Raw genomic sequence first — 70,496 nt, 5'->3', positions numbered from 1 at the left:
GACAAGTTTTGATGCTTCTGGATGTTGCTGTTTATGGGAATAATAACCAAGTGGGAGCTCCATGTAAACTTCTTCAGATAGATCCCCATTTAAGAATGCATTGTTAACATCTAATTGAGCTAAAACCCAATTTTTACTTGCTGCCAAGGCAAGAAAAACTTTGACAGTAGCTAGTTTTGCAACAGGGGAAAAGGTTTCAAAGAAATCCACGCCTTCTTGTTGAGTGTAACCCTTAGCAACTAACCGTGCCTTATATCTATCAACTGAGCCATCAGATTTGTATTTGATTTTGTACACCCAACGACAACCAATTGGTTGCTTTCCCGGAGGAAGAGTAACTATAGACCATGTGTGGTTAGCATGCATGGCATCTAGTTCCTCCTTCATTGCTGCCCGCCAATAGTCAAGTTTGACTGCTTGATGATAAAACTGAGGCTCAAAATGAGATGAAATGTTGAGCACAAGGTTCTTGTATGGCTGGGATAATGAATCATAAGAGATGCAATGAGTTAGGGGATAAGAACTTGCCGATGATGGGGGTGAATTGTGGTGCAGCATATGGCAGTGATAGTCTCTTAGATAGGAAGGGGGTTTAGATGTCCTTGAGGAGCTGCGAGTGACAGCTAAAGGTAATGAATCAGAAGACATGATTTCAGGTTCATCATGTGTATCAGTGGCCATATTCTCAATGTGTATGTTTGAATGAACATTGTTCTCAGAAGGTGGAGTCACTTGTGCATGGATGGGTTCATTTAACCGCTGATCAAAGTGCATATGCGATGGAATATGACTGTCCAAAGGATCTTGTGTCTCCATATGAGCTGGTTTAGGGAGAACAATTGAAGGAAATGGATCAAAGATCTCTTCTGTAGATGGTATATAGGAGAAGGGAAATATTGACTCATGAAAATTTACATCTCTGGAGACGAATATTTCTTTACTTCGCATATCCATCAGCTTGTAGCCTTTCATACCCGGTGGGTAGCCTAAGAAAACACATAAGCGTGCTCTTGGCATAAATTTGTCACGTTGAGCGGCTAAAGTAGAAGCAAATGCAAGACATCCGAAGACCCGTAAGTGTGTATAGTCAACTGATTTCTGATGCAACAGTTCATATGGCGACTTGTTTTGAGTAGATGGAGATGGAACACGATTCACTAAGTAAGTGGCAGTCATGATGCACTCACTCCACAGACCTAGTGGCACATGAGACTGAAAAAACAAGGAACGAGCAACATTAAGTAAGTGTTGATGCTTTCTCTCTACTACCGAGTTTTGTTGCGGTGTTGCAACACAGGAAAACTGATGTAATATTCCTCTATTCTGACATAATTCTGTAAATGCAAGTTCTTTAGCATTGTCTGCTCGAAATGCCTTAATTCTTCCATTGAATTGTGTCTCAATCATGTTGCAAAACATGGAGACTTTACTGGAAGCTTCAGATTTGTGTTGCATGAGGAAAATCCATGTGAATCTTGTGCAATCATCAACTAAAGTCAAAAAATATCTTTGTTTATTGACTGTGGGAATATGGTAAGGTCCCCATATGTCACAATGTATAAGGTCAAAAGCATTTGGAGACTTATTATTACTATGAACAAAATGTAGCTTTCTTTGTTTTGCTACTGGACAAACTGTACAAGGTGTGTTGCTTTGAAAATCAGCAATATCAGAAGGAAAATGTGTTCTTAAACTCTGTAGGACTTTCAGTGATGGATGTCCAAGTCTGTTGTGCCAAATTTGTGCCCCAACTTGATTGATCGAAGCTTCTGGATAAAGTGAGCTAGCATCCAGAACATATAGGCCATCTATCCTCTTACCCTTGCCAATCATCTTCTTGGCTGCCATGTCCTGAATTATGAACGAGTCAGAGTAGAAACTGATCATACTCTGCGTTGTGGCAATAAGGGAACTGACAGACAGCAGATTAAACTTAAATTCGGGTATGTAAAGGACATCCAACAAGACCAAAGAAGCACCCAACTTAATGTCCCCATAGAACTTAACTTCCACATGTGCATTGTTAGGCAGAGTTACTTTGGAGTTTTCCACTGCCTTAAGCGAAACAAAAGCATTTGCACTTGAACAAATGTGTCTAGATGCACCCGAATCAACTATCCAACAAGTGGAAGAATTCAGAGTACTTGGGATTGAAATGGATAAACAAGTACCTGAGATAGCCGGAGATTTGTCACCCTCGTGTTGTTCATCTTTCTTGTCAGTAGCGGAAAGTTGCTGAATCATCATGGCCATGAATTGTTCCATTTGATTCTTGTCGATATTCTGGAAAGCATTTGAGGCTGGACCAAAATTGTTTGGCCTGGACTCTTGCTGAGAGGCTTGATTAGTCTCTTGGTGAACAAAAGCAGCCTGACCTTTGTTCCCCATTTTGTATTTTGTCTTGTATCCAGGTGGGAATCCATGTACTTTGTAACAATTCTCAATCGTATGACCATGAAAATTGCAATGAGTACAGAATGGCCTGCCTTTTGAAAACTTTGGTGGCATTCGGTTGTTGAATTGTGACTGAGTTTGTTCATTTTTGAGTGCAAACGCCATGTTGTGATTTGAGACATTCATGGCGCCTTGATTTCCAATGGATCTTTGTCTTTCTTCTTGTACCACAAGAGCAAACACTCGGCTGATTGGTGGCAAAGGATCAAGCAGTAAAACTTGACTCCTAATATGTGTAAATGACTCGTTTAACCCCATAAGAAAGATCATTGTGTATTCCATTTGAACATATGTTTCAAGATTTTTGACCCCAGTGCAACTACATTTTCCACAGCTGCACATTGGTCGAAAATGATTTAACTCTTCCCAAATAGCCTTGATTTTTGTGAAATAAACACTAACCGGATCTTGTTCTTGTCGAAGAGTGACCAAGTCTCGGCGCAGTTGAAAGATTCTAGGGCCATTGCTTTGCTGAAATCTATCCCTAAGATCATTCCAGATGTCTTCTGCTGAGTCCGCAAACAGAATGCTTGCTGATATATCTTTGGAGACTGAGTTTAGTAGCCAAGAGATGACTATATTGTTATTCCGAACCCATGCGCTGAGTAAATGGATTTCAGAAGCAGTTGGCTTACAAATCGATCCATCAATAAATCCCAGTTTGTTCTTGACAGAGAGAGCAATCCGCATTGCTCTACTCCACGATGCAAAATTGTCACCGGTGAGTGGCTGAGAAACAAGAACGATCCCCGGATTATCCGAATGATGCAAAAAATAGGGACTTGAAGGATCATCAACCGCCAATCGGGAAGATGAATTCCATGGAGATGGGTTCACGGTTGCCATTGATATGACACTTTGCGAGCTCAAAACTCTGATCCAGACTCAAATGAAAAAGATCTTAATTCACCAATGCGCTGAATGTAATCTTACCGTCGATCAACCTCGAAGCGGAAGAAGATTGTGCGGAAAAAAAAAAGCTCTGATACCATATTACAGCAAGAATGGTGAATGAAAATCTTATTCTGAATGAATGTTGTGATACAATGCTTGAGCCTTTTTAACTACCGGGAGTGTCTAACTTCCTCAACTAAACTGGAAAATAGTTACAACTACTTTTTATTATTATCTATAATACAGCATAATCGACAACAATGCATCTCGAATATTAAAAATAAATGCACATTTTTACCACTTCATTTCTGCAACGACTTCTTTATCGTTTAATCATTAATGATTTATAGTTTGGGCACCATTTTGAACCCTGATAAATAATAATAGATTATAGGATAGAAATGCAATTCAAATGGCTAAAAGGATCTTAGAGAAGAAAAGGACAAAAATATTCCATTGCCGGGAATCGAACCCGGGTCTCCTGGGTGAAAGCCAGATATCCTAACCGCTGGACGACAATGGAATGTTGAGTAAGGGTTTGTCAACATTCCTTATATACTTTAAAATGTTTGATTAGTTTGATATTTTGAAGGGATAAATATTTATTTTGGTTTAATTAACCATATTTCGTGGTAGAGAAGCTTAAATTAAATTGTGAAAATTTTAATTTGACGAAATTAAAGCATTATACATGTTATAAATTTATAATAGATGAAAATAAAAGATAAACATATAGAAATTTTTTTAACATATATCCTTCATGTTTCGTCTTATCAATCACAAAGACAAACGATAAACCAACATATGTTTCGTTTTCTCAATAAAATGGGAAACTGGTATATGCATTTCAACCAAATATCACATGTACATAGGTAAACTCAGATGAAAATATTATCCGAACAAACATAAAATATGGAACCAAATGTTATTTACAAGCTCATAAATCATAGCTACATCTAAAAAATTCAAATTCTACATAATAATATTTTAGAAAGGCTGAACTGACATGAAAACTTGCAAACACAATGGAAACTGCGCAAACCACAAGTCCTAATTCTTCGCCTTTCTCTTTCTTCCATCCCAAATGAACATTTTTATGGTTATCGAATCCTATTTCCACCAGTTGTCTGTGCTCGCAGGGTAGGTGTTCAACCAGTGGGTCGAGGACCCTATAAGATGTAAGAAAGATACAAGTTTAAGAAGTTCGCATGATATAAAAAAAAATCCCATGCCTGAATTCCAGTTCAAAACAATGCAAATTCAGGAATGCACAGGTCATCATATAGTGGGGACTAAAAGGGGAGGTGGGTTTGCTCATCAGCTCATGGTTGCATCGAACCAAATGAATAGATCAAACTACGATTGATATAGCTATAGCGGGGTTTAAGATGGCGACTCAGGTTCAAGTATTGCGACTTTCATTATTTAGCAATCAAATAAATTAAGTACATCAACAAAAGCCAGTTAAGGGAACAGCACCTTCATATTACTACATCCAAATATTTGGAAGCTATGGAACAGAGAACTACAGGATTAAAAGAGAACAGGCTCCCATACATAAAACCAGAGTGTATCGCTATCTCTTGTCAAATATTAAAGCTCTCTAAGATATTCAAGAGCAGTAAAACTAGTGTTCCTGCACATGTGAAAGAACTAGTTATGATTCCAACAATTAAGGCAATCTTGATTATTACATCTAACCAGTCAAATCTTGGTTGTTATTTCGAACACAGTTCGATTTTACTATTATGAGAATACTGATTACTAACCAGGATCGCAAGAACTATCACTAGAACTTATTTAGTAAGTACAGCAATCAGAGAGTTAACGAAGCTCACCATATGGTAAGGAAATTCATCTGCTTCAAGCATGTGTACAATCTGTCCCATCTTTGGGCGTTTGTCGGCGTCCAAATCAACACAACGAAGGCAAACCAGTAACATTCTCTTCAAAACTCTCGAGGGAGGATGAACATCAATCAAGGGGTCGACCAACTCTTCACCACGACGACTTGTTATCATTCCTTTTACCCAATCAATCAAATTCACCTGAAATTAGGAAAGAGAGCTCTATTTAAATTAAACATCAAAATATTTTGGAGATGTGTAAGACATCCGGTAAGGTTAACATGTAGTCCGATTTCAGAGAACACATTTTCAACCTCTCCAGGTGGTTTCGAATAGTCTATGGGAATCCTTCCAGTGATAATTTCCATGAGTAGAACTCCATAACTGTATACATCATTTCCTTCATTAAGCATGCCAGTACTTGCATACTCGGGTGAGACATATCTAGTAAAGAAGCAAATCAAACTTGTGAGAAATGTTCATAGTATTTTCAGCTGGGTTACTTAACGTAAAATCATTCAACAAAGGTCAGAATAGAATATACCCAAATGTTCCCATCACTCTTGTTGTAACATAGCTTTTCTCAGATCCCAACAACTTTGCAAGTCCGAAATCCGATATTTTAGGATTCCATTTCCTATCTAAAAGAATATTGCTGGATTTCACATCTCGATGGACAACTTTGGGCTCTAATCCTTCATGCAAGTACGCAAGTCTGGAAAAAATGAACAAGTACTGACAGGGGTAGAAGTAGAGAGACATGCGGAGATTCGCAAATGAAACTTGATCTTGGATTTTGAGAAGGTATTTGATGGCTTTGAAGTTGCCTCAGTTTGCGCTTAGCTCAGTGGATTTAAATTTCATGAAAGTATTTAAAAAGTGAATCTAAAATATGGATTCAGATAACTTTAATTTCGGGAGAACTTAAAATCCATTAGAATGGTTAAGACACAAGCGTAAAATGATAATATAAGAATTTAAAAATCGGAAATCCAAAGAATCCATAATTATCCAGACAAGAGCCGGTGATTTAAATGATGAATTTGCAATATTTTGATTTCAGATGAATCAATCCAAGCACAACCTCGAGGACCTCTCTCACTGCCATAATTACTTCTCATTGCAAGTAAGTCAAGACAGGATGATGTTACCGATTAAACATAACAAAAAATGAATGAAAACATCAAGCAAGCAAGAATAAAAGCAAAATGCTGCAGATCAATTGTTCAATGTTGGTTTTGGTATCAGCTTCAAGAACACAAAAGAAACCAAACAATTTTGGATTAAATTCTACACAAAAATGACATACGGAAAATCAGTCAACACATTGAACAACACTAAGCCTCACCCCCTGGCTGTTCCGATGGCAATTTTCATCCTGATCTCCCATGTTAAAGGGCTAACTGGCCCCACCTCACCATGTAACCATTGCTCCAAATTGCCATTATCAATGTACTCATAGACAAGCAAACTGATTCAGAATAAAAAGATCCAGTTACAGTTCAAGAAAACACGGTCATATCTACAATAAATCAAAGTTAATTACGGGTACCTTTGAGCGCCTTCTGCACAATAACCTGTCAAGCCTACAAGGTTTTTGTGTCTTACTTTGCCTATTGCTTCAACTTCCACCTTAAACTCCTTCTTTGCTTGACCCCTATTCACAAGAATAATATATGACATTGATTCACACTCTGCAAACAAAGAGTTTGTTTTATTTTTTGATAATGCATAAATTCGTGCATAAAATGGCTGCACTTTCTATGAAGGCATATTAACGAGGATGTAGGAATTTCGCAGCACATCAAGATTGTGATCAAGTCCAATCAAGTTTCCATAAAGTCATTGAACTGTCTTTTGTTGAAATAATGGACAAAAGTTATTTTATGCCCCATACACGGGATTCTCATTTAGGAGAACATTTTGCAGCACATCGAGATTGTGATTAAGCTCAAATCAAGTTTGCATATAGCCATTGAGCTGTCTTTGGTTGAAATAATGAACAGAAGTTATTTTATGCCCCGTACACAAGATTCTCACTTAGGAGCACATTTAGTAATCCCTAGAGAAATTACAATACGGTTAATTTTAGACAGATAATAATTGTCCTCCCTAATGAACTTCTGTGAAAACTATACTCGAGACAAGGATCGTGTTCACGTTCGAAGACAAACTGAAAGCTACTGCTTCAAACTACCCGAAATATGTAAAAGAACTAAATCTCGTGCATTTTGAACTAGTTTTCATATATATTTACCAATGCAGAGATATATCAACCGATCCAATTAGCACACTAACATCCTCATTGTTATCCAAAAATTATTGTGAGGGCTAGCACTATACCTACCATTTTCCAATACCAATCATAACAAACAAGTCGTGGCCAAATGGTTCATTCCATGAATAGAATTTTCTCTTTTTGACGCATTCTAGAATACAGCGGAATATCACTGTAATGAACTAATATATAATAGAACCAAACAAATTGCTTAATTGAGAAAACGAGGAGTTAGGAGTATAATAAGTGAAGTAGGGCAAAGAGCATATAAACGTAGAAATAAAGGCAAAAAGACAGAGCTAAGCAAGACTAAGTAAAGTGACAGCCTGATAATGCAACAGCTACAATAGATAATCAGAAGTAAAAAAGGAGGAATCAAGCTTGCGTTCCATAATAGAATATATACAAGAACGGACAAAAGATATAAATAGAGAAAAAAAATATCATCCGTTACTTTTTATTCTTTGTGATTTCATAGAAAAGAGTTAAAACTCAGTCACCTACCGACTACAAAGTGAAATCAATAGAATCCAGATGTCTGATGCTTTGATCTGCTTTCCAGTAAGCAAAAGAGTAACCACCAAATGGACATACTATATCCCATTTGCAAAATATTAAAAAATAGATAACTTTGTCACAAAAAGGGATAAATTAGAAACGAGGGCTCCATTTCTGAGGGCCCAACTGAATACCGGAGCACGCCTCGACTTCCAGTTTCTCGAGAAGAAATTTATAACCATATTAACTTTTAATTTTATCTGTAGTAGTGATTTTTGTGATGTACTTATTTTTTAAAAAGTACAAAAAAATAAAAAATTGATGGAACCCAACAAGAATTCGGTTTCAACTCAGACTTCAAGATTATCAGCCTTGCATAACATGTATAATTGTGAAAGTGTTTTCCAATTTAATTCAAAGACGAGTAAAGCATGAACGTATAATTCTTAACTTTTTTTCGTCTATTCCCGACCCAAGACTTACTTGTTGTTTAGAAGATTTTTTACGGCAACAACGGAACCATCCGAAAGAACACCTCGATAAACAATGCCAAAGCCTCCTTCTCCGATAACGTTCTCATCACAAAACTGATTCGTAGCGATTTGAAGCTCCCTTAAACTGTACCACCGTCCCCACGCGGAATTCCCCAAATCGTCGGTAGAGGCCGACAGTGCCAAAGATGACTCGCTCTGAGTCAAACTCGATTCATTGCTCTCTGAGCTCCTCTTCTTGCTCTCCGAATCAATTTCCACAATCCTCGCCACATCACCTACTAGAACTATCGCCTTGCTGTTTTCATCCACTTCTTCGGTTGCTTGAACTTTATCGGACGTTTTAACTTCACTGATCTCCTGGAAAACCAGCGGCAAAATCCCCGGGCCGCGTTTCACGGCAATGCGGCTTCGTTTCGACCTCCACTTCAGACTAAGAAAAACGAAAATTATAGAAAAAACGGCGAGCACAACCACTATTGTGGCGATTACAATAACGTACAGTTTTTGGCCGAAAATCGGAGTTTTGGAGTTGAGAATACCACCGGAAATTTCCATTTTCACGGCGAGATCGTACTCTCCAAGCTCTTTCTAGGGGGGAATGCAGTGTAGACTGAAAAGGTGATGCATTTTGGCAGCTCTGTAGCGAGGGGCATGCAACGGTCAGTCAAGTGGAAGATTCATAAAATTGAGGACTTCACAATTATAGGCTTTTTCCCCCAAATTCAGGCCGAAAAATATATATATCAATCTAATAAAAAGTATAAAATTAAATGGTAATTTAATCTATATTTTAAAAAAGAGGGAATTTTAAAATTATAATTAAATTTCTTAATATTTTATGAAACGGTCTCACGAATCTTTTTTTATGAGACGGGTCAATCTTATCGATACTCACAATAAAAAGTAATACTTTTAGCATAAAAAAGTAATATTTTTTATGGATAACCCAAATAAGATATTTGTCTCACAAAATACGACCTTTAAAACCATCTCACATAAATTTTTTCCAATTAAAAAATAAACTTTCAATTTCATAGTAATAGACAAATACTTAAAATAATTCAGGTTTGACTAGAACTCAATCAAAATTGAAGTACATTCAAACTTTGATTGATCGGATAGCTTCTTTCGAATAATTCAATTACATTGAATCATATCAAATTCATGATTTAGGGTGTGTCATCCATCTCTTTTTAACATAATCATAATTATAAATGATTTCAAATACACAAACAATTTATGTTTTTCAAAATCCATTCTTCATATTAAAATCTCTTATTTTGAATCAAATTCTCTCGTCCAAACACATCTTCGCCTCTTTCATATACAGATAATAAATATGTTTTTCAATCAATTCGAACAACTCGCGAACGGCTCGATTTGATTCCACTTTGCAGCAAGCCATTTGGCCATGATTTGAAATACTTTTGATTGTTTTATGGATTGATACGTTGTTTTGATAATCAACAAAGTAGGAAATACTAAGCGTCGTGGCAAATAAGTCCTTGGATTGCGTAATAAATGTAATTTGTATCATATGTCACATGTGGCTTAAAAATAAATTTTTGGACCACCACATTGTTCCTGTCTAATTTGTGAGGCTGATTGAATCTTTTTGGGTCCTCTTACGTAATTCACAAACGGGTCACTCACATAAAATAATTTCATATTTTATATTTTATAAGTAGAGTTAAAATTAGAACTTGGACTTAACTCAATCCCAAAAGTTAGCTCAAGAGGAGATGATGTCAAAGTTCATATATGTCATTCTCAATAATTTTATCTAACCGAAATGAGACAACTACTAACAAATAGTAAAAATCTGAAATTCATCTATCTAATATTAAATTATTTAGTTTAGGCGATATTAAATATAAGGCAAAAACTTGTGTGAGACGGTCTCACGAGTCGTAGTTGTGAGACGGATCTCTTATTTGGGTCATCCATGAAATTTTTTTATTTTTTATGCTAAGATTAGAGTAGGTCTCATGTGAGACTGTCTCACAGATCTCAATCTGTAAAACGGGTCAACCCTACCCATATTCATAATAAAAAGTAATACTCTCATAATAAAAAGTAATACTTTTTAATGAGTTACCCAAATAAAGATCCGTCTCACAAAATATGGCCCGTGAGATCGTCTCACACAAGTTTTTGTCCTAAGAGTATTACTTTTTATTGTGAATATGGGTAGAGTTGACTCGTCTCACAGATTAAGATCCGTGAGACAGTCTCGCATGAGACCCACTCTAATTGTAAAGTTTTCATCTATCCTGATCAATATTATTTTTTCATATATGACAGCCCACATTAAAGTACAAGTGAGTCAGGTAACTACACTATGAAAGAGCGAAACAAAGGAAGAAGCAAAGAAATAAATAAACCGAGGATACGAAAACGAAACGAAAGAAGAAGCAAAGAAATATGAAAAAAATCACGTAACTACGTTCTTCTTCCATTATTTTATTGTTTTATAGGATATTGGGCATCTCGAATTGGCTCACTAACATCGACTCTTGTCTTTAATCAAGCTCGAATTTAACTCAAACTTTTAATTTAATGATATTCTAATTCCCATCGTTTTTTTAAACTTTGTAGAATTTCTTGTAAATAAGATTTTAATACTTGAGAAGAGCTTGAAAAGGTGCCGATTGTTTAAGATTAAGTTTGAACGCTATTTTTTGTCGAAACAAAATATATTCGAAGGGTACTCAAGCGCGACTCACCTATTAAAATGTGAATTAAAGATAAATTATGTCATACATTTATAAAAATAAAAAATAATACAAAGTGAACAAAAAAATTAATTTCCTATGAAATTTTGAGATAAATATTATTGGGAGGACCTTGAAAATCCAATTATCTTACATCCTTCGAGGTTTGACACGTTTATTTTTCTGCGGGTCAAGCCAGCGTCCTGCGCATATCCTCACACCTATTTTTATTATTATTATTACAACGCACACGAAGAGGAGAGATCGAACTTGAGAAGAGAAGTTAGCTAATCTGGAGAGTGAGACCACTGGACTACGAGCCTGGTTTCATCCTCACGCCTATTGAAGAGTAGATTCATCATTTTACCTGCAGTTGATCAAATTAATTATGGTTGAGTTTGGATTGATTTGAAATATATTTTGTTTTGTTTGATAGAAGTTAAATTTATTTATTTTATATTTATATAACGTTTTATTTATTGGATTTTGGCTGCATTTCGAATAATTGTTGGTCGAATGCCAAATTTATTTATAATGGGCAACGATGTATAACCCAAATAGTAATCATGCCTTACGTTTTATCCCATTTAAAATTTGGTCCAAATAAATTGGCAAGGCAAACTAACTGAATATATCGGGTTAAGTTTATGCGCTATTTTATAAATTATTCGAAAGCTTATACACTTTTTAAAGAAGGGTTTGATAGAAAAGAGGTTGTAAAATTAAAAAGTAAGTTGTTTTAAATTTTAGAAAACATCAAAAATTATAAGTAATTGGGGGAATAATCCCAAAATCATTTTGATTAGGGCACAATGGAGAATATTAGATTTAGTCAAAATGTTTCAAAACAATTGTTTTACTCACATAAGTGCTTCTATCAATTTAAAATTTGATTAATTTGTTTTAAAATATTTTGTGTAGCAGAAATATATTTAATAAATTTTTGTAGTTATTAACTTTTTTTTTTGTAAAGATGGGATAAGCATTCGCAACAAATTTTTTGGTCTGTTCCTTTTTTTTTTCCAATTCGGAAAGACATAGCAGTGTAATAATTTACAATTCACCAATGGACAAATATAAAAATATCAATAAATTGCCAAAAAATTTCAACACAAATGACTGCCTTGCCACCTCTGCACTCTTATAACTCTCCCCCATAACATGTAAAGAACCTGTTTTCTCCTTTCTGGAAATCCAGCAAGTCCCTTCCTTGGACATCAAAGAACCGGGGAGGAACACACGACTAAATTTCAACCCCATACCTCAGAGAAGAAGAAGAATGTACAAGGAAACCAGCAATCAAAGATTTCCACCAAGAATCAAGAATAATGAACTTCTGTTTTAATTATTATCATTCGTTCTCTCTACATCATGCTCGTTCTGAGGTTCTGGGAAAATCTCGACAGAGTGTCGCCTGGTTGAGGATGAATGACCATTACCATTTCCATCACCATTCTGACCACTTCCTTGAGACCCCATTGTCGCCGAGCGTCTGAAACTTCCAGCTCGTTCAACTTTTCGAGAAGTCCCAACAGCCACATCCGACGAGCTGTGCCGCCAGCTGCTGAATAAAGTAGCATGGAACGACCCTCTGGATGACACGGTTCTAAGCCTAGCCGAGCCTGTATTTTCTTCCCTAACGACTTTCAGTGGATTTTCCAATGCCTTGAGTATATAACGCATCGGGGGGCGTCTAGAAGGCTTCGGATTAAGACAAGACCTCGCGACAATTGCCATTGCCCATACTTCCTCAAGAAGATCCTCATCTACAACAAGTGATGTATCCACGATATTTGTGACGAGTTCTTTGTTGTTTGTACTGATGTAACGTAGGGTTGATTCCAACCATTCTTTCATGTTGGAATCAGGGGACGAACTGATGTCAAGTTTACCAGTTACCAGCTCGAGCAGAACTTTCCCAAAGCAGTAAACATCATAGGCACACGTAGCATAAGGCATACCTGGTCATTGAAATCAAAGAATGAATGACAGTGCAGAGAAAGAAAAAAGATGATGACACAAACAAACCCACGGTTACAGAAGCTTGCTGATGTACCTTGGTCTGATGACCTGCAAAATATACCGTAAACAAATTGAGTCAGGTTCATAGACAGAAATAAAAGTATGGGATCATATGATATTCTTTATATGTTGAAATCACCAAAAACATCTTATGATTAAGAAGTACAAAAATAAGTGAAAAACTCTTATGACTAGTAGATTTATTATAAATGGTTGATTAAGAAGTACAAAAATAAGTACTTAAAAATATGTGAAAACCATGAAAAAATATGCACATGTATGTCATGACGGCTATTATTTTCACAGTCATAGACACCACCACAGTCAACAACTCGAACTTCACTCTATTTTTTAACTCTAACGTCAAGCTACAAAACATTTAAAGCAGTTTACTTTACAAGAAAATTACTTACTGTGGCAACCGTAGCAATTTTGTGATTCTGTTTTGATGAGCATCTCCTTCTTGAGCACAAACTTTACTCAAGCTTCCTAATCTTACTTCAAATTTATCATCGAGTAGTATACTGCTGGCATGTACATCCCTTCAAGAACACAAAACCAATTCCATCATTAGAAGAGGATTGAGGAGGTAGAATTGCATAGATGCCATTCCATTCAAGATACACAACAGATGTGAGTCACTCCGAACTCATACTGTGATGTTTCGTATTTTGCATTTCACTGATATTTTTTCTAAGAAAATGTTTTGTACTTGTTTACCAGTATAACATTTATGATAACGGAGTACTTTTGCTAGTTCTTTAGTAAGAAAAGAGTAAAGTCAGTTCTGACGTGTGTTTGTCTATTGACCATTATACTGGCAAAGAGCTCTAGTTTCAAAGTTCTGATAAGACGACAGAATCAACCATGAAGGCATACAAATTAATAGGTACCTGTGAACAAGTGGTGGGGTGCACTCATGGTGTAGGAAACACAAACCCTCGGCAGCTCCAATCGCTATTTTGAGTCGTGTTATCCAATCCAGTGATTGCAAACCATCATCATCGGATTTCGCTTTCTTGAACAAAGAACTGGTCAAGTCTCCATTTGGCATGAATTTATAAACGAGAAACTTCTCGTTCTCGTTCTCCAAGCAATGCCCTAATAGTTGTATGAATCGAGGGTGGGATACTTTGTTGAAAAACTCAAGTTCTAACATGTGTGCTTCTTTTTTTACCATTGAATTCAAATCCACTTTCTTGATGACTACCGGGATTCCACCTTCAAGGATTCCATGGAAAAGATCACCAGACTGACCATTCTTGATTAGATTTGAGTCGCTCAATTCATCAGTGGCCTTGAGAATCTGCTGATAGGCAAATGAATCACCAAGAATTGAAAAATTTAATGATGTTCCGGGAGGTGGTGGACTTCCACTAGCAGGAACAGGTCCCACACCTATGTCTCGTCGGTTTATTGCTTCTCTCCTTCTCTTGCAACAAATCAGCAGCACAAATAAAATCACCAGGAGAGAGATTATCCCGACACCACCAAGAACAGCAGCCAAAATGATTACTTTTCTGTGACTCTTCTCATGGGATTCAGCAGGAGGAGTTTCAGTGCCATTTGTTGATCCAAAATCATCGAACACTAAGCCCCTCTCAGAATAAAATAAGGCACATTCAGATGCACCTCTCTGATTAGTCACGTTCTGGAGGCAATTCAAACCAAGAGAAGTGTTGCCATGAGCATTACTCGGAACTGTGCCTTGGAAATAGTTGCTTGATGCATCGATAAAACTGAAGCTTCTGAATACAACAGGCAGATTTCCGTAAAACATATTATGGGAAATGTTAATTGCTAAAACACTAGAATTTGTACTTGAAGTCACATTTGGCAGCCCACCAGTGAAGTTATTCACAGACACATCAAGGAACTGCATTGTCGGGATAGACCACAACGCAGCTGGAAAATCATTGGTGAAACCATTACGACTCAAAACAAGAATCTGTAATCGAGCCAAAGGACGAAATAAATCCTCGGCCAGTGATCCTGAAAGAATATTGTTCCCAATTACCATTCGCCGCAAGTTTCTCAAACCCCTAAAATCCAGAGGAAGCGACCCTGTGAGAGAATTAAATCCGAGATCAAGCTCAACCAGACTAGAAAGATCACCGAGTTGTGCTGGTATTGAAGACGATAAACTGTTCCCAGAAAGATTCAAGAACTGCAACATAGACATAGTTCCAATACCCGGAGGAATAACCCCAGACAAGAAATTTGCAGACATATCAAGTAATGTAAGGTTCCCAAGCACCGCAAAGGACTCCGGTATCGAACTTGTAAGCATGTTTCTGGAAAGATCAAGAACAGAGAGGCGAAATAACTGACCTAAACTGGACGGAACTACACCAGTGAGTTTGTTATCAGATAAATACAGTTCAGCTAAGCTACTCAAATTGCCTAGTGTGGTCGGAATGACACCAGTAATTGAACAAGAACTGAGATCAAGCACTTGGAGTGAGGCAAGCTGCAAGCCCAGCCATCCCGGAATCGACCCAGGAAGCAAGAAATTAGACGAGTTGAAAGAGGTCAAAAGGGTCAAATTCTGGAGGGCATCTACTGAGAATTGAGGGTTTTGGCTTCCTCTTCGAGTTCTCCTGAACCCCGAAATGTTGATGCTCGTAACCCGGCCATTGTTGCACTGAATACCAACCCAAACCGTACAGGGGTCGGATTTTACTGGCCACTGTTTAGCCCTCAACCCTAGTGAAGATCTCAGCTGAAGTAAAGCCAATCTATCTTGCGTTGAAACCAAAAATTGCTGCTCTAATGTACAACCAAACAGCGACAATAACAAAACTAAAACAACAAAAACCACCCCGCTCCACCGATCCACCATTTCTGCTGCACCTTCATTGAACTTCAAGAAAAAGCCCCCTCTCATTCATTTACACATACACAGAGCAAAAGACTCAATCCCATACCAAGAATTCAGGGATTCTTGCTATACAAATGAGCATGCATTTACTTTATTCAAGATTAAAAATAAAAAAATAAAATAAGTCGAAGAAAAGCACAGAACTCTCGTTGGTGAGTTTAACTTTCTGAAAATGAATAAAAATGAATCAGAACCTCCGAGTTGATTCTTCAAAATCTATTCTTTTTCCATTTGCTTGAAAAAACAAAACCTCTTTTTCAATTTTCTCTCTCCACCGCACTTCCTCTTCTCTCTCAACCCCCTACAATCTTTTAGTTGACGACGGATATAAAGATGAAAAGGGATTTGTAAGGGGAAAAAAAAAAGTCAAAAACTGAGATTTTAGGTAGGCGGAGAAAGAATTGGGTGACTATACTGAATGCTTGATGGTTGGCACTAATGGTTCGTAGAGAGAGAGAGACAGAGAGAGCGGGATTAAAAAAGCTAGAAATACACCATGGACCCATCCGGATCCGGATCCGGATCCGTGGTTTAAGTACTAAGCTATTGAGACAGAGAGAGTACATGTGACTGTTGACAAGCAGAAGCAACCTTCTTAAGAAATATGAAAAATACAATTTAAGCTCGATTAAAAGCGAAACATTTGATCAAAACAATGAAATAAGCCCTCGATTTATTATGGCAAAAATTTGTGTGAGACGATATCACGAATCGTATTTTGTGAGACAGATCTCTTATTTGGGTCATCCATAAAAAAATATTATTTTTTATACTAAGAATATTAATGTTTATCGTAAATATCGGTAGAGTTGACCCGTCTCACAGATAAAGATTTGTGAGACTGTCTCACAAGAGACTTACTCGTTTTTTATTAACTATATTAAGTAAGTATATAAAAACCATGAAAAAACTTTACAATCTTATAAAAAAACGAAAAACCGACACGATTGTAACTGGGTCAAAATTCGGGGTTTTTGGATCGGGCGGGTTTGGTAGATAAGTATGAAATAAGGCTGTGGCGTATGGACTACCGAATCGGGTTTGGATCTGATTGAAACGCCGAAAATCCCGCCCTTTACAGCTAAGCTTTTAAACTACTACCGCTATTCTATATTGTACTTTCTCTCTCTGCATTTAGTTGTACATCATGGACACCTATTTATTACACAATCATTTTTATTATAATAATATATAATAAAAATATTCATATAAACATAATAATTTATTGAAATATTTAATTCAAATCTCTATGATGTCTATTCAGGAAAGGGTCAATCTACCTTTCCCAAATGTATTACAATTATATAAATTTCATTTATAAACCCGAAGTCTTGTCTTTTCTAGATGTATCCCATCGATTTTTATAATGCATACATTATACATTAAAAAAAACTCTTATAAACTGATTTACGATCAATTTTATGAAATAAAAATATTCATAAGAAGTAATACTTTTATTATATTATTTTTTATTCTAAATATGAATAAGATCAACTTTTTTCACAGATACAACGTCTTACAAAAAATCTACTGTACTTTATTTTTCTTACAATTCAGTTCAATTTAATTTAAAATAACAACCATTGTGGTTCTTCTTACAATTCAGTTCAATTTAATTTAAAATAACAACCATTGTGGTTCAGTCAACAATGTAATGAATCTTGTCACCTATGTCAAATTTTTGTCATATTGCATGAAGATACATCACGTTTTTAAAAACAATCAAGACAATTAAGCAACCCTTTTAAATAAAATATATATATATATATATATATATATATATATATATATATATATATATATATATATATATATATATATAGTTTTGATATGATGTCTACCACCGTGCGTGCACACTTACGTATATATTAATGAGGTGACTCATTTATTGAATATAGTGAAACATGTCTAATTCTACATCTAATAAGTTAGTGTTATCTCATTGATGGACACGGTGGATGAACATCATATCAAAATTAGATATATACACACACATAAATTTGCCCAAAGTTTAAAATTAAACCCAAAAATAAAATTTTATTAATTATAATATGGAGTTCATTTAAAGAGTGTATATGGTAAAAAAAACCAATAATTGATGATTATTTTTTTCGAAAAATCGGTTCGGATTAATTTGTGCAACACAATAAATATTTAACAGCCTGTGGCACATGCTTGTTGATTTATTTTACCAATAATATCACAAAAATAGTAAAATTGGATAGTTTGGTGGAGATGGTAAAAGGAGAAATGTGACAATAATTATAGGAAAACGATCCCATTTATTTTTCACTCAACCACAGTAATCAAGCATCTAATGTTGCCACCTAATTTCCTCCTTTCCATAAATCTATCGCATCAAAATTAATGTTTATTGAAATTATGTGTATTTAACGTAACAATTAAAACTAATTAATGCGTGTATATATAGGGGAAAATATCGAGTAGTTTCTCTCTATTTTAAAATAAATTAAATTAGTCAAAAACTTGTGTGAGACGGTCTCACGGGTTGTATTTGTGAGACAGATATCTTATTTGGATTATCCATGAAAATTTATTATTTTTTATACTAAGAGTATTACTTTTTATTGTGAATATATATAAAATTGACTCGCCTCACATATTAGAATCCGTGAGATGGTCTCACATGAGATTCACTCATCAAAATAAGGGTAATCTTCTTTTATTACATTAATTTCAAATTTTATTTAAATAGATATTGTTATACCATATAAGTTATAAATATCCACAATGTTATGATATTGTCCATTTTGGACCTAAGTTGTAATGAATTTGTTTGTTTTTTTTTACTTTACTCAAAAGATCTCATATCAATGAATATATCATTTTATCTTATTAATCTGCTGACTTGTAGCTCGTTCTACAAGAAAATATGAGGTTGATCTCCATTGATTAATAGAAAATCAAGTGTCTAGATCTAATGCTTAAAAAATACAAAAATAAAGAATGGTAGATATAAAATAATAGAGGAAATTTAGATTATAAATAATTAAAAACAGGGAATTAATTCGTTTTCAATATAAAATAAAATAGTAGATCAGATCAAGGGGTTTGATGAAATATTAAAACTCGGCACTTCAATGCATGTTCAAATCAAACCTTTGAATTATTTTGTGGATTGTATTTAAATCACATTATTTCTACTTTTTAGAATTTTTGTTGTGATTCAGTACCTACTTTACAAATAATTCTATTACTCAATCATTTAGTTGAAGTCGAGAAAGAATCGAAGACAAATTACAGTACTCTAAGGTAACGTCTGGTTCATGTTAGATATATAAGTATGGAGATAAGTAATATTTTGTAATAATAAAATAAATAGAAAATGATAGTTAATATATTGTTTGATTTAATTGATTAAATTTGAGATAATATGATATTACCATTTTGTCATTGTTCAAAATATTAATAAAATATCAATAATATTATTTATTAAGGGTAATATTGTAATTTTATATTATTGATTTGATTGATCGAGATAAATAATACTTGTACAAAACAAATTATATGATAGGACTATTTATATTAGTACTTACAAGTACTTGAACCAAACAGTACCTAAAAGTAAAACAGGGGCATTCAACCTTATCTAATATTGATTAAAGTTTGAATTTTGGGATTCAGATCAATATAATTTAACATTCAAACTTTCAACAGTATTTGTAAAAATAATTCAATTTTTAGCCGAAACAAATACTAATTTGATTATGGATAAGGTACAGTCAAATATTTGTCGGTTTTACCAAGAGTTTTAGTTGGCGATAATTATATAGCTTCAATATTGTAATTATACATGATACAACTCAAGTGTTGTTGGTCTCAGGTGCAATATTTTGATAAATCATTATGAAAATAAAGAATAAAATTGGACGCTGAGATTTACGTGGAAAAAATATAAAAATTATTATGATAAAAATCATGGATAAAATGAAAAGAATTCAAATATAATATTTTATAATGTATAACCATTTACTTTGTTTCTAAATAAAACAATCGCTATTAATACATGATAATAAAACATCTTACAAAAATTATAGAATAGCACAATAAAATAAAAATGAGATGTGATAATAACTCGAGAATTATAGGATATGAAACTCATAACAGTGAAAAGCATTTCACATTAATCGAAACATGTTTCTTCATCAGTTTCGTCAACAGATTTTCCCCCAACCACTCATTAATCTTTAACACCCAAGTAATTACAGACATTTCTATCACTTGAAGATTTGATTGGAAATTAATCAAATATTCACACATCTTTTATGTTTCTTCTATATCACTTGAGGATCTACACCACTCAAACTTATCCTATTAACCAACTTGATCAAAAAAATCAAATACATTGTTCTTTGTATGAATTTTCTACATCATATTTCATTCTTCTATTACTTCTAGCACAAAATAAATTGAACTACAATGTGTTTAGTCATGAAATTAAAGGTTAGATTCCTCGCGGTGTGCAAGACTCTATGATTGTCACAAAACAAAAGAACTTTATCTTGTTTGTAATGTCCCGAGATTTTATTACCGTAATCTGAGATTAATCTGAATGATTTATTGATTAATCGAGATGATTATAGGTGGAACAAATTAGACCGGGATAGTCGTGAAACGAATTGACAATGTGCCAAGAAAGGAGCCCCGCGCACATGCGCGATATGTATCGGCGCACATGCGCGAGGAGGGCAGAAGCTTGCGCGCACATGCGCGTAACGTCCAGAGGCATCGGCGCATATGCGCGACTTAAATGGCGCATATGCGCGAGTTGTTATTATTGTCATTGCCGAGACCAGTAGGTCTCGCGCATATGCGTGGGTGATGTCGCGCATATACGCGAGACGTGGAATGCGTAAGGTGAGCCACTTGCCTTCTTGCATGCCACGGATGTATATATATATATATATATATATATATATATATATATATATATATATATATATATATATATATATATATATAAATATATATATATATATAAATATACACGATTCCTTACTCATTTCCTTCAGCAGAAAATCGAGAAATTGAGGGAGGTTTTACTTCTTGATCTTAGAATTCGATTTGTGAGTGAACCGTCTATTTAATTCTGAATCCAAGCACAGTACCGTGTTCCTATCAACGCAGGCTACAACTGGACGTAAGTTTTGTTACGTTTAGACAAGATTTGAAATTATGATATTGTCAGAATTGAATATGATTCAGATATAGTGTTTCTGCTACCGTAGACATTATAGAATTGAAGTCAGATTAAAGAACAGACTGTTTCTGTAATTTTTATGATTTTTGAAAGATATTGACTGAGATTCTATATCAGAATTGTGTTAGTATTCAGATTATGAATTGTAATGGTATTGATTATGAGTTCTGGTATTATATATGTGATGTTCAGATTGACGGGGTTATTCAGATTGTATTGTTATGCCGTCGAAACATCAGTTGATTTAGATTGATCAGATTCAGATATGATTTCGATTAGATTGTGATATTATTGATATGACTCATATTGTATCTTGTTCAGACATTGATCAAATTGTATACTGAATTGAGTATTGATCAGAACAGATTGTATATTGAGTTATTCGCTGATACAATGTATTCGATATTGTCATTTCAGATTCGAGATGGACAGATGTGAATACAGGTCATCGTCTTCGTCAGACCGGGACGACAAAGGTATAATTCATGTGATATCTGGGAAGATACAACTCAAATCAGATCTCATTTGAGTTTCGCAATAAAATCACATACTTGATTATTGTTTGTCTTCTGATATGATTATGATTTGGTTATAGACTTTATATTCAAATCTTTTGGAAATGAGCATGCTTTGTTTACAGATTGTTATACATTGCATTTGAGACAGGAAAGTTTGACAGATAGTCAGACTTTTAGACGTTCGGTGTATCGTACATAGGAGCATACACCCTCCGATTGTAGCACCACGATACAGCCATGGCCGAAGTCTAGGAATAAGACGTACAGTTACCCCGATCGGTTGAGTAGGTAACAGCCATTGACGTCTTATTCATCACGGGATCCCTAGAGTTATAGTTGAGTCGAGTCTAGACATGATTTGACTAGAACTGCATGTGTTTATAAATATGGTTTCATAGACTATGAAACCTATGTTTATTGCTTTCAGTTATGATAGCATTTTCATATGATTTGATTTGAATTGCATGTTTGTTTGAATTGAGTCGCATGCTTATTTTGATTTGATTTCATAGATTATGTAATCTATTACTTTTGAATATGATCATGATAGCATGTTTTATGATTTAGATTGTTTCTATACATGCTTACCATGTTTATACTGAGATTTATTCTTACCGGAGTTATCCGGCTGTTGTCTTGTTTGTATGTGTGCATGACAACAGGTGGGACAAGATCGGGGTCAGAAGATGGTGAGAGAAGATGAGTTTAGCGTGGTGATTCCGGACTTGGATATAGATAGGTTTTATTACTAGAACTTTAGTAGTTGAACCTTAGATTAATTGAAAGACTGTTGTACATTATTGTACTTTTATACAGATATGTATATTATTTAGATGCCATTACCTTCCGCACTTATATTTTAAAAGAAAATTTTTAGACCCTATTTATCAGAACTGATAATTAAATCTCAACAATGATTAAGAAATTGATTAGCGTCCGGGTCCCCACATTGTTTGTGCTCGATTTTCTTGAATAATATTTTAATCTATATTGTCTCCTTGCAAGTTTGAGTATATGTCATATATTATGCCTCTATTGTAGATAACTCTCGAACTGTTTGTAGTTTTGAAACTCATCTTATTGATGTCTCTGCAAGTGTAAACACATAACCAGTAGTGAATTTTCTCTTATCAGGATCATCTACATAATCTGAACCGAGATAGCCCCTGAGTGTAAAATATGACCATCCATAAATAACGTAGCATTCGAGGTACCCTTAATGTATCTAATGATCATGTTAATAGTGCTCCAATGCTCTCGTCCAGGATATACCGACTAACTGCTCCCACAACTTAAGCAATGTCAGGTCTTCTATAGATCATGGCAAAACATCAAACTTCTCACTGTTGATGCATATGCTACTCGATACATCTTCGTCATCTTTCCTTTACTGCTAGTACACATCTCAGTGGATAACTTGAAGTTAACGGGAAGATATATTGGAATTGGCTTGTTATCTTGTATGTTGAAGCGGCTTTCTTTAAATAATTGTTAAGAAAAGCCAAATATTTTTGTTGCTTCTGTCTCGGTGAACTTGCATCCCTATAATCTTGTTTGTTCGTCCCAAGCCCTTCATATCAAATTATCTAGCCAACATTGCTTTCAATTATTGAACCTGATATTTATCGAGGCCTGCTAGTAACATATTCATATACAACAAAAAAATGATATCATTATCATCATACCTCTTGAAATATGTACAATGATTTGTACTCATTTTGTTTTATCGAAGGCTTCTGATATATGAATCAAATCTCTTTTATCAACATTCGGCGTCTGTTTGAGACCGTACAGAGATTTGTTCAACATGCAAACTAAGTTTTCTTTGACTTTTTTCGCAAAACTTTCTGACTTGAGCATATAGATTTCTTATTCAAAATCTTCATGAATAAATGTAGTTTTCAATTCTAGATGTAAGTCAAACATTATGCACATGCCAACACAACTATAATTTTTGTAAGACGAACCACAAAAAAAAAATTTATCTCATTGAAGTCAATACTTTCATTGAATGTATTTACTATTCTAGATGAAGGTATTCATGATTCAAACAATTATGATATGATACAGTATACTATATGAAATTAAGTCTATCTTTATTCATGATTCGAAAAATTATGATATAATACAGTGTAATACGTGTGGGGAACTGGACGTTAATCACGTTCTAAATCATAATTACGACTAATTAATCAATTAGTATAAACAGAGTCTAAATTTTTTTCTTAAATTATACAGCGGAAACGTAATGTAATTAAATTCAAATTACATATTAAACATAACATACAATTATTGTATAATCTACAATAATCCGACTAGGTTCAACTACAAGTCGGTGCTGAATCCTAAGTTGCTTCAAAGCCCGGATCTCCACGCTATCTAGTCCAGCCTCGTTCTCTTCATGACCCTAATCCTAGCCCACCTGTTGCCATGCACACATACAAAACAAGACAACAGCCGGATAACTCCGGTGAGATATAAATATCCCAGTATAAATCATGTATACATGCTATCATATAAACAATATAAAAGCATATATCAAAAATCATATCATATATCAAAATCATGATATAAATCCATAACAAGAATAAATCATATTCCATACATGTCCCCTACTCCGGAACATAATTCAATATCAAGAATAAATTCCATTCTAAGCATGTACCAACATCAAGAACATAATTCAACATCCATCAATATCAATCGATATAACTGTCACTCAAACTCGTGACTCTACGTTTTAGACTAGACTCAATCCTAGCCTAGGGATCCCGGTTTCCAGACATTGGCATTCCATATCGACCAACAGTAATAGAAAAGACTCCAGTTCTATCCACGTCGATATAGTATCGATCACCAGTAATAGAAGAAGCTCTGTTTCTATCCACATCAGTATAGTATCGATCACCAGTAATAGAAGAACTCCAATTCTATCCACATCGATATAACATCGATCAACGTAATAGAAGAAGTTATAATTCTATCCACATCGATACAATACTGATCACCAGTAATAGAAGGAGCTATAATTCTATCCACATCGATAGCCAATTATCCATTGACAGACTATGGCACTTCCGCCAATACAATATCTCATGACATCGTGCAATGTACCCGTGGTAATCCTACCACTATCAGGCACTTCTGTCACAAGATTACTCGTCTAACATCTGTTATCTATAATTCAAGAGAACAAAGTATATCAATCAACTCAATGCAAATATCAATGCAATAAGTAAAGTATGTGATTTAGGGAAACTCGAGTCAAACCTCACTCGAGTTGTGCAATCCCAACTCAACATTAATTTATACCTTTATCTTCTCGCTCAGAAGAAGAAGAAGTCCCGACTCTATCTCGGTCCATTCTCAATCTGGTAATAACAATACCGAACAAATATAATATCAGTATACATCTCAATTCAGAACCTGTTCGTATCAATATTCAAATCAAAACACATAATCTGATTAATGTCAATCGACAGACGGTATCACAATCCAATCTAAATCAATACCGAATCTGATCAATATCAACCAACTGATGTTTCGACGGTATAACAATACAGTCTCGATAACCCCGTCAGTCTAACATCACAGATATAATACCAGAACTCATAATCAATATCGATACTAGTCATAATCTCAATAACCATACATATCTGATATGAATTCTCAGTCAAATCGACTCCAAAAATCATAACAATTACATAATCAATCTGTTCTTCAATCTGACTTCGATTCTATGATGTCTAACATGACAAGAACATCATACATGAATCCTATTCAATTCTGACAATAGTCTAATTTCAAAACATGTCAAAAAGTAGCAAAACTTACGTCCAGTTATAGCCTACGTTAATAGGAACTCGGTACTGAAGTCGGATTCAAAATCAGACTGTTGGATTTCTCACAAAAGGCGTAAGGATTTCTTCGAAAGTTTCTGAAATCTTTCTCTTGCCTCTTCCTCGTTTTATTCTGAAGAAAACATAAAGGATATACATATATATATCCAATTGCATGCATATGAGACATGTCTCATTTTTCTTGAATTCCAGACAGGCGCTCGGGCGGTAAGAAAATACCGCTCGAGCGCGGCATTTTCTGCCCAAGCATTTCCGTTTTGTACCTTGGCGCTCGGGCGGTAATATTCTACCGCTCGGGCACACATCTTCCGTCCGAGACACATTTCTGTTGAACATTGACGCTCGGGCGGTTACTTTCTACCGCTCGGGCGCCAATTGTTCTGCCCAAAACTCATATCATTCATATTCTTGGCCCAATCGGGTCTTGGACTGGCCGGGCTATAATCACTTCAATTAATCAATAATCATTTCCGATTAATTTCAGATTACGCAATTATACCCGAATCATTTCAGATTACGGTAATCAAATTCTTAGGCATTACAATACGCAACATCCTAAATATAGATTTTCTATTATATATAGTATATAAAATGACTTTTAATGAACTATTCGCCTACTAACGGATATATACAAAAAAAAATTTATTTGATTTTAAAATAGTATATATTTTATTTTAATAAAATAAAATAAAATAAAAACTCTTCTTTTAGGTCTTTTGTTTCCGTTTATGTATATACGGGTAAAGTCTGTCAAACCCCAACCACAAATTAATAAAGTTTTATATATATATATATGCGTGTGAGGCAAGTCTCGATTATAAAACGCAATTTAAAATTATCAATAATAATATTATATAGTAACTAAAATTTTGCAATCTAAACAACAAAGGGCATAATATTTTGCTTATTTTACCTCCACAAAATCACCACATATGCCACCTTCCATTTGCACCACTTGACCAAGTCTATAAATCAAAGCAAAATTGCTCCATATCTCACCGCTTACGTCTAAGACATTTGTAAGTTGACGTACTGGCAAACAAAATCGAAGAGAATATAAAAGGTTGGAGATGGAACAAACTGGCAGGCCTAACGTAGCCATCTCGGTTCAACGAGAGCAACAAATTTTGGTAAATTTCTAAACCATTTAGTAAATAAGATTTATATTCTAAAACATTACACACTATGCTTTGTTATATTTAATTGAAATTTTTGAAGATCTGGAAAACTTATGATTTCTTATTGATTGGATACACCATCAATTTCCTAGAGAATAATCATTGAACGAGACAAAATATCTCGCTTCTCCAAGGGATACAGCCGATGATTGTCAAACATCATAATTAATCAGCTCCAGCACGCTTTTTACTTTTGGCAGTGGAAGTGTCAAACTTTAATCAGTATTGTTTACTGGTAACACAATGCTCACAAAAATGTGGAGTCACTCTTATAAGGCCCTGGGAGTAGCTTTCATTCTGAGAGAATTTTCAACCATCGTTCTGACATCTGACATATGCTCGAGATTTCCATGTCATAACACTGTTAAATCTTCTCTTGAATCAATCGATGTAACATCTATTTCCGTCTCTTTGTGTGTTTTTCCCAAAAGTACATACAGATTTGTAGCAACATTTTTCGCTTTCATAACCACAAGCGCGACCTTCACAATTTTCATGATTATGTAATCAATACGGGTTTTGCACCCGATATCATCCAATTGTCCAAACACAAAAAATTATTCATTAGTCCTTTCACATGTCATATCTCATGTATTGTGCGAACAATGTCATCAAACATTTTTATTTTGATAATACCAACCCAACGATTTCCAATGCATGATCATTTCCCATTAATACAGATCATCCTGAAATTGGTTCATACTGATCGAACCATTCTCTTTGAGATGCCATATGACATGTCGTTCTGAATCCATAACATGTGTACCACAAAAATTTTGTTTGCCTTCTGCAACCTGCTTCTTCGTTGGTTAATATTCCACCACTGCCTGAGTACTGACCACATTTTCTTTAGAACTTTTCTCGATACTGGTAGACTATTTCTTGAAGTGTCATTTACGACCACATTTAAAGAATTAAATATTTTTCTTTTTAATTCTTAAATTTGATATACCTCGTCCTTTGGCTCCCACTAGAATCACGGTCTATAAATCTTTCTCTTATCATTGGTAAAGCTTCCATCTGCTTCAAAGTTATGAACCTACGTTCCTTATTTTTGCAGCAACTTTCTTCTACAAGAACCGTAGTTAAGACATCATCCAAGTTTAAAAAGTTTATGAGAATATTGTGGGTTAAATTGAAGATAAGTTGATCATATTGATTGATATAGTTTGAAGTAAAAGCTCTGCACGTGATTTTTTTCTCTATTTTATGCCCCATAAAGGTGAGTTGAACAAATAAAGTATTTAGAATGTTGATATGATCAGTCATTGATGAGGATTCCGCCATCCGAAAAGTATAAAGTCTTCTCTGTAGGAAAATATTATTGTATAGTAATTTGATTTCGTAAATCTTTGTTAGAATATCTCATATAATTTTTGTCATTTTTATCTCATAGATACTTGACAGTAGTTCGTCTATTAGCCAAGTGTAAATTGGCAACATCATTATCATTCATCTCATTTCATTTTCCGCCGTTCATCATTTCCCTCGGTCTATCTCTAATAACCGCCTAAGCAATTCTCATTTCTTAAAACTGTGTGTATCTTTATTTTCCACGACACAAAATTGTTCTCATTAAAATTTTATCTGGTAAATGCTCTCCATTATATCTACAACAATATAGTATACATTACAAAATAATCTCACCTTAATAAAAAAAATATGTAAAAATATTTTATGTTGTGGAAGATCAGTTTAGGCCGTAATCACATTGCATATTGAGAATTTTAAGAAATTTTAAACTAATGCTCTGATGACAATTGTTAATCGAGGTGCGACATCTTTCTATATAAATATGACAATAAAATAATAAAATCGAACATCAAGATTTACGTGAATTTTTTTAAAAAATTGTTATGATAAAAAACACGGGCAAAATGAATTTTTTACTATAATATTTTATAATGTACAACCACCAATTGTATTTCCAAATAAAATATACACTCTTTTAATATATTAGAACAAAACACATAACAAATATTATAGAACATAACACTCAAATAAGAATGTACTGAGAGGAGAGAATGACTCGAGAATGAGATAACGAAATGATAGTAGAGAGCTCTATTTAAAGAGTTCCTTCATTAACGTGAAACACATTTCACTTTAATTGAAATGTGTTTTCTACTATAGATTTCTCCCAATAGCTTTTCTCCGGACCACTCATTAATTGCCGACAAGTGTCACATGTCAATCACTCTTATAACATGATAATTATTGCACTTAACAAAACAAATATTAATTTATTTAATTTATCCCATCTTTCATTTGCTATTTTTAATTTTTTTTAATTTAATCACTAAAATGCACAGTTATATTAAATAGATATACAAACAGCTTTACATCATGCTCCACACTCAGTCACGTCTATGATTATGTCGATGATTACCAGTAAGCACTTGCTTACAAAATTAAATAATCGAGACATCATTAGCTCTCTTTGATATGATTTATGAATCATTCAATTATATTATTATTGACCAATATTATTAATGAAGTGATTATGCTAATTTGGTATTTACTTTCAATAATACCAAATCAAATAATCAATTCAGTATTCTGACCATAAGGTACAAATATTTTAGTAGTCAAACTTTGAACATTTTGAATTTTTCCTCTCTAATTGTATTTGACAAGTTAAATTGTCAGCATCGCAAAGGCTTTTGTCAAAAGTCAAAAGCCTCCTTCCAAATTTGTGTACTATATAATGGTCAAATCTTATAGTAATTTATTTATAATCACCTAAATTTGGTTTGATTGCGATATAAGACATAATTATAATCCAAATCCATTTAGAATTCAACTTGTCCATATATAAAGTCGGCATTATTAAAACTAACTAGACTGATAATATATATTATCATATAATTTTGATATGTTCACTTATGTGACTATCACTAATGTGATATTTACTTTTAGACGTGATGAACTATATTGAAATTATACATACACTAGGTGACTGACATTTCGGTGGTGAACACAGATGTGACGATTGAGAGAGTTGTATCAAAATTATATATACGTGTGCATAGGTCGATTGTCACATAAATGGTGGACATATAAATGAGCATAATTGATGAACAATATATTAAAATAAAATTATTGCGTGATCTGATTGGTACGATCAAATTAAATTACAACAAAGTAATATTATTATTATACATTTTAGTAGCTATTATTTTTAAAAATATAAATTGTTTATTTAGTTATTATGACATACATGCATATAACGCGTGCATACGATACTAATCTTAATTGTACATTGTAATTTGCCTCCATCCCCAAGTTGAGTAAGTCTCTTGTGAGACGATCTCATGAATCTTTAACTGTGAGACGAATGAACCCTACAGATATTCACAATAAAATGTAATATTCTTAGCATAAAAAGTAATTTTTTTTATGGATGACATAATAAGAGATTCGTCTCACAAAATATGACTCGTGAAACCGTTTTACACAAATTTTTATCGACAAATTTGGTTATGCCAAGACTCCATTTTGAAAGGTATGTCTACAAGTGCCACACGATTTCACACCACCCATTCTCTTGTTATTCTTCCAAACCCATATAAACAATTTCAAGGTTATTTACCCAACCGATGTGAGATAATTAACACACCCCTATCACGTCCAAGAATGAACATTTGGAACGTGGAGTTTACAAATGATCCAATTATGAGCAGAACGGGTGGCCTAACTATAGGCAATCCAACACATAACAGTGAACCCGGGCTCTGATACAATGTTAAGATTGTAAGTTGGACCTAACTCAACCCCAAGAGCTAGCTTTTGGGGTTCAGTTAGGTCTGAGTTCACTTGATGTCTAGCTTCCCAACTGGTAGACGTTTCCTTTTCCCCCAGATCAATGAAGAAGGAAGACGTAAGTGGATTCTTCCGAAGAACCGGAAGCGAAGAAAGAAATAGATGAATCCTTCTTTCTATCATCCTGAAATCATTTCATGGCTATTGAGAACGAATTATTTTAACAAATATTAGTATTGTTTTATCGTAACTTTTTTTTTTTTTTTGTAAATTCAAGAATATATAACTATATTGGCGGTATTAGTGTGAAAAATGTATATAATAATTAGTATTAAGTCAAAAACTTGTGTGAGACGGTCTCAGAGGTCGTATTTTGTGAGATATATATTTTATTTGGGTCATCAATGAAAAAATATTACTTTTTATACCAAGAATATTATTTTTTATTGTGAATATTGGTAGAATTGACCCATCTTACAGATAAAAATTCGTGAAACCCTCTCACAAGAGACATACTTTTTATAATTTGTATCAAATAAAAAAGTAAGGAACCACCAAAAATTATTAAAATAATATACATATAATATACATTCAAGAAAATTCCAAGGTCAAAATCTGAACTATGGATTTGTGCTAATTTTCTTGCGTTATTATTGGTGTACTTTAATAGATACTAACTAAAAGAGAAGATATTCTCAATCGGACTAACAAATAACAGTATGATCCTATCCTATATTCCCATTTGTTTAGGTTTCCAAAAAATACTTTAAACTTTTTAAGTGAATATATTAATATTTTTTTTCTTTCCCTTAAATACACTTTTTTAAACCACGTGATCTGATTAATATTTTTATTTAAAATTTTGAGCACTTTCAGAAAGTGAAGGAATTTTTTTTAAAAACAAGTAAAAGATTACAAATTTATTCGAAAGATGAATTGTCTAATATTTTAAAAATAGATATATTTTTCAATTGGTTGATCGATTCAACATTTTAAAGTAATTTATCTTTTAAATTAGTCCGCATACAAAAAATAGGGTTGGATTTCAAATTAATTAGTTTGAAAGATCTACCACATGCATCATGCATGCCTGATTATATATATTTTTATTTTTTGAAAACTGAACAACCTGTATCTAAATTAAAAAAAAAACTTGTTTAAAAAATAAAAAAAGCAAAATGCAAGAATTTTAAGTACAATAATTCAAGAATTTTCATTTTCCAACTATCCTTAGTAAATTTTTATTAATCATATTATTAGTAAAAATAAAATAAAAAAATAGACCGATACATGTACATTTGTCTTTATTTTTTTCCCCAAAAACTAAACCAACACATATTTAAATAAATATAAAAAAAACAATAAAAAGAGTTCAATTTTTTTTGAAAGATTAACTACTTTATATTTTACGAATAAAAGATTTTTTGGGAAAAAAAATTGGTTGATTGATTCACGAATTTTAGGTGGTCTATCTTTCAAATCATTGACTTTGAGCTTCAACTCTCATTTTTAGTATATGGTATCAGCTCCTATTTTATAAATAAGAAATGTGTCTAAGTTCCAAAAAAAAAACTAATAATAATAGTGAATATTTTTTTTTAATATGGCTATGCAGTTGCAGCATCGGCTGCTAGCATAAATGCAGCGTCCTCTATATATTTTGCAGTGTCCGCCATTGGTGGAGTTTTGCAGCCCATACACAATATTTCTTGATCCGGCCCTTCTGTTGACCCGCTTTCATGCCCAAATTACCGGGCTTCAGTTTTATGTAGCCCAGTCTTAATACTACTTTTGGTCCAGCCCATTTAGATTATAAACTTAATTTTTTTTTTTTTTTGCAATTGAATAAGATATTTACTTAATAATAAGTTATAAATTTATTTAAATGTGTTTTTATGATATGTTGTTTAGTAAAAATATCCTATTTTTTGTAAATTGATATGTGCATTTTTTGTACTTAAAATAGGAGCACCAAAAATAGTTGCTAAAGAACATCACGCTGTTGTTTTATTCGAAGTATTATTTTTGTAAAATATATTATTTATTGTTACTATTAATTAATTTATTAATTAAAATAAATACGTTTTTAAAATGTAAATAAATAATTATATACAATACCATAGATGTGCTACCCCCAACAATAAATAAATAAAGACAAAAGCTTGTGTGGGACGATCTCACTGCTCGTACTCTAAGAGACGGATCTTATATTTGGATCATCCATGAAAAATATTAATTTTTATGTTAATAGTATTAACTTTTATTGTGAATATCGATAGAATTGACGCGTCTTACAGATAAATATCGTATTACAAGAGACCTACTCATAAATAAAAACCATTAAATAATGTAATGATACATCGAGATATTGCTAGATTTAAAGGAGATATTTTTTTAATAAAAAATTTAAACGTCCCAATCCCAATAGTTTTGTTTATCTTTTTAGCAGTGCACCATGTGACGTAGGCCCACAGAATTAGCCCATTCCTCAACTCTTGTTTAAACTATGGTTATCAGAAGTGGTTATATTTAAATATAAATATATATTATAATTATTAATTAAATATTTTTTTCTTAAAATATTAAATAAACGATTTATTAAAGAATAAGTCTTTCGTGAAATGGTCTCACAAACATTTATCTGTGAGACAGACTCACGAATCTTTATCTGTGAGACAGGTCAACCCTACCGATATTCACAATACAAAATAATATTTTTTCATGGATAACTCAAATAAGAATCTATTTCATAAAATACGACTCGTGAGATCGTCTCACACAAATTCTTTTTCTATTATAAAAAAAATAACAATATCGGATGGTAGAAATTATTTTAAGGAGTAATTGGTGGGAAAAAGACGCTCCTTAACCATGGCTCCCCGATAAGCCAAGTAGCGTAGGCGCAGTGCGCACCCGGCTTATTTTAACTTAGGCACCCCCAAAACCTAGCTCCCCCACCTATATATACCCCGCATTCAACATGGAATTAATATTTCGAGGCGGCTACCAATTTCCCATTTCTTGTCTTGAATTTTAATTTCTGCATCAATGGCGGCCGAAGATGTAGAATTCAGATGTTTTGTAGGTGGTCTTGCGTGGGCAACCACCGATCAAACTCTTGAGCAAGCCTTTTCCCAATTCGGCGATGTCATCGAATCGAAGGTCCGTTGTCGCAGGAGATCGGATCTGTCCCGATTCGATCCGATCTGATCTGTTACTAAAAATGTTACTGTTACTGAGTTACTGTTACTATTTGTGTTACTGTAATTGCTCCTGAAGCGGTACGTTTCATCTTCCTCTTTTACATCAAAGGGTTGAAGATTGAATCTGCTTTTCAGTTTTTCCTTTGTGTTTGTTTTCCGTTGGATTCGGATTTGTGTTGAATATGTGTGGATCTGACGTTATTTTTGGTGGTTCTGTCTAATTCTTGCTCAGGTTGTCAACGATCGAGAGACTGGGAGATCCAGGGGTTTCGGATTCGTTACTTTCAAGGACGAGCAGTCGATGAGGGACGCTATTGAGGGAATGAACGGCCAAGATCTCGACGGCCGTAATATAACCGTGAATGAGGCCCAGTCCCGCGGTAGCTCTGGAGGAGGCGGCGGCGGAGGGTTCCGCGGGCCTAGGCGTGAAGGAGGAGGAGGCGGCGGCGGATACGGCCGTCGTGACGGCGGTGGTTATGGAGGTGGAGGTGGCGGTGGTTACGGTGGTAGTCGTGATCGTGGGTATGGTGGAGGTGGTCGCGGAGGCGGTGGAGGAGGATACGGCGGTGACCGTGGATACTCGAGGGGTGGTGACTCTGATGGAAGCTGGAGGAGTTAGGTGTGTTGTGTAACTTTGTCCGTTATGAATTTGGAAGTGCAGTTGTTGTGATTGAATTGCGTCGTCGTTTGTTTTTCTTAGGTTGTTGGCTACTGTTCTCGTTTTGGGTTTTGTGTTGTATAAATCAAAATATTTACCATATTTCAGTGGAATGAAGTAAATTGAGGTTTGTGCATTATTACTCTCATATCCTTTCTATGCTCAAATTTATATCTTTAAGCTAGAAAAGTTGGTTTCTGGGCCATCACAAATAATGCAGTCTCCATCAAACAAAATGTGTTCAAGAATAACTACCGTTTGTGAAAGTTCAAACTTTACTCTATTTACATTTTTATCATTTTCAGGATTTCTGTTCACTTTATTATTAAAAAAACTTCCTGCAACCTTGATGTATTTAGATTGAAAATATAGCTATCAATCAAAAATTAAAATGGGTAATTAGGCCCTACTGTCCCAAAATCAATTGGGTAATCAACAACATGAACAAAAATGAAAAATGGTTGAAGCAGTCTCAAAATCGATTGGCTAATCAATAACATGAACAAAAATGAAAAATTACCGAGATCAATCGGGGACATCTACATAAATTTATATGAAGATACAAATAGCTCCTCGGGATTCAAGAAAACTACACCCTCGTCAGCGAGTAGCGACCAATCGTGGCCTAGTCTTTAATTCCTTAGTCAATAAATACGATTGCTCGTGGCAGGTGAGAGTTTGCCCAATAATAACTATATTATATATAAAAAAATTATGGGAATCTCTCGCGTCATCACAGAGAATCTGTACTTTCTTATAACATATAGACCACAAGAGTCCCATAGCCACAAGTAATATATATTTCACTTCTTTTTTTTTTTTAAGTTTTTTCCTCTAAAATAACGACATGATGTTAGATATTTATAACATGATATTAGATTTTCGTTACATACTCGACATCATTATCAACACTCCGGCCTCCGCCAGCTTGGTGTACTAAGACAAAATTTTCGTCAATTAGATCATCAAAATCCATTCAATCCAATTATATGCTAACGTGTAGGACAAAAAATGATGTGTTCCCGAAATTTAACATCAATCAACTTAGAATATCCCTCAGAATTTTGCAAAATCCGAATATATTCGTTTAGAATATTGAAACCGAGGTCCCTCGTCTTCTCTAGTTGCGACAAGTACCATCCTACGCATGCAGCGAATGTAAGTCATGATATAGAGATTCACATACGCTATTTTCCACAAAACGCATAGACTTGTAAATCGTTAAAATCTTCCTAAGGTGTGAAAATGGTTACTGAAACAGTAGTCGAGTCAAGAGTTTGAGTTTTTTTTTTTTTTTCTTATAACAATATTAATCCACTCTGGTGTTTATGGTTGTTGGCGATTATTTCTAAAAAATACGACTATCGATATTAAAATAGTAACACTGCACGTTTTAAAGTCACACAAACCGGAGATGTTTAGAATATTATTAAAATGATACACAGTCCGTCCAATTTCGAATTATAATATCATAAATGCAAGAGTTTATATCTTGCATGCTTGTTGAATTTAACCATACTTGTTCAAAAAATTTGCAACTAAAAGACAACTCTCGAATTTAATTCTAAAGTTCGAATTTATGCATATAACCTTGAAAAATCTAAAACTCAAGATTTTATGTATTGCAAATTTGAATTTAGAACTAAACTTAAAGAGAAAGAAAAAAAATTGGTGTGGAAATACAAATGAGAACCCTAAATAACCTTATTTTTGTCATATTATTATCTATATAATCTTAAAAAACTAATTTTTGAATGAAAAACTTTGAATAAAAAACATGAGAGCATCTCCAACCTTGCACCAAAATGGTGCAAAACACCATTTTGGTGCAAGGTTTTGCACTCCAACGGGGGCTGCGCTATTTTGCTAAAATAGCGCAGCCCCCTTCCTCTGCGCCAAATTTGGCGCAGAGGAAGGCCCTTGCGCCAAATTGGCGCAAGGGTTATATATATTTTTTTATTTTTTTTGTTTTTTTATCACTATTTATATATAAAAAATATCAAGATTATTTAAATAATAGTACAATATATATTTTATTATTTATATAAATAGATATTTAATAATAAAAAATAAAGAATAATAATTATTGATTTTTAAATATTTATTTATGTTAATTATTAATAATTAAAGAACAATTTGATTTAATGATTTATAAATAATATAATTAAATACAAATGCAAAAATTAATATAACAATATAATTCACTTTTTATAATGAAGCATTTGTATTAATTCGTATGATCACTAGGCACTACGAAATGTTTTAATTGATCATTTGTGGAAGGAATATAATTGTTCAGATGTTTGAATTTGGATTCATATTAAGTTCTAAAAATAAATTATCTGTATTAAAATTATGTCAATTTTAATAATGAAGTATTTGTATTAATTCGTATTATGAATATTAGAGTTAATATATATAAGAATCAAATAAATAAATTTAACTATTAATAAAAATAAAAATATAATTATAATACTAATATTAACATTAATTATATTTATATTGTTAAATTTATAAATAAATAGTAAACAAAAAGAATATTCTAGGAATATATTTTTTAGTGTAAGATTTGAAGTAAATAGGTTGAAGATGGATGTTATATTTGGTGCAGAAATTATACTATTTTGATGCAGAAACTGCACCAAAATAGATTTATGGGTTGGAGATGGCCTGATATTTCATGAAATGGTGCCACTTTGACACCAATTCAATTGGCCTTTGGGCCAAGTGGTGAGGGCGTGGCGCCTCTTCAATTGATATATATATATATATATATATATATATATATATATATATATATATATATATATATATATATATATATATATATATAATATTTTTATTCAATCTTTTCCAAAAATTGGAACTTTTTATTATAATTAATAATCGAGAAATAAAATCGTTTGTTATGTACGTATATATAATTCCTATGAGAAAAAACTAGGACATGCACGACCAGATTTTGGTGCTCGCGCGCGGTTCCCTAATGTTATTACATATATAAAACAAGAATTTTAAACCATGATCATGCAGTGGTGAGGCATCAAACTATACCTCATTCACACACTCGAATGAGCTTGTTCCAAATCATCACAATTATATTGTTATTACATGCTCATTGTTCAAATATAATCTTTTGGCCTAGCTAGAATCAAGATTCCCACTTCCTCAAGATCACATATACATCAAATTTTCAAGAAATATGATCAAATCTCACGAATATTGAAAAGGGAAGCGATGGAGCCATGGAGGGGTAGGGATCGTTTGTTAATTTCATGGATCAAAACTTCAATTGTCTCACAACGATCATTCGAAGTAGAGAAATTTCCATCCTAATTCATTTAGCCTAAGAATAATGGAAGGGGACGAAACTCTTATTTTTCTTTTTCTTTTTCTTTTTGTGTGTGAAAGAAAATATAATTTTAAAGATTATTTTTTCATGAAAGATTCACAGCCAGAAACAAGTTGAGGGTTGAATTGAGAGAAAAGCCAAATGATTTCGTATAAAACTAGATCAAATTAAAAGATTTTTGCACAGAAATTGACTAAAAATGCTAATAATGGAAACTAAATATTTCATAATAGCAATCGATATTAACTTTGCTATTAAGAAACCACATATAGATGAAATTTACAAACAAAGTGCGATGAAAATAAAGTAGAGAGCATTTGAGCTTGATTTGGATGATTGTTGAATGTGACCATCTGTTTTGCCTTCATTTCTTCTTTTTAATCTGAAAGTTCTTCTACATTTCAAACATTCAGATGTCTTGCTTTAACTATCAAGTTCCTCGAGACGATGAAACCAACCACGGGCGGAGCCATGTGTTGCTCCGCCTAGGCGGGAGCCCGGGTGACTTTTTTTTCTCAATATTTTTTATACATAAAATTTATCTTATTTTCCGGTAGTCCAGGGTTTTATTTGTCAATATTAGTTCAACCATGATTTAAAAAATTCTGTCGTAGTCTTTTAAAAACTGTTGTAACTGAGGGTTTTGTTGAAAGTCCGTTCAACGACAGCGTTTTTTACCTGTTGTGGTAGGTAGCATTTGCGACGGTATTTTAAAACCGGCGCTACATCCATTAGCGACGGTTTTATTTAAAGCCGTCGCTAAAATTAGCGACAGTCAGCATATAAAAGCCGTCGCTAAAATTAGCGACGGTCAGCATATACAAACCGTCGCTACATTTAGCGACGGTCTTTAATCAAAAATTCCGTCGCTAATTTGTTTCGAAAAATAAAAAAAATTCTTTTAATAATTAATAAATCTAAAAGAAACTAACAATTGAAAATAAAATCGTGTAAAAAAGAAAAATTTTAAGTGTTGTGTGAAGTGATAAAATTGTGTATGAGAGAAAAATTTTAAATGTTGTACGAAGTGATAAAATTGTGTATGAGAGAAAAATTTTAAGTGTTGTGAAGTAGTGAGAAAAATTTGAAGTGTTGTGTGGAGTGATGAAATTGTGTAAGAGAGAAAATTTTAAGTGTTGTGAAGGAAAATGGACCGGAATATGGGTATTTATATTGCGTTGGCGACGGTTTTTGGTTAAACCGTCGCAAATTTAAATTAGCGACGGTGTTGATAAGATCGTCGCCGTATTTTGCGACGGATTAAATTAAACCGCTGCTAAAGTTAGCGACGGTTTTGAAATATTGTCGCATGTTTTAATTTTTCGACGGTTTGACTTTAAACTGTCGCTATATAGCGACGGTTTATTCAAAACGATCGCTAAATATAGCGACGGATGTCATTAAACTGTCGCTAATTTTTAACAAGCGACCGTTTGACTTAAAAGCGTCGCTAAAATTAGCGACTCTTTATATAAATCCGTAGCGAATGTGAACTTAGGCCATACATGACTAAAAGACTAAAACAATGATTGTACGTCGCCAGCTTTAATTTCTTTGGAATGTATGTTTCAAATGGCCAAACTACTTAACCCAAGTACATCACCAACAAAGCAACATTTACATTTTGGTGCATGGTCGCCATCATATATAATCAATCACATGCACTTTACCGGATTTTTCTCAAGATTCCAATTTTCAAATTTTGTGCAATTCTCCTCGTACATGTAAAATATTTAAAAAATCGATAAATGGAGAAAAAAAAACCAAATAAAAAGGAACCCAAAATGCTTTTACTATATATTTTTTTAGTAGGTTGATGGTCATGTAAACCTAGTATAATAACAATAAGAGTTTCAAGCAAGTCAAATTACTCATAAGCGACTCTTTCAAAACTCAAATGGATTCGTTTGCACCCTTGCTTACAAAACTGCTAATATGAGATGTATATTTTACAAGTCTTTATTAACAATTAACTGATTTTTTAAAAAATGTATAGTAATGTTTTATCGAGTGATACATATCAATTCACATATCATATTCACCTTTCCATACATGGTCAGCGCGACCCTACTCACCTTTTTTCCCTTGAGCCTATAAAAGAGGCCACATTCCCACCTATTCTACACATCTCATCTCATGTAGTAGTCTTCTCTAAACAACTTCCCGTTTTCCTTTACGATTTCAAATCCATTCATAGACCAAAATTATAGAACTGTTCCATTGCCTAAAAGAAGGAAAAAAGAACACACACATACACGCGCGAACTTCTCCAAGCTAGCGAATGGTTTGAGCTCCATGTCTAGTCATTGGACCGTGAAAGAAAACAAGGCGTTCGAGCAGGCATTAGCAGTATATGATGAGACACTCCTGATCGTTGGGACAACGTGGCTAAGGCTGTTCTAGGACGAACCATCGAAGAAGTGAAGAGACATTACGAAATTCTTGTGGAGGATGTGAAGTCTATTGAGAGTGGGAGAGTACCATTCCCTAATTACAGTACCACTCGGGAAGGTGGTAGCATGAAAAACGATGAGCAAAGGTATGTGGTACTATGTAATACCAGCTAATGTCCAACACTGAAACCTCAATATTTTCTTGGTTTTTAGTGAAGACATTCTAAAATACGGATTTGGAAGAATAATTACAAATCAATTTAAATTATTTCGATAATTAAAAAGATACATAGCATGTGGTTCTAACTTCAGCACACCAGATTTCATGTATAATTTCAATTGATAATTATTTTAACAAATCACAGTGTTTTCGTGGGAATCAACTTGAATATTTTCCAACGCAGGATGAAAAATCTGAAGCCTCGGTGAGTGACAGACACGTCGAATACGAAATATTAATTAAATCTGAAGATGTAATTTTAGAAATGGATGCGTGCAGCGATCTTTCCTGCAATCTATAAAGTTACATATCTTTTACCTATATCTTATTTGCTAATTCAGAAGGAAGATTGTTCCAGTCCTTATCATAAATTTGTGTTTTTATGGAACAAATTTTCCTCTATATATGTGTATATTGATGTTTAATTAACTATTTGGTTGAGAGAAAAAAATGGGGTAAATTCGAAGATCAATTATCTGAATTCGTTTAAGCATGTTGGATCAATGCTTTCAAACCCAAATCAATATAAGGGGACCGTTGCATATGATTTTAGGGCAATGCCTTAAATGTACATTCACAATTTTGAAAAATGGACATTCAAAATTTGAAAGATCTTTTGCAAGGCGAATTAGCAACCACCCTGACTCTTGAATAGGAAAAAGGGATGATTTTCAATCAAATGAAAATCCCAACACAGATTATTAACAAAATCTTCACCTAGTGATAACTTTAAATCAGTTTCACCAAATCTTGATCCAAGTGGCTGCTGCCATTCATGAAGTAACCAAAAACATCTGTATGTGCTGTTTGCCACCAGGAATTAATACCACATATGAAGAAATACATGTCTCATACAGCTAAAATACAGAACACTAAGCAACGACACTTTATAAAGGATGACTAAGGAGAAAGTTCAACTACTCATATCCGGACATGCAAAGTGTCTACTGCCCAGGATGGAAGAAAAAGAGAACAATGTTAAAATGGATCATCAATCTTAAAGACAATAATGAAAAGTTCTCTATTATTTCAGTAAAATAATCCATATCTGACAAAAGTATAGCTCAGCCTAAGAAACATAACTACACCAAATTCAGTTTTTATATCGTAACATGGCTTATTGTGCACAATTAGGTGAACTTTCAAAATAGAAACTCAAATGATCATACGATAGCCTCTTAAAAACCCATTATTCACACATCTAAAATCTGGTGTTGGCAGTCTAATTCTAACCATCTATAGTATCACAACCTCATTCAGCCAATGTTGTTTGAAGAGGCAGAGAACTTTCCACTTCCTTAGTCTCAGAATTCCTTTCTGCAACGATTTTCGACATGCCAAACATCTGAGAATGCATCAAATCTATGCATCAGAAACACGCTCAAGTAAGAGCAAAGGAGACTATACATACTTTCTTTGAGGAAAACGAACCTTCTTGATTGTCTTCTGAAAGCAAGTCTTGTGTTCGTCCATAGAAGCATGAATAAATTCATCAATATGGCCTTTCACATCTTCTAGGAAAGTGGCATCATCTCTCTTGTTCCTCCGACACGAGGTCATGGCCTGGGCCGGAGCTGCGGAGGATGGTAACTTCTCGCTTGGGATTTTTTCAGTTGCCATTATCGACCACTACCTGACAAGATCTCCCATAGCTCATTATCACATGAAGACAGTTGCTCATACATAAAATTACAGAAGCGGAAAAGAAACTGGCACATATACCACTGGCTCGTTTCAATTACTTAAAACATGGTCTTTATGAGCAATCACACCCAACCAAGACAAGCTATTTCAATAAAACATGATAATCTTCACCCTATATGAAACACATGAGAGATGACAATTACATGAACAGTTACCAAATGAGGGGTGGCGGATCTTGCCAACACCAAGAGGTTTCCAATATCAATACCAAATTCAATTTAATTACTTTTCTACTGCGGACCAAGACACATTACATAAATCGCTCCATAAAATGCGCCAGAAGATTAAAAAAATTTAGATTATTCATAATCATAACTTCAATCTCTGTTGTCTCCTAAAGCACAGCCATTAATTTCTCGAGATTATATAAACTGAAAAAAAAAATCAAAATAGATCTATCTAAATCGTACTAATCAGTACAGGAGCTCTGAAATATTATATCAATTCAGATACAAAAAGTGTAACACATACCTATGATTCAGAAGTTTCCAGAGAATCCTTTTCCTATGCAATCGGTTGGGAGATTCGCTTGGCGCCTGTAGAATGTCTGAATGTGCTATCCTTAGAGCTTGGGAGACAAGACATCTGCGTTTAATGGGCTTTCGAAAGGCCCAATAGGTAAAGTATTTCTAGGCAAATGGGCTTTTAGATTAACATGCCCGACTGTGTCAGAGATTGAAATAATAATTTATTATATTTCTTTGAATTTAGCATGTGATCGTTTTCCTTCTCAGTATTTCTCGCCTTCAGTTGTATTTATAATTAAAAGTATTTAATTTTTTAAAAATAAAAATATATTAACATATCAATATTTTTTTAAGTGAATTTATGTCATTTACACTGTTCACATAGTTGTCTTCTCATTTTCCACTTCACTTTTTCTTTAATTCTATCACTCGAAACTTCGTAGATGCATGTTTACCAAATAAAAACTACTTTCGTACAAACACAAAATAATATGTTTTCACTAAAACTAGTGGATTTTGAACTATAGCAGACAATAATTATCATTAACCGAACCCAATAATTCCGAAAATCTTTTACTATTACCATACATCGACAGATTTCAAGCGACTAACGTTAAATTTGAAGTTTATAGTTATTGATATAATTGTAGCACAAGTTCAATTTATTTTTACGTACACTTCTGCAGAAGCAGATACACTCACTTTCACATCCTCAAATTCATCTCAACATTTCACAGCAGCCTCAGTCATCAGTTCCTTTGCTTCACACAAACTGGGAAACAGCAATTTTTTCTGCAATAACTTCATTTCCATGACTTCGCATCAGTAACTGCACGCACCGCTCGATTTGCACCAGGTTCAAATGACCGTTCCATCGCATATGGTCGCCTTTTCGAGTATGATTGTGATTCCAGATCGAATGTAGAATCCTTTTTCCCCTCTATCAGCTTCTTCGACACCCTGAGAAGCCAAAGAAATGGCATGGTCTAGCATGAATGTCTTAAATATGAAAAAGTTAAATATTTTCTATATAAAGCGTAGTGCGGCTAGTGCCCGTCTAAAAATAAAAAAAAAACTAGAGATGAGAGTATTTGGAGCTTACATCGTTGTTCAAAATCATCACATTCTTCCCTATTCTTGCGTTTTTGTCAATAATACAGTTCCTACAAGAAAAAAATCCACGAGCTTTTATTAGCATATTGACGCTTCCTGAATACAAATATAAGTAAGTGTTCATAGAGAGATGGAGTAGCACGTTTAAATCTCAAGGTAAACTAGTTAACCTGATTTTTGTATCTCTACCAATCCCCACGGGAACTCTCCCTTGTGCTAGCAGAGAGGCAATCTCCGACTCTGTTTGGTAGTAGTCGGCGCCCATCATCAAAGTATCCTATATTTGGTATTAAAGTAAGTTTTCAAGATAGCTTCCTTTTTCCTCGCATTCTAAAAAACATAGCTCATGCTTGAGAAAGATGTGGGTTTATTAGTGATCACCTTCAGTTCGACCCCGGTGTCTAGACGAGAACGTTCCCCTACTATGGAATGTTCGACAATGCATTCTCGTAGAAAACACCCATGTGAGATTATTGCATCTTTAACCTAAAATGCATAATATCATATATCAGATAATTTATAGTTTGACGATGTGGACAACATGTAATATCGGCAAATGATACAATTTACCTCGGACTTGTCAATTTTGGTTGGTGGCAAGAATCTAGGAGATGTGTAGAAAGGCGTCTTCGGATCGTAAAATTCAAATCTTGGAAACTGCCCAATGAAAGGTAGCAAGACATGGACATAAATTTTCTTCTATCTTCTAGTTTACAAAAGTAGCAATTATGACAAAGATGCAAACCTCATCCGTAAGAGCCAAATTAGCATCGTAGAATGATTTGATTGTTCCAATATCCTCCCAGTAATCTCTAAATATATATGCCTGTAAATACAGTAACAAAGTCAACTATAGGAATGAAATATAATTGTTGTATTCTTTAATGAATTCCAAGTTTCTTCGATACCTGCACGTTTTGTTCATTGACAGACGAGGGTATGATTTCAGAACCGAAGTCATTTGAAGTCGGGTATCTCCACCTCAGGAGATTCAACAATATTTCTTTCCTGAATGCATACACTCCCATCGAAGCAAGGTATGGAGATTTTGCAGCGTCAATTGAAGACAATCCTATTAAATTACCATCTATTTGCTGCAGGAAGATGGAAAGAAAACAAAATTAATTTTCCAAAACTAGTCATATAGATGATTTAAAATGTTTTGATTGCACATTTCTTTTAAAGCCAACGTGTAGCCAAGAATTTAAAGCTCACATAGTAAGCAGTACCATACCATATCTTTCTTGTCAGCACCTTTAGGTTTCTCAGAAAATTGAGTTATCTGACCCCAGCTATCGATCTTCACCAGTCCAAATTCCGATGCTCGGCTGAGAGATTAATTGGGTCGAATGCAAATCTGTTCATAAGTATAATAAAATTGTACAAAAGACTGGAAACAAACCTGTCACCAACTGGTACACATGAAAGTGTAAGATCAGCATTTCTGTCAAGGTGGCTCTGTTTTAGCATTTCAAGATATTTAGCTACCTTATATCATGGAAACACACAAACATTCGACATTCGAAACTGTACACATATGAGATTGTGTTTGTGTGCGTGTGTGTGTATGTGCTTGCCTGAACAAAGTCCATATAGTCCATTCGATAAAGATGATCCCCAGATAGTATTACTATGTGCTCGATATCTTTCACCTTGGCATCCTGCGAGAATAACCAGTTTCAACAAGCAACGAGAGTTCCATAAACCAACTTAAGAAAAATAAATAGCAATATAAAGACAATACTGGATACGTTAAAGTCCTGAGGATTGACCTCAAATAGCCATAGAAATTGCCTAACAGCATCAGCAGTTCCCTGAAACCACTGCTTCCCCATTTCTCCTGTTGTTTGTGTCGCGGCCAAGACCTACATCCATTAAGAATTCAACTATTACTACCAAGTTAGGGGAATATTCATGCACGAACAGTTAGCTTGAAAAATACTTCATTAAATAGTGGTCGTTTTCAAATGATGTTCCAAAGAGTAGTAGGAGAAACCTTAAAACCAGACTTTATGTCCTTAGGATTTCGGCTTTAAAGAGCACTTCCAAACAAGTAAAACCCAATGACATATAACCAATTTATACTAAAACACCCCTTTTTTAACACTTTTTTAGAAGCTGTTCTCCTTCTAAACACACTCGTATTTATATAGGTTTCGATCACCTCAACGCATCCATCACTGAAGCTGATACCATTCCCAGTATATGTACGAGAGATGTGGCGATTGAGAGAGGCAGAATTGAACTGTGTCAGCACGAAGATCTTGTTAATGCCACTGTTGATGCAGTTGCTCATTGGGATGTCTATTAGCCTATAGCATCCTCCTAGTGGAACCTGCCATTTGTATCACACAAGGATGTCATATACTGACAACTCGTGGAATCAAGCTGGAAAACCTAATTCATACAGCCACAAATCGTAATCTGGACGATTTGGTTCAAACTACAACACCAGGTGAAAAATGAATGAATTGGGGTTCAATTACCGTCTCACCCCGACTCCACGGTTCGGTAACAAATAATTCTCATGCCACGAGCCTATTTAGTGTTCTAATGGAGGAGCGAGATATGACAAGTTGATGGTTAATCTTGTTTTTTATTCGTGAAAAACTACACGTTGTCGTTGATCATCGAATTATTTTCATTTCAGAGGTAAATATCATCCTATTCTAGCAAACAAAAAGCTGCATGATAGGAAGATTAACTACTACTTAGCATCTGTGCTTGACAAAATTGTTAAAGAAAAAGGATTAAAAATCTAATCAACGTCTCTCAAAACTGATGACACGAAACCACACGGTATCCTGTCATTTATGCCACGCTTTTACAAGAAAAATAACAAAAGATTTAACAAATCAAATTCCCCTGTACCCAGAGATGCTCATTCGATGTGTAATTTAGACATGATCAAGAAAATATTTGATTCTCACAGCTGGTGTTGCTGCTCTGGTTGTGAGGGGGAAAAGCTGCGTGCCCGCACCTCCTCCGAGAATAACGGCTGCCACATTTTTCGGATTCGCCCTTCGTCTCTCAAACCTTGGTGACTGAATCGTCTGAAACGTAATTATCTTATTAAACTAAAATAATGACTCAATATTTTCAAATTTGCAACAAAGTCGTGCATATGTCAGGAAAAAAAGTGATCAAAATGAAACAAATTGGAGGTTGAATGGAATAGTTACCGCTGTTTCTTGGCTGTTTTCTCTGGTGAGAACAGAGTAAGCAACCCCATGTTTAACTTTCCTCCCATTTTTCCCAAGACTCGAACTTTTTCCAAATTTATCAACCCATATACAGTTATGTAAACTCCCTTTTATTTTCTCCCCAAAAAATCCATTTTCTCCGTTGCAAATCTCACTTCTACAAGCTGTAGCCAAATGGGATTTCAGCGTAAATGTTGCAGAGCAAGTATCCATCAGGTTTTACACACAGATCAATAATTTGAAGACGCGAAAATCTTGAAAAAGAAAGTGAAGGAAGTTGCAATAACAAGAAAGTGGGGAGATCTTAACGATTATGGGCTCAGAGATCTCGCGGAGAAGATGCATGAAATATCACTGAAATGGAGGTGGCCGCTTTTATCGAGAAAACTTGCAGAGTTACTATTTATACCGTGACAAATGGCTCTCCGTATGGAAGAAAATGCATAAAAAATCTGTCACAAACACATGCAAAGAGTCTGTGTTTTATTGTGATTGGGAAGCTGATAGGGAGAGCTTGGATTCTGGTCATCGTCCACGTCGCAAGGGTGCTGCAGCAGTTGAAGAACTGGGACCGGACACATGTCCAATTCGTAATATTTTATTTTAAATGTCTAGAAATGTGCGCATATAACGTACCAAAGTCTTTCGGATTATATTAGGTTTAATTTTTTTAATCGGTTAATTAATTGAATTTATAGATTGAAAAGCTTATATTATATAAAAGACTATGTCCATATCCAAAAATTTCAAAACTATTTGATAAAATATAAGAATTTAAATACAGAGTTATCCACTCCTTTAAAAAGAATTTATATGAGTCATTGAAAAGAAGACGTGGAAAGTAGAAATCATAAATAAATTCATTATGTCATCTCCAATTCAAAATTTATTTTAAAATAATGCAATTTCTGCACCAAATACAATATTTATCTTCAACTCATCTAATTCAAATCTTCCTCTAAAAAAAAAATATTCTCGCAAAATTTTTTTTATTTGATTCATTTAATTTTTTCTTTATTAGTTATTGAGAAGCACGGCGGAAGGTGGGCGCCGGTTATAGTCCAAATTGAGGCTTAGAGTCGTGCTGATGAGCTTACTGCTATACCTGACTATCAATCTCCTAAAATACATATTTTCTTGAATACGGTATTATAAATATGTTTTCTTGAATTTGGTTGCTCTTTATTAGTTGATTTCAATGTTTCACTTTGGATTTTGGGAAGAGATGGGGAATAACGAACATCATTTTGGTTTTTATTAAAGAAATTATAGCTCGGATAAATTTAAATTAATTCTGGCTCCGCCATTTCTCATTCTCGTTAGGTCCAAGTTTCAATCTTAACTTGGTATCAGAGCCTGGATTCCACCGTTATGTGTTGTTGGACTGTCTATAATTAGGCCACATGTTCTGCCCATAATTGAGTCATTTGTAAACTACACGTTCCAGATGTTCATTCCTGAGCGTGAGAGGGGTGTGTTAATTGTCCCACATCGGTAGAATAAATAACCTGGGAGTTGCATATATTGACTTGGACAATCCTCCTCCCTTGAGCTAGCTTTTGAAGTTGAGTTAGATTAAAGTTCCAATCTTAACACTAATTAAATTAAATATTGAAGTCTTCCCTCAAGCTTGCTAATGCATGCAATAGCATTATATAAGGCTAAAGATACAATCTGAAGATCAAATGTGATCGAAAGTTCCTGATTGTAGAAGTTGCGAACAAAGACAATAAAAAATATAAACAAACAGTGCAATGAAAATAAATAACTAACATTATTTGGCAGGATTACCCAAAAACTGAACTAGATGATCGAGATATTGGGTACTAGGAAAAATAGAGAACGAAAGAAGGAGACGAGAGAACATATACACACCCATCCCAAGAGCAGAAAGCTCGATATCCTTGTAGTACTATTGCTAGAGACGGAGCGTGGGTGGGCGCAGGTGCCCTCCCATCTCAACTATTTTTTCCATATGTTGTTTTGGGGGGTGGGTGGCTAGGTTGAAGCCACTTGGCCCACTAATTTTTTTAATAGTTATATTTACAAAATATTTATTTCAAAATAAAATTCAAATATTATTCAGTTTTCCTATTAATTGTTTTAATTTCATATTTTAAATTAGAATTGAAAATTTATGATCTCAAATTCTAAATTAAAATTAAAAAAATTCAAGTCTAAAATCATGTATTAATTTCCCTATTAACTATCATACCTCATGATATAGGTTTCGCCCACTTTGGACAGTCTGAAAGAAGTCGATCCCAATATTCAGGTAGTCCTGGCCCCTGGCGACCTCTCGAGCCGACCTCCTAGCAAGGTCTTCTCCAACATCTAGTACATAGTATAACAGCGATTGAGAAAGTCTTAGTCGACCTCCCGAGGCAAGCTCCAACATCTAGTAACTGATTTGTAACAATATTTTCATTTTTTTTTCTGTTATTTTTGTTTTCAATTTTGAAATCCATGAATCATAAAAATAAAATTGCATACTTTTGTGGAGTATGTAAATATATAGTGCTAGATTATTTATAATATTGACAAAAACTTATGTGAGACGGTCTCACGTAAGGATGTGCGGTATACCGTACCGAAAATATCGGTATGAAATGTTTCCATACCGATACCGCACATTCGGTATACCGCACATTCGATATACCGAATTTTCGATATGAAAAAAATTCATACCGATACCGTACCGACACCGAAAATTTTGTCGATATACCGAACTTAAATTTAAAATAATAATAATAATAAATTATATACCGTATATACCGAAAAAAAATATTATGTACCGAAATTTTCGATTTCCCGATTTTTTCGATAAGTTCGGTATTTTTTTCGGTACGATTTTTCGATATTTCGGTATTTCTTCCCACCCTTAGTCTCACGGGTCGTATTTTGTGATACAGATCTTTAATTTGGGTTATCGATGAAAAAATATTATTTTCTATTCTAATAGTAACATTTTTATTGTGAATATCGGTAGCGTTGACTCGTCTCACCGTCTCACAAAAGACCTACTCTTGTATATTTACTCTTGATCTGACATAATATAATTAGTACACACCGATCAGGTAGTGAAAATCACTCGTCCTTAACTAAGTGATATAAATTTTGTTGGTTGAAATCATATCGGTTACACTTTAATGAGTGAATTCACATCTAAATTGATTAGATTCATGAACGCAAATGACACCATCAAGTCTATAATCACCATTTATTATTTTTTTAAAGGTAGATGTACATCTTTGTCTATAGTTATTGCTTCACTAGAGCAGTTTCTTTTGTTCAAATATGATATTAATTCTTACAAATGTGCTATTTTGATCGCTTGATTGGTAATAAATTGGTGTAGAAAAAGCCACAACTTATTTTAGTGAGTAATTTCTTGCTAAGTATGAGTAAACTATAGTGCAAAGAAGTGTATGTTAAATCCAAAAATACATAGATTTTGGACCGCGATTAGTGATGGTTTTTGTGAAAATCATTTACAAAAATTTGGACGGCTTGCAAAACACCGTTGCTAGACCAGTCCTGTTCAATTGGAACATGAGTAAACCATTGTAAAATTAACCCTTGCTATTGTAGAAACTTATATTCTAAAATAATATGATTGTGTTCTCAGGTCTCACAGACTAAATATCCAAAGAAAAAATTTGTTAATTTTTTTTAAATTGATATTCGATTTAAAATTTCCATATATTAAATTTTAAAATATTTATTTGTATTTCTTAAAAAATAAATAAAAACAAAAATTTAGACATGTGCTTGTATACTGAAGTAGCAGATAGGTCAGCTGTGGATGAAGGCCCAACGCCCAGTAGTTGAACCGTTCACCTAAATCTATTAATTACATTCTTTTATTATTATTATTACTATTTATTTATTTTTGCTAACTTCCTTTTATTAATTATATACCCCATCCCATTCTCCTTCCAAATTAATCCCAATTCCGATGGCCGGAATCCACGCCACCGCCCGCCGAGTGTACCTCACCCTATACAACTGGATTTTATTCTCTGGCTGGCTCCAAGTATTCTACCTCACACTCATCACCCTCAAAAAATCCGGCCACCAATCCGTATACTCGGCCGTCGAGACCCCGCTCCTGCTAGCTCAGTCCGCCGCCGTCATCGAAATTCTTCACAGCTTGATCGGACTGGTCAGATCTCCGGTTAGCGCCACGCTTCCCCAGGTCAGCTCCAGGTTGTACGTCACATGGGGTATTCTGTACAGCTTCCCTGAGATCCGAAGCCATATCCTGGTCTCATCATTGGTGATAAGCTGGTCGATCACTGAAATCATCCGATACTCTTTCTTCGGATTGAAAGAGGCATTCGGGTCGGCTCCGGGTTGGCTGCTTTGGCTCAGGTACAGCACTTTTCTTGCACTTTACCCCTCTGGAATCACAAGTGAAGTGGGTTTGATCTACAGTGCGTTACCGTATATGCTGGAAACTGAGAAATACAGCTTGAGAATGCCTAATAAATGGAATTTCTCGTTTGACTATTATTACAATGCCATGTTGATTTTGGGAATTTACGCTCCGGGGAGTCCCCATTTGTACGGATACATGCTTGGGCAGAGGAAGAAGGCTCTCTCCAAGGCTAAACGAGAGTGAGGTGTACCAGATTCAAGGCGACGACGGTACTGTTATTTTTAATCGTTACTGTTCAATGTAAATATGCCGAATATTTTTTTTCAAAAATGGCATTTAGTTGGGTTTCCTCGTCTGTTTCTGGTATGAAATTTGCTGAAATGAGCAGCAAAATTACCTGCTGTAACTACTCTACCTTGTGATAAGGACGTAAATGAATCAAACGTTTTGCGAGCTATTCGAAGCTCGACTCGATAAAAAGCTCGTTTGAGTTTGTTTGTTAATCATATCAAACCAAGCCCAAGCTCGATTTTGAACTCGAAAATTTAATCAAACCAAGCTCAAGCCTAAGGATATTCGGTTCGTGAGCTCGCAAACATGTTTGATAATAGGCTCGCGAGCTCGAGCTCGAGCTCGGCTCGTTTAGGTGGCTCGCAAACATGATTTTGGAATGTTTAATAATATACTTATTTATGTTTTTTTTGCTCTGATTTCTGTCGTTTTGGTTATTTATGAATGAATTTATATTTTTATGTCTGATTTAAATTTAGTTTATAGATATATTTAATTTTTAACAATCTCGATTCAAACTCAAACTCGAGCTCAATTATATGCTTATCGAGCTCGAAAACGAGACGAGCTCAAGCCAGGTTTGTTAAACGAGCTATTAATGAATTAAGCTCGAGCCTGGCTTGATTAACATGCTAAACGAGCTTTTAACGAGCCGAGCTCGAGCTTTTAACGAGCTCAGTAATTTCAATACAAACCAAGCTCGAGCCTGATAATAGAAGCTCGAATCGAGCTCGAGCCTCAAACAGTTTTAAGCAAACCAAGCTCAAGTCTGATACTGTTTGGTTTGGTTTGGATCGTTTACATCCCTACCTTCTGGTTTCTGATCTATACAAATAGACAATAGTTGCTGGAAATGTGTTTCTTCATGTGAAAATGTATCCGTCTACGTTCTATTTCACACCATCAACGTTTCATCCAAATTTGTTTTAGTGGTTTCTTGTTTCAATCAATCGATGACATTCACTTCTTGTTTAAAATTTTAGCTTCATGCTTTCATGCATTAAATCACTTCCAAGATTTGCTTTTCTTTGATAGATAAGATAACCATGACTCTATAAATTGTCGTATCTATCAATTATGAGTTCTTTCTGTCAACTTTTGGATGCATTGTGATGTAATCACTTTGTATGACATAATCTGGTATTGTCATCAGAGGATGCGTATATATGGACATGAATGATCTTGAACGATACGATGATAATCGATTTGATCCTGTGTTTACTCGCAGATTCGTATGGTGTGAGCTCTTTCTGGGCAGCAGGTATACAACAGGGCCACTCGTGGTTGTGTCATAATTTGGACAGAGCTTTGAATTAGTTTTACAATTCAGATTTCTTTTAATTTTCGAGGACGTTATCTGTTGTATTTCACCACTACAATGTTTCGGCTTAAGCTGCTGCAATTGTTGTACCTCGTATGAACTCTTTTGGCCTTTTTCATTTCGAGCTTTTTAAAAAGAGTGACTATAGAGTAAACCGGACAATCTGAAAATGGATACTGCTCGAGTTGATATTTGGATCATGAGTAGGTCTCATGTGAGACGGTCTCACGGATCTTACCGTGAGACTGGTCAACCATACCCATATTCACAATAAAAAGTAATACTCTTAGCATAAAAAGTAATACTTATTCATGGATGACCCAAATAAGAGATTCGTCTCACAAATATGACCCGTGAGACCGTCTCATACAAGTTTTTGGCCCTGGATCATCTACTGTATTGAAAATACAGCATTTGATGTTGTGCACTTTTTACTTTTACACGAGATGATCACAGATCCCTCGAGTTGGTAGGATGTGATCTACTAAGGTAGAAAGAAGAGAAAATGGCACAAGCTATAAGGGAGGAGGAAATATTTCTTCTTTTTTTTTTTTTTGAAATGAGGAGGAAATATTTAAGATAAAATAGAGAAAATGGCAATTAAGATGTAAATTCAAGTTTATTTTAGCGTGATTTTATTAAATTTGAAAGAAAATTATTTTATATTTTAACTGGTTCGATCGGGTCCGGTCAGAACATTCATATAAATCGTTTTTATAGTCCAATCGATCAGAACCGTTTGACCGATCCCATTTATCTATTTTACTTTATTTTTTTAACAAAAATATTTTTTATATTTAAAATTTTATTTTTTATTATATATATGATTATTTGGATTTTGAAAAAAATATTGTTTTAGTAATATTAGACATTATTTTGATTTACTTATTTTAAATATATATATATAATTATATTTGATTATATGTATGTTGTTTAGATTTTAAATTTGAATAAATATATTTTTTAATTATCTATATGTACAGTTAAGATCTTAAAATTTAAAATATATTATTTACCTCAATATATTATTATTTTATATAATATAACGGTTTTTTGACCAGTTGAATATTTTTAAAGTAAATCGGATCGATCACTAATCCGATTATGGAAAACAATGTATATAAGGTAATCAGAAAATAATATTGAGTGTGACCTTTTCATTGATTCCTTTCCTTTTCATGTCTTTTGGCCAAACATTTTCCATGAATCCAAGTTGGTTAAGGCACCTCGATCATCAAACCAACACCTCAAAACCAATGTAAGTTGGTAATGACACCCAACCCAAAGTCCGACACAAAAACCAGCGTAAAGTCATATTTGACCATAAGCAATATAATAGAACCATCTAATTACTAAAACAATTTTCATACAAGATAAGTTTTCTTTTAAAAAATTCAATTTTTACATAAACTAAAAGTAAATTTAAACTTCTTATACAAATAAAATTTTAAAAAATTTTCTTCAGCATAAGATTCAAACATTTAACGTAAGCATAAAATTAATGAACAAACCTATTTTAAAATGCAATTTTGACGCTAGATTTAAATAAATTCCACTCGTATATAATATGAAACAATCTGTGTAAAAATCTCGTTATAAACTTGAAATTTGGGATACAAACTATATTCAAAAAGATAAAAATTTGTGTGAGACGGTCTCACATATTTTATTTTGTGAGACAGATCTCTTATTTGAGTCATCTATGAAAAAATATTATTTTTTATGCTAAGAGTATTACTTTTTATTGTGAATATCGGTAGGGTTGACCCGTCTCACAGATAAAGATTCGTGAAACCGTCTCACAAAAAACCTACTTATTCAAAAAAGCTGTCTTGACCCTGTACCACGCTGCACAAGATATAAACAAAACAACACAAGATTTGTTTATTTATTTATTTTTTAAAAAAATTTGAAAATGTGGTTTACGTAGGTTTTAAACTCGATAGTGTCAAAATTTAGACGATAGTTGTCACTAAGCCTTGAACGTTTTTCATAAAACATTTATAAAGCATTTGGAATTTGAATTTAATAATTACAATAATGAATTTAATCAAAATATTAAACATTCATAGACCAGCGTAGAGATCCACTAGTACATAATTAAAGACTATTATAATTTTATTTTTTTAACTATCTTAGTTTTTATGTGCAAATATCAAAACGAACTTTAAGGTGAAAGATCAAATAATCTAAAAATTAATGATGAAGTGAAGTAACATAAGGATCGAAAGAATGTAATTATATAATATTACAAATTGTATATTATTTATTTAGTTTTTTAGACTGTTAAATTTTAAGCACTCTTAATTTTTTATGTTATTGATCATATTAGTTGTTGATTTATTTGACTATAATGATAATACATTTATTATAAAATATGAATATAGTTGGGTTTTTTTTTTAAGTTTTTTCTCTTCAAATTTTGGTTGGTTGGCTCGTCTAACGCGCAATTAGAGTTTTTTCCGGCCCGCAAAATTGGTCGCCGACAGCGCCCGCCCCGGTCGATGTCGGGCTGACCCGTTTCGACATTTATATTTTTAAGTTTTTTCAAACAGCGGATAATGATAATAATAAAAAAATACATGTATTATTATTGAATATACATTAAATGCGTTAAATTTAAACGAGAATATTGCAAAATTAAAAATAGTTACTCAAAAAAGTAGGACCAACGAAGAAATACTCGAAGATTGTGAAGGGTGACTAAGATTCTTGGTCATCCACCAAGGAAGAACAAGAACCCTTTGTAAATGTCTACAAAAGTATAAAAATAATAAATCTAAATTCTCTTCTGTAACCATACTTTATTTATTTAAGTAAAATCAATGGACCTCACTCTGAATCTGGTCGCCATTTTAAATAATTTATAATCCTATTTTATTATAATGTTGACTTTTAGCCCCTAGTATGATCCAATTAGTCATCAAGTCCCCTCCACCTAATTAAAGCGAATTGAATAATTCAGCATTCTAGTAGGGACAATTAAACAAGACAAAACAATGTGAAAATTTACAGGAAATAGAAGGAAAACATCCAAACCTGTCATTTTCTTTCCATCCAATCCTCGGTTTCAACTGCTCAAATATCAACTGTCCCAATCCACACTGTGGAAAAAATAAAGTAGAATCGATCGCAAGGAATTCTGTTAGGAATCAGAGATAATTTCTTTGTCATTATTGCTATTTGAAACGTATCAATATGGCTAGAAACTTGTTATAAGGGCATGTTAAGGACTAAAGAGCTAGGAGTATCGATTAGGCAAAAAAAAAACTCGTTGCGAATTAAATAGTATTCAAATATGTGTTATTCAACTCGATATGAAATGAAAATATTGAAAATGTCATTACTTTTAGTTAAAATTATTATTCAGCCTCAACGTATAGGATGGGAGTGGACCACTTCCCATTTCCTGGAAAGAGGCTCGTTCAAACAATGTCGCAAGGCCTTGTGGAATCAGAGGTCAATCTTTGAGTCAATCAAATATGTATATTATACGAAACGCTAAAGGAAGATTCCTCAAACGCAATTAAAGTACTTTTTGACAAATTTTTTTTAAAAAAAAGATGAAAAAGACCTTCTTGCCAGATTTTCTGATAACAATGTAATAGAACTTCGAGCTATAAATTATACCTACCCTCCATTTGCCACTGGCTCATCTCATTTCCTACAATACAAAGCCTCCTTGAATTCAAGAACTCTGCCAATTCCTTATATCTATACATTCATAAGTCCGTTTCTCAAATTTCATTCTTGATTCTGATCTACAAAGAATCAACTCAAGAATCCCACATCAAAAAATTCCTAGAATCAGAAGTTTCACCATAAATTATTTTTAAAAAATCAAGCACTTGAAAACCCAAAGACAGAATGTTTTCGAAGATCGAATTACCTTCGGTAAAAACATTGGTCTCAACTGCTGCTTCAGTCGCGGCCACGGCCATGTTAATCCGATCAGTAACCAAAGACGTCGTACCTCCCGAGCTCAGTCAGTATATCTACACCAAATTCCACAATTTTTTCGCAACATTCAGCAATGACATGACCATAACTATCGAGGAATTCGACGGCATAGCGAGAAACCAGCTTTTCACAGATGCAGAAATTTACTTGGGCACGAAAATTAGCCCCTCCACCAAGAGATTCAAAGCATCAATCCCTGAGAAAGAGCAGAATATCCAAGTTTCAATGGGAGGAAACGAAGATCTCATCGATACGTTTCATGGTTTGCAACTGAAATGGAGAGTAATTCATCAACAAAATCAACCTCGACGTGTTCAATACGATGACTATCATTCCACCATGCAAGTTGAATATAAATACTTGGAGTTAACCTTTCACAAGAAGCACAGAAACAAGGTTCTTGATGAATACTTACCTTATATTGTGGAAAGATCGAAAGTTGCAAAGCAAGAAAAAAGGACCCTGAAACTGCACACTTTGAAAAATGATGGGGTTCATCATTATCCACCTAAAACTCCATGGCAGTCTGTGAATCTTGATCATCCAGCAACTTTGGAAACTTTGGCAATGGATGATGATCTGAAGAACATGATAATTGATGATATTGAAAGGTTTGTTAAGAGGAAAGAATTTTACAGGAAAGTGGGGAAGGCGTGGAAAAGAGGGTACTTGTTGTTTGGGCCTCCGGGGACCGGAAAATCGAGCTTGATTGCTGCAATGGCCAACTATCTGAAATTTGATGTTTATGACTTGGAGCTGACTGATCTACGGTCCAATTCGGATCTGAGGAGATTGCTGCTTTGGACTGCAAATAGATCCATACTCGTGGTGGAGGATATCGATGCGTCAATAGATCTGTCCGAAAGGAAAACAATGCAGCCTCAAAGAAGGTTTTCGTATCATGATCAAATTCAAGAACCAAAGGCCAGTTTTAACCACTTCCACATCGAAATTTGTAAATAAATTATCGGTTTTTTTAATCATAATATGATTTTTTTTATTGCTTTTAGCTATCCAAGGAATTGCTTTTGGCTATTCAAGATAATCTGTCCCAGCAGAAAAACTTATATTTAGTGTTCTATGCTGCAGGTTACCTTGTCAGGATTGCTGAATTTCACAGATGGGTTGTGGTCGAGCTGTGGAGATGAAAGGATCATCATATTCACCACGAACCACATTGAAAAGCTAGATGCAGCCTTGTTACGCCCTGGACGTATGGACGTGCACATCCACATGTCATATTGCACACCTCGTGGCTTGAAAATGCTTGCCACCAACTACCTTGGAGACGTGGACCACCCCCTATTATCTGGGGCAGAGGAATTGATAGGGGAAACTAAAGTGACTCCTGCCGAAGTGGCGGAGCAGTTGTTGAAGAGCGACGATCCTGGCTGTGCCCTTCAAGGCTTGATTGAGTTCTTGGAGCACAAGAAAGAAAGTGACAAACTTAAAGCGGAAAATCTGGAAGAGACTAAAAAAGAAGCTGTACAAACAGCGGAAGAAAATGAGGATGACAATGAAGTGCTGACGAATGATGAAGGCCAGAATGGGCTCAAAGTGATGACAAAGATGACTCCTGCAGAAGCGAAGGATCAAGTTCTGAAGAATGATGAAGCCATGAAAGCTTTGAAGGTTTTGATCGGACTTCTTGGAGGTGAAAATGGGATCAAAGATGTCAAAGATTCCGATTCGGGTTTTCGCGCATCTGAAGTAGTGTGTGCGCCAGAATCCGGGAAAGGAGAAGAGACTAATGCCGAGTGATTTGAAGGGACCATATAGTACCATATTAAGGCATAACTAGTTAACCTATCTATGCATTAAGGACCATCTATTTCGTTCATTCGTAAAACGATTGGTTTCCCAGAAAGAAATATGCGATAAATTTATGTCATGTAATATACTCCATAACTACATTGACAAGAAGTCAAATTGTTTCATGCTTGAGACTTTATAGTTTATTTGGTTGTACTTCATATTAATCCAACAAATAAGGTTCAATATTGTTATTTATTTAATTAATATTTATGTATTTCAAATCAAATGAAGAATTTTTTTTAAAAAAATAAGGATAAAATGAATACTTCCTATTTGAGTTGTCAGTGGTTTTTTTAAGAAAGAATTATATATGATTAAATTTTACCGCAGCAATGTTTTGGTGTAAGCTGCTGCAATTGTTACCTGTTTATGAACTTTCTTCGTCTTTTCAGTTTGACTGACGTAGTTATTTGAAATTGGGGTATTGAGAGGGCGGATAAAAAGCCATAGTCATAGACAACTTTCAATGGGGAATTTTACTTGGGCACGAGAACCAGTCCCTCCACCAAGAGATTCAAAGCATCAATCCCCGAGACAGCAGAATATCCAACTTTCAATGGGGAAACGAAGATCTCATCGATACGTTTCATGGTTTGCAACTGAAATGGAGAGTAGTCCATCAACAAAATCAACCTCGACGTGTTCCATACGATGGCTATCATTCCACCATGCAAGTTGAATTTAAATACTTGGAGCTAACCTTTCACAAGAAGCACAAAAACAAGGTTCTTGATGAATACTTACTTTATAATGTGGAAAGATCAAAGTTGCAAAGCAAGAAAAAAGGGCCTTGAAACTGCACACCTTGAAAAATGATGGGGTTCATCATTATCCAACTAAAACTCCATGGCAATCTGTGAATCTTGATCATCCAGCAACTTTGGAAACTTTAGCAATGGATGATGATCTGAAGAACGTGATAATTGATGATCTTGATAGGTTTGTTAAGAGGAAAGATTTTTACAGGAAAGCAGGGAAGGCGTGGAAAAGAGGGTACTTGTTGTTTGGGCCTCCGGTGACAGGAAAATCGAGCTAAATTGATTGCTGCAATGGCCAATTATATGAAATTTGATGTTTATGACTTGCAACTGAGTGATCTACGATCCAAATTGAGTCTGAGGAGATTGCTACTTTTGACTGCAAATCCATCCACACTAGTAGTGGAGGATATCGATGCATCGGTTGATCTGTCCTAAAGGAAAACAATGCAGCCTCAAAGAATGCTTTCTAATCTGATCAAATTAAAGAACCAATTAAGGCAATTTTTCCGGACTTCCACATAGAAATTTGTAAATAAATTTGTGGATTTTTATAATCATACTATGATTTTTGATTGCTTTTAGCTATCCATGATAATCTGTCTCACAAGAAAAACTTATCTTTAATGCTCCATACTGCAGGTAACCTTGTCAGGATTGCTGAATTCAACAGATGGGTTGTGGTCGAGCTGTGGATGAAAAGGATCATCATATTCAACACGAACCACATTGATAAGCTAGACGCAGCCTTGTTACGCCCTGGACGTATGGACGTGCACATCCACATGTCATACTGCACGCCTCGCAGCCTCAAAATTCTCGCCACCAACTATCTTGGAGACGGGGATCACCCTTTGTTATCTGGGGCAGAGGAACTGATAGGTGAAACTAAAGTGATTCCTGCTGAAGTGTCGGAGCAGTTGTTAAACATCGACAATCCTGGCCGTGCCCTTCAAGGCCTGATTGAGTTCCTGGAGCACAAGTAAGAAAGTGACAAACTTAAAGGGGAAAATTTGTAAGAGACCAAAAAAGTAGTTGTACAAATAGTGTAGGAAACTGAAGTGGTTAAGAATGATGGAGGCCAGAATGGGCTCAAAGTGTTGACAAAGATGACTCCTGCAGAAGCGAGGTATCAAGTCCTGAAGAAAGATGAAGCCCTGAAAGCTTTGAAGATTTTGATCGGACTTCTTGGAGGTGAAAATCGGATCAAGGATGTGAAAGATTTGGATTCGTGTTTTCGGGCGCCATCTGAAGTATTGTGTGTGCGCCAGAATCAGGGAAAGAAGATGAGGCTACCGCCTAGTGAATCTAAGGGAATATGTGACAACATTATGTTATACTCCATAACCACATTGACAAGAAATTCAAATTGTTTCATCTTTTACAATGTATATATTTCCCTGCAAAATAAAAGTATGGCTTAAGATCATAGATGAAGTTTACTTTTCAGTGCCATCTACTCGTGGAAGGTTATGGTAGAAAATCAATTACGTCGAATTGGTCTCACGAGATTAATATACAATCGCTAACTTGAATGAATTATGGACGAAACATTAGCACATAATTTGAAATACTTTACAAGCAGTCTAAGTAGGAACACAAAGGGTACAGAACAAGGGGAAAACTCAAAGAAGTGCATGCAGAAAAAGAAGAGAGAAAGAATGGCAGAAACTCAAGGATCATTAGTGTATTAACAAATCAAACCGATTAGAAGCTTATCTAGTGACTAGTGGGCTCGAGTATTTTTCCCATTCGCAAAAACTTGTGTTAGACATCTCACGGATCGTATTTTGTGAGACGGGTATTATTTTTTATTGTGAATATATGTCGGGTTGACCGTCTTACATATAAATATTAGTGAGATCGTCTCACAAAAGACCTACTCTTTCCTATTCGTATTAAAAAATTATCTCGCATCCAAAATTTTCAAATATACTCTAATCATGAAGTTAAACTTGAATTATTTTATTCAATAATTTCTGAATGATGGCGCACTCACAAATTTTTGTCAGTAATTTATAAATAAATCTCTATTTAATAGAAGTTGATAATAATTATGCAGTTTTGTTATATTGTCTATCAGGACGTAGCCAGAAAAAATTTTGACCTAGGGCTGAATGACTCGATAAACAATAATGACAATAACTAGATATAAGCTACTGCTCTGCGGTTTTTCATCGAATAAAACTCATCGATTATTGAATCAGTATCTATCCTTGCACTAAACCTTCTTTCAATGTAGATAATCATATAATCTGCGAATAACTCTTCTTTCATTTTATTCCAGATTGAGGTCTTAAGAAATTTCATAGGTGAGAATGATCGTTCAATTTTTGCCGTAAAAACATGAAGCGTTAAAAAAGACAAATCAAATCTTTAAGAAAAATGCACCAGAGCCGCGAGACAGGCATGCTAGGGCGGAAGATTTTCCCCGTCATAGTGCCACAGGTGAAATTTTCTGCTCGAAACTCGCATTGGGAGGGAAAAACAGAAAATCCACTAAAAATATACATCATACAGAAGTTAATCTCAAGCTCTATTATATACCAAAAATTTAATCTTCTATAACTTCATCACTACATAAGCTGAAAAATAACTACAAAATCAACCATAATTTCAACTTGAGGCCCTTACTTACAAAAGTAAGTTGATGATAGAATAATTTCTCTTATGATTAAATGAGTTGAAAAGTTTTAATGAGCTAAGTTAGTAAATATAATTATTTCATGGACTGGATAAAACTTTAATGCATGCTAAAATTACATATATACGATAAATACTAATAATATTTTTTTTATATATATAGGGCTGGAGCCCACCCCAGCCTCTGGGGTGGGCTCCGTCCCTGCTACCAATTGTACCATTTTTATACATACTGATAAGTTTGAACCTATTAATAAAGTGACACTCATCTATCGGATATAAAAACAATGCAAATATATTATTGTATTAATGGACACACAAAAAAAATGATATATGAACAACTTATCGATGCTAAATAATTACATTATTTAACAATAAAAAAGATTTCTAATTTTAAGTTAAAATATAATTGACCTCAATCCCGATTATTTGTTCCGTAGTCATCATCAATGTTTTAGTGATTTTAAAAAAGGGAATGATTTATATACTATTTGTTCCCTATGTGTCCGAAATGTATTGATGCAACGTAATATAGAAAAAGTTGAGCCAGCTGACACTAATATCATAACCCCAAAAAAGCCTCGTTTTAAATTATTATATTTGAGAATATAATATATATATATATAAATAATATATTTTATTTAGACTAATCTCTGGATTTGAATGTTTTAAGATGCATCAATTTTCTTTCTGAAAAGACCACTTCCTTCTTAAATTTATATAAAAAAATATATTATAATAAAATAAAAATTCAAATATAAACTTTGAAGCAAGGAATTTAGTTTATAATGCAAAGGTGTGCCAATAAACTTTAGATAATCAGAATATCGAAACCAAATTTAGTAAACAAAATAACAAATGGCAATAAACAAGACAAACATGTGTACCTTAATTAACTCCGTTAAATTTAGCAGCCGCATTTTCCTGTAAATGTTGGCAGCGTCGATTACTGCCAACTGTCGCCGTTAATAAATCGTCACCAAACCCAATTTTTATTTATTTATTTATATAAACTATTCAAGATTTTATCTTGTTTTTATTGTTTTCCCCCTTTTTAACTTTTTATTTATTCTTTAAAAAGGATATGGATTGCTTGTGGGCAGCGGCTACTATATATACGCTCATATTCGAGGGCCGTCTGTTGTACGAGTCATTCTATGACACTCATCTCTCGCCTTAGGGTTCTGCCTCACGGTTTGATCACGTAACTTTCATTGTTTTTTGATGATTTCCTGGAAATAATTTGTTTTGTGTTTTTGTTGATTACGTTGTGGGAATCGAGAGGGAGTTGTATGGATTGGAGAATCACGATCAATTTTGGGTTCGATAGGCGAAGCAATCGAGTTTCGGGAATGAAAATGGGATCTATGTGGTCTGAGATGCGCTACGCTTTCTTCCTGTTTATAGATTATTGATATTTTTGCCTTTTCCCCATTTTAAATTTAATTGGTTCATGTGTAATTTCATTTGATTGAATACGGTCGTTGGAAGTTACGAGAGTGTAGTGTTTGTTGCTTGAGTTCATAGAGATGCGTGAATTGTAACGTTGCTTGATCTGTCAATAACTTGGTTTACTGAATGTGGTACAAGTTAATGCAAAACCATGTTTTGGAAAAGTATATATTGCTCTGTTTTCTCACTTTGGCCTTTGTGATGCGATTAATGCGTGCGCCATTGTTTTTACATCTCCCGATCCTTGTGAGTTTGTTTTCGGTTTTTTCTATTTCGAGGAAACCATACGTGCTAATGGATTTATAAGTCCAGTTTTGTAGAAGTTGTAATTGGTTAACAGATATTTATTGAATTGTGCTTTATTGCTGCAGCTATTGTGTGTTTGGTTGATATCATGGATCTGAAAGACTGTTAAGAATAATTCATCAGTTATTTGGTCTCTGTTTGATAAAAAAATGGGAGCTGCTTGTTGTGTTGCTGCAAAGGTTGAAACTAGAACAAATGGATCGGCCTGTGTCACAGCAAAGAATGGAACTGTAACAAATGGATCACCTAATCAATATTTATGGAGGCAGGTCCGCCATTCTCCATCGTGGAGTTTCCGATGGGATAATCGCGGGCGAGTAGCTGGGGAAGAAGTATCTACAATGTGCTCCCGAGATGGAGGATGCACGAATGACAAACAGGAAGTAAAAAGTGTTAATACTGGTGAAACTGCATGTGCTTCTGAAGAGGATAGTTCATTAAACAGTTCCCAGTCACTTGCATGCCAAAATCCAACTGTTTCTAAAGAAATTGCTGGTAATATATATCTGGCAGTTACTGTGTTCAATTCAACGGAATATATGATATGTCTCACGTAATTATGGAAAGTAAATTGGTGAAATGCTATTTCCAGTTCTGAAAAAATATATTGATTATCTTCACATGGTTGAAATGAAGGAGTAGTTTTCATGTTTAGCTAGCTGAGCGTGGAAGAAAAGGGTGCTTGTAGTATATAATCAAATAAGCTACTAGGGAGAAAAAAGGTCTCTTCAGCATTAACTTGCAGGATATCAGCCAAATAGCCCTCAGACAAGGTTTATGTACATAATTTTAATCTTGATCTTAGCATCAGAGCAGCTCTCGCGGGAAGGAAGTAATTTTTCGTTTGACAACAATAATTATTACAGCTATAGGCTCAGAAATGTGTTGGCTAGCCTAAATTAATTATCATTTAGACATGTAAAAAGGCTAGCATATATTTTGTGTATTTGATATCTCTTTTATTGTTTTGCAGATCTATCAATCTCACTGAAGCCAGTAGAGGTATGTAGAGAGTGTTAATTTGTGAAGCATGGATGTGTGGTATAGAAGTTGTCTTCTAAAATGTGATTTTTTTTCCCTGTCCAGGCTAAGGAGTCAACAGAATACCCTTCAGTTTCATCTCCACCGACAACTTTGCTGCCTTCCCAAAGCCATCTTCATCCTCCAATCTCCACTCCTTCAAGGTGTCATCACAATTCTCCAGAACATCACTTGTCACAACAAGTTTCTGATACTCAGATTCCAGAATGCAAGCCACAAGCATTCTCAATTTCTGAAGAGACACCTTCACTTCAGCCTTCAGCTTTGGCCAATGAATCGACCGGGGGATCCAGTGATGGATCTTCAGAAAGTGTGTCAATCCCTGCTTCCTCCGAGCTCATGAAATCTCGGGGAGAGAGGTGCTCTTTTGATAGTGAAACGTCGAGCTTCAGTTTGGAGAAAGTTACCAGATCCAGTGGACGAGATTCAAAATTTCCTTCGTTCGATCTTCAAACATGTGGTATTTGTGCTAGGCTTTTAACGGAGAGATCTGCGTGGGGGTGGAACAACCAAAAAATAATATCAACAAATGAACTAACTGTTGTATCTGTCTTAATCTGCGGGCATGTTTACCATTCTGAATGCTTGGATTGTATGACTCCTGATGTCCACAAGTTTGACCCAATTTGCCCAGTGTGTACTCTTGGGGAGAAACAGACTTTGAAGATTTTTGAAAATGCATTGAAAGCCGCATTGGATTTAAAGGCTCGAAAACTTTCAAGAAAGTGTCTTGCTGATAGTAGTCCAAATAATATAAGTAGTGGTGCAGAGGGAAGGGCTCTGAAAACAAGCTCAAGTTCCAATACGAGAATCTCACTAGGAAAGACTTTCTTCAGACGTCACTTCTCATTTGGCTCAAAGGGTGGCATATCAATGTCGGAGAATCATTCCCCTACGATAAAGGGTTTTTTCTGGTCAAGATCGAGCAAGAATTGAGCTGAAAAAGAAGTAAGCATACATCTCTTATAGTGTTTAACATCATGTTTTCAAACATCATGATATCTGAGATTTTTTACAGATATAGACTCCAAATCAGCTGTTAGTAACTTTGGTTTTAACAATATTCTTGCAATTGAATTCTTCGATTGGATTAAATATATTTTCATCGAACCATTTTGAGATGTGTTTTTTTCCTTCATGTTTTGTAGTCTCAGATTTTACCTTCTGTTTTGGCTATGTAGGAAATGGGGTGCGGGTCATCAGCTTCATCATCAGGAAGAACCGCATCGTGGGGTAGGTGCTGCCGACACCAGAAAAAGTGATTAGAGAGCATCATAATACATATAAAAAAGGATTGAATTGAAATTTTATTTTTCATGTTTGTACAGTGTTTATTCTATGGCCTTCTTGTTGAAGAATCAAGTTTTTTAACATACATATGTAACAGGCATTTATGCAGTTTGTGTCCTCTTGGACCATTCTTTTTATTTGTTTTGTAAAGGCTGTGGTCAGATAAATTTCTTTTATCTATACATGTACATCAGTGTTGCTCCATATTTCGTTGCTTTCATGTTTTTTGCATTTTCTGTTAAGCATTTCAATATCTGGTTGTCCCTACCTAAGTTTCAAAAGTTCATTACGTATACATGTAATCCAGCAATGTACAGAGGCACAAGAACACTCGCCCCTTTTGACGAGGCTCCTGCCTTAGTTTCGAAGCCCCAAGTTCGTAATCCGTATTCTTCATTGACATCTCGTTCTATTTTCTTTTCTTTTTTGCCTATAATCTCTATGGTGTGTCTCAGGCGTAGGCTTGCAGAATGCTTCACGGACACCTGTACTAACTAATTCATATCCTTTACGAATGATAGAAGTTGGTACTGATACATTTTGAGTCATTTTAAATATTTAATTTTAAGCGTTCGGACAAGTGTAAACGCATATGTTCTATATTAGTGGGGATAATCTAAACAGGTGAGATGTAACTTCCAGTCTTACCGATTGTGCTAAAATATAATATTTTATATGTCTAGCTTATCAAAGTGCTTGTGTATTTTATTCATTTCGGGGAACGATAGATACGTATCTTGTATACAAATACACGCAACGAAATATTGAAATAATATTTGTTTACATGTGAGTTGGCTGTCCACTTACATGTGCTTTCATGAAAATTGCTATGATTGTTTTTAATGGCTCTGATTTTGCTTTGGGGGATTGTTTGCTTCCATGGCAATTCGCACACCAAAAAATCATTTTTTTTCCTAAAAAAGAAAAAAAAAATCATTTATTCTGTGAATTTTGGGTTTTTATAATCGTATTTTTTTTTTATTTGACGCAATCTAGTCAAGTATCTTAGAGTTTTATGTAGTCATAAAGTTGTGTTGAGATCGATATATATGAATTTGAAATTGATGTTTCCTATCGACTCATTTGATAAGAATTAATCTTATATTGTAACACATATTTAAAAAATACATAGACAAATTTAAAGAAAAAATTGTTTCTTCTCATTTTGAAGTACTGTGAATTATTTTGCTTTAGTTTTTTTTTTTTTTTTGTCAAATAAAATTTATCGTGTGTAATATGTTATTTATTCTCCTTACATGTGTTACATATGAAAGAATCAGTGCCAAGTAAATCATACTTATGGATTAAGTGGTTATATGCAAAAAAGATCAAATAAAAAAATTAAAATTATTATATAAAAACTAAACTTGGACAATTATATAACTAAATTTGAGACAGTCCTCATGAAGAATTATCCATGATAGGACTATATGTTTCTCCACATTCTCAAAACTTGCTCATAAATGTTAGGGAAAATTATATTTTTGGTTCTTCATATATTTTTATTTTTTTGCGATTATGATTTGTTACGTTGACAAATTTTAATTTTATACCATTACATATATATTTTGGCAATTATAATTTTTTTATGTAACGATGACATATGTAGTGAGGCTCGATTACTCTTATAACATTATTTAATTATCATGCAATCAAATATTTATTAACAAAAACAGCGGAAAAAGGTTTAAAAGAGAACTTGGTCTTGGAAAATATTTGACATTACCTCCATGTAAATTGGACATATAGAAAAACCACATACATTAATTTTATAACAAAAATTCTACATTAAAATCCAACGATTACAAGACGAATAAAATCACATCCAGAATGCAATTCTCAACCACACTGAAATAAAATCCAATAAATGTATAAAATCGACATAATATATATGGGAGACTCCAAATTGGAAACAGATTTTTTTTAAAAATAATATAAAAATATAAATGGCTTATAAAAATAGTTTTACTTTCAAAACATTTACAAAACTAGTACAATCCGAAAATGTCTGCGGTGGGTTCTACAAAATCCGTGACAGACTCAGAATCACTGTTAAATATTGAATATGAATAGGACTATTATTATTTTATTATTTTTTAAAGAATTATAAATTTTTAAATATATATATATATATATATATAATTAACATAAATCCAGAAAAGTCTTTTGAGGATTATGAATTCCAACAGACATTTTCGAATTGTGCTACTTTTATAAATGTTTTGAAAGTGAATTTTTTTTATATTATTGTTTTAAAAAAAGCCGGAAACTCTATGACACACCACATACCTCTGTCCTCTCTGAAGCACGCGTGTTGGATTCTCTAGTACACGTGTGGCCATACCAGCAACATGCATGCATGCATCCTCTCCACCGTCTTCGATTCTCCATCAATTTAAGGCTGAATGCATGCGATTGGCCTTGCATCTTATATCGGTGGCTTCCTTTTTTTATATAAATCTACATTCTTGTCCTTGAACCTGTGTTAATATTCAAGTGTTGTTGTTGATCGGAAATATATAAGTTTTAAGTTTGCGTTGATGGCGGATTTAAGGGATGAGCATGGGAATCCAATTCAGCTGGCGGATCAGTACGGTAAACCTGTTCAACTGACTGATGAGTACGGAAACCCCATGCATTTGTCGGGCGTGGCCACCACCCACCCCTATCCCACTGCGGAGACAGGTGGTGGTGGAGGTTTCGAGCCTCAGACACATGAGCCAACGCTGCCGCCGACTATTCAGGAGGAGCAGCCACCGCACAAGGAAATTCAGCGATCCTCGAGTTCGAGCTCTGGCTCGGTCAGTTTTTATGTTTCCTTTCCCTTTTTTTTTTTTTTTGCATTTTAATACATTGTATAGGGTACTTAATTTACTCTTTACATGAATATATATATTTTAACTTTTGTTGCCTTCAGTATGTTGTTCTGTATTTGCATGCGTCCTCGTATAAAATTGTGACAGCCAATTATTTGTGTGAAACAAAAGTGTTACAGTCCTATAAGCTTCATGAATCCAGTAAAATTCCAAACGGCGGATTGATTTTTGATAAGTATATTTAATTACAGTCTGAGGATGATGAACAAGGTGGGAGGAGGAAGAAGAAAGGACTGAAGGAGAAGATAAAGGAGAAACTGAGCGTAGGGAAACACAAAGACAAGGATGAGGCCGCACACAGCAGCACCCCAGCTGCCACCACCACGCCGGAGAGCAGAACGTCCACCACCACGCCTGGGCAGGCGCCGGAGCACGAGAAAAAGGGCGTCTTTGAAAAGATCAAAGAGAAACTTCCCGGCCATCGCAGTACTACTGATTAGTTATCCTACTACGTATGTAATAATTTTAGGATTCAAGAAGTTAATTAATTTGTGTGATGTTTGGGACTTTCGTATGTGTGTTTGGTTGTTGTAGTTTGGATTTATACTATACTTTTGAGTGTACGGTTTCTTTAATGTCAATAATAATTTGTTTGAAAATTGTATGTTAATTGGTGTAAAATATTAAATTTCATTTATTTCATGGACGTGAATCATTAAGACTTAATAAAAATTCTAAGATGGAACAAGTACATCGATAGAATAGTGTGACGACACAATAAAATAGAAAAAAAAAGTGTAGGACTGCATCAGATTTGCTTATATTTACAATAGTAAAAAATTTTCATGGATAATTCTAGTTTTATTTATTCTGAGATCTTCTTACATGAGTATCTCACATGAGTTTTTGTCAAAATCAAAATAAAATTGTACACGGAAAATCGAAATTTCAAATTGGTTTAAATTGAAATTCTTTATTTAATCGAGAGTTTTTGTCAAAAATCAAAATAAAATTGTACACGGAAAATCGAAATTTCAAATTGGTTTAAATTGAAATTTTTTATTTAATCGAGAGTTTGTCAGAATTGATACAAATATATCGATATTCATAAAATTTATTTAGATTTTATATTAATTGTTTTATCAAATGATAATCTAAAGTTTTATTATATTTAAATTTTTTGGACTTCGTATTCAAATTATCTAAATATTTTATTTTGAATCGAAATGTTAAAATATGGAATGTTTTCGTATGTCGCTCAGTTTTAGATTATATATATATTAAAATGGAACGAATCTTTGAACGCATTTTGAATTTAAATATAAATTATGTGTTAAAATTGAACCAAATTCGTAATTTATTCCGACTTTGTATTTAAATGTTTTATCAAATTATCTAAAAAAATTATATTTTATTATATTTTAATTCAATTTTGTATTCAAATTATTTAAAGACTTTAAACAAATGTTATATACGTAATCATGAAAT

The 70,496-nt window shown here is 34.2% G+C and overlaps 9 protein-coding genes, 1 non-coding gene and 2 pseudogenes across 13 annotated transcripts; 7 read left to right on the top strand and 5 right to left on the bottom strand.

Annotated features, from left to right (window-relative positions):
- Positions 1-3,799: 3,799 nt before the first annotated feature.
- Positions 3,800-3,871, bottom strand: TRNAE-UUC (transfer RNA glutamic acid (anticodon UUC)). Its single transcript has one exon. It is a non-coding gene; the product is annotated as a tRNA-Glu (tRNA).
- Positions 3,872-4,176: 305 nt separating this feature from the next.
- On the bottom strand, positions 4,177-9,163 carry LOC140841857 (probable receptor-like serine/threonine-protein kinase At4g34500). Its single transcript, XM_073209569.1, has 7 exons — positions 8,455-9,163; positions 6,748-6,852; positions 6,544-6,666; positions 5,740-5,910; positions 5,510-5,639; positions 5,187-5,396; positions 4,177-4,517 (listed from the first exon to the last, which is right to left on the bottom strand). The coding sequence occupies exons 1-7, from the start codon at positions 9,018-9,020 to the stop codon at positions 4,497-4,499; spliced, it is 1,326 nt and encodes a 441-aa protein (XP_073065670.1). The 5' UTR covers positions 9,021-9,163; the 3' UTR covers positions 4,177-4,496.
- Positions 9,164-12,169: 3,006 nt separating this feature from the next.
- Positions 12,170-16,515, bottom strand: LOC140841856 (probable LRR receptor-like serine/threonine-protein kinase At2g16250). Its single transcript, XM_073209568.1, has 4 exons — positions 14,095-16,515; positions 13,615-13,743; positions 13,236-13,249; positions 12,170-13,140 (listed from the first exon to the last, which is right to left on the bottom strand). The coding sequence occupies exons 1-4, from the start codon at positions 16,086-16,088 to the stop codon at positions 12,521-12,523; spliced, it is 2,757 nt and encodes a 918-aa protein (XP_073065669.1). The 5' UTR covers positions 16,089-16,515; the 3' UTR covers positions 12,170-12,520.
- Positions 16,516-33,571: 17,056 nt separating this feature from the next.
- Positions 33,572-34,621, top strand: LOC140841854 (glycine-rich RNA-binding protein-like). The gene is made up of 2 exons (XM_073209567.1): positions 33,572-33,783; positions 34,057-34,621. Exons 1-2 carry the CDS (start codon positions 33,670-33,672, stop codon positions 34,441-34,443), a joined length of 501 nt encoding a protein of 166 aa, XP_073065668.1. The 5' UTR covers positions 33,572-33,669; the 3' UTR covers positions 34,444-34,621.
- A 5,372-nt stretch (positions 34,622-39,993) lies between these two features.
- Positions 39,994-40,839, top strand: LOC140841855 (transcription factor RADIALIS-like; annotated as a pseudogene).
- Positions 40,840-41,444: 605 nt separating this feature from the next.
- LOC140841852 (uncharacterized) lies at positions 41,445-42,750 on the bottom strand. Of its 3 annotated transcripts, none has more exons than XM_073209563.1 (3): positions 42,623-42,750; positions 41,879-42,080; positions 41,445-41,792 (listed from the first exon to the last, which is right to left on the bottom strand). In XM_073209563.1, exons 2-3 carry the CDS (start codon positions 42,065-42,067, stop codon positions 41,700-41,702), a joined length of 282 nt encoding a protein of 93 aa, XP_073065664.1. In that variant the 5' UTR covers positions 42,068-42,080; positions 42,623-42,750; the 3' UTR covers positions 41,445-41,699. The 3 variants fall into 3 exon arrangements, with proteins under 3 accessions (XP_073065664.1, XP_073065666.1, XP_073065665.1); XM_073209565.1 differs by having other exon boundaries at positions 41,879-42,076; positions 42,623-42,727; XM_073209564.1 differs by having other exon boundaries at positions 41,879-42,076; positions 42,617-42,701.
- Positions 42,751-43,259: 509 nt separating this feature from the next.
- LOC140841851 (glucose-1-phosphate adenylyltransferase large subunit 1-like) lies at positions 43,260-47,390 on the bottom strand. The gene is made up of 14 exons (XM_073209562.1): positions 46,914-47,390; positions 46,662-46,784; positions 45,896-46,066; positions 45,504-45,596; positions 45,309-45,392; positions 45,134-45,189; positions 44,966-45,059; positions 44,640-44,825; positions 44,477-44,557; positions 44,302-44,388; positions 44,113-44,217; positions 43,902-44,008; positions 43,721-43,781; positions 43,260-43,578 (listed from the first exon to the last, which is right to left on the bottom strand). Exons 1-14 carry the CDS (start codon positions 47,145-47,147, stop codon positions 43,477-43,479), a joined length of 1,584 nt encoding a protein of 527 aa, XP_073065663.1. The 5' UTR covers positions 47,148-47,390; the 3' UTR covers positions 43,260-43,476.
- A 3,441-nt stretch (positions 47,391-50,831) lies between these two features.
- On the top strand, positions 50,832-53,042 carry LOC140841850 (very-long-chain (3R)-3-hydroxyacyl-CoA dehydratase PASTICCINO 2-like). Its single transcript, XM_073209561.1, has 2 exons — positions 50,832-51,584; positions 52,835-53,042. The coding sequence occupies exon 1, from the start codon at positions 50,893-50,895 to the stop codon at positions 51,556-51,558; it is 666 nt and encodes a 221-aa protein (XP_073065662.1). The 5' UTR covers positions 50,832-50,892; the 3' UTR covers positions 51,559-51,584; positions 52,835-53,042.
- A 3,526-nt stretch (positions 53,043-56,568) lies between these two features.
- LOC140841849 (AAA-ATPase At3g50940-like) lies at positions 56,569-58,908 on the top strand. The gene is made up of 2 exons (XM_073209560.1): positions 56,569-57,811; positions 57,977-58,908. Exons 1-2 carry the CDS (start codon positions 56,795-56,797, stop codon positions 58,646-58,648), a joined length of 1,689 nt encoding a protein of 562 aa, XP_073065661.1. The 5' UTR covers positions 56,569-56,794; the 3' UTR covers positions 58,649-58,908.
- Positions 58,909-59,265: 357 nt separating this feature from the next.
- On the top strand, positions 59,266-60,816 carry LOC140840928 (protein HYPER-SENSITIVITY-RELATED 4-like; annotated as a pseudogene).
- Positions 60,817-63,180: 2,364 nt separating this feature from the next.
- On the top strand, positions 63,181-66,396 carry LOC140841848 (uncharacterized). Of its 2 annotated transcripts, none has more exons than XM_073209559.1 (5): positions 63,181-63,297; positions 63,927-64,356; positions 64,835-64,863; positions 64,948-65,850; positions 66,084-66,396. In XM_073209559.1, the coding sequence occupies exons 2-4, from the start codon at positions 64,011-64,013 to the stop codon at positions 65,836-65,838; spliced, it is 1,266 nt and encodes a 421-aa protein (XP_073065660.1). In that variant the 5' UTR covers positions 63,181-63,297; positions 63,927-64,010; the 3' UTR covers positions 65,839-65,850; positions 66,084-66,396. The 2 variants fall into 2 exon arrangements, with proteins under 2 accessions (XP_073065660.1, XP_073065659.1); XM_073209558.1 differs by having other exon boundaries at positions 63,216-63,307.
- A 2,234-nt stretch (positions 66,397-68,630) lies between these two features.
- On the top strand, positions 68,631-69,569 carry LOC140840609 (uncharacterized). Its single transcript, XM_073207791.1, has 2 exons — positions 68,631-68,993; positions 69,260-69,569. Exons 1-2 carry the CDS (start codon positions 68,733-68,735, stop codon positions 69,506-69,508), a joined length of 510 nt encoding a protein of 169 aa, XP_073063892.1. The 5' UTR covers positions 68,631-68,732; the 3' UTR covers positions 69,509-69,569.
- The last annotated feature ends 927 nt before the right edge of the window (positions 69,570-70,496 follow it).

This window comes from Primulina eburnea, chromosome 9 (genome assembly GCF_022965805.1).
Source record: "Primulina eburnea isolate SZY01 chromosome 9, ASM2296580v1, whole genome shotgun sequence".
In the NCBI taxonomy this organism is placed as follows: Eukaryota; Viridiplantae; Streptophyta; class Magnoliopsida; order Lamiales; family Gesneriaceae; genus Primulina; species Primulina eburnea.
This window is presented reverse-complemented; position numbering and strand designations above follow the sequence as displayed.

Coding starts and splice junctions, on each gene's coding strand:
- LOC140841854 (XM_073209567.1), top strand. CDS start 33,670: ATGGCGGCCGAAGATGTAGAATTCAGATGTTTTGTAGGTGGTCTTGCG. Junction 33,784..34,056: donor GCGATGTCATCGAATCGAAG/GTCCGTTGTCGC, acceptor ATTCTTGCTCAG/GTTGTCAACGATCGAGAGAC.
- LOC140841850 (XM_073209561.1), top strand. CDS start 50,893: ATGGCCGGAATCCACGCCACCGCCCGCCGAGTGTACCTCACCCTATAC.
- LOC140841851 (XM_073209562.1), bottom strand. CDS start 47,147: ATGGATACTTGCTCTGCAACATTTACGCTGAAATCCCATTTGGCTACA. Junction 44,558..44,639: donor TCAATGAACAAAACGTGCAG/GTATCGAAGAAA, acceptor CTGTATTTACAG/GCATATATATTTAGAGATTA. Junction 44,218..44,301: donor CCAAAATTGACAAGTCCGAG/GTAAATTGTATC, acceptor TATGCATTTTAG/GTTAAAGATGCAATAATCTC.
- LOC140841857 (XM_073209569.1), bottom strand. CDS start 9,020: ATGGAAATTTCCGGTGGTATTCTCAACTCCAAAACTCCGATTTTCGGC. Junction 6,853..8,454: donor AAAAATCTTCTAAACAACAA/GTAAGTCTTGGG, acceptor TCTTGTGAATAG/GGGTCAAGCAAAGAAGGAGT. Junction 5,397..5,509: donor ATTCGAAACCACCTGGAGAG/GTTGAAAATGTG, acceptor TCCTAATTTCAG/GTGAATTTGATTGATTGGGT.
- LOC140841856 (XM_073209568.1), bottom strand. CDS start 16,088: ATGAGAGGGGGCTTTTTCTTGAAGTTCAATGAAGGTGCAGCAGAAATG. Junction 13,744..14,094: donor ACCCCACCACTTGTTCACAG/GTACCTATTAAT, acceptor GTGTTCTTGAAG/GGATGTACATGCCAGCAGTA.
- LOC140841852 (XM_073209563.1), bottom strand. CDS start 42,067: ATGGCAACTGAAAAAATCCCAAGCGAGAAGTTACCATCCTCCGCAGCT. Junction 41,793..41,878: donor TTCAGAAGACAATCAAGAAG/GTTCGTTTTCCT, acceptor ATGCATTCTCAG/ATGTTTGGCATGTCGAAAAT.
- LOC140841849 (XM_073209560.1), top strand. CDS start 56,795: ATGTTTTCGAAGATCGAATTACCTTCGGTAAAAACATTGGTCTCAACT. Junction 57,812..57,976: donor ATCAAATTCAAGAACCAAAG/GCCAGTTTTAAC, acceptor TCTATGCTGCAG/GTTACCTTGTCAGGATTGCT.
- LOC140840609 (XM_073207791.1), top strand. CDS start 68,733: ATGGCGGATTTAAGGGATGAGCATGGGAATCCAATTCAGCTGGCGGAT. Junction 68,994..69,259: donor CGAGTTCGAGCTCTGGCTCG/GTCAGTTTTTAT, acceptor ATTTAATTACAG/TCTGAGGATGATGAACAAGG.
- LOC140841848 (XM_073209559.1), top strand. CDS start 64,011: ATGGGAGCTGCTTGTTGTGTTGCTGCAAAGGTTGAAACTAGAACAAAT. Junction 64,357..64,834: donor TGTTTCTAAAGAAATTGCTG/GTAATATATATC, acceptor ATTGTTTTGCAG/ATCTATCAATCTCACTGAAG. Junction 64,864..64,947: donor TCTCACTGAAGCCAGTAGAG/GTATGTAGAGAG, acceptor TTCCCTGTCCAG/GCTAAGGAGTCAACAGAATA.